Source organism: Lotus japonicus, chromosome 1 (genome assembly GCF_012489685.1).
Source record: "Lotus japonicus ecotype B-129 chromosome 1, LjGifu_v1.2".
Classification (NCBI taxonomy): Eukaryota; Viridiplantae; Streptophyta; class Magnoliopsida; order Fabales; family Fabaceae; genus Lotus; species Lotus japonicus.
This window is the reverse complement of record NC_080041.1, coordinates 562,732-632,901: the sequence shown is the minus strand read 5'-3', so window position 1 is coordinate 632,901 and position 70,170 is coordinate 562,732. Positions and strand designations below refer to the sequence as shown.

The 70,170-nt window shown below is 35.6% G+C and overlaps 7 protein-coding genes and 1 long non-coding RNA gene across 29 annotated transcripts; 3 read left to right on the top strand and 5 right to left on the bottom strand.

Annotated features, from left to right (window-relative positions):
- Positions 1-1,356: 1,356 nt before the first annotated feature.
- On the top strand, positions 1,357-5,946 carry LOC130732845 (uncharacterized). Of its 7 annotated transcripts, none has more exons than XM_057584842.1 (9): positions 1,357-1,550; positions 1,655-1,757; positions 2,090-2,566; positions 2,690-2,861; positions 3,346-3,643; positions 4,466-4,538; positions 4,701-4,758; positions 5,341-5,420; positions 5,575-5,779. In XM_057584842.1, the coding sequence occupies exons 2-9, from the start codon at positions 1,695-1,697 to the stop codon at positions 5,626-5,628; spliced, it is 1,275 nt and encodes a 424-aa protein (XP_057440825.1). In that variant the 5' UTR covers positions 1,357-1,550; positions 1,655-1,694; the 3' UTR covers positions 5,629-5,779. The 7 variants fall into 7 exon arrangements, with proteins under 7 accessions (XP_057440825.1, XP_057440824.1, XP_057440821.1 ...); XM_057584841.1 differs by having other exon boundaries at positions 4,701-4,791; XM_057584838.1 differs by having other exon boundaries at positions 1,358-1,541; positions 4,701-4,791; positions 5,559-5,946.
- A 73-nt stretch (positions 5,947-6,019) lies between these two features.
- LOC130732846 (UDP-glycosyltransferase 82A1) lies at positions 6,020-8,450 on the bottom strand. Its single transcript, XM_057584844.1, has 2 exons — positions 7,598-8,450; positions 6,020-7,091 (listed from the first exon to the last, which is right to left on the bottom strand). The coding sequence occupies exons 1-2, from the start codon at positions 8,091-8,093 to the stop codon at positions 6,184-6,186; spliced, it is 1,404 nt and encodes a 467-aa protein (XP_057440827.1). The 5' UTR covers positions 8,094-8,450; the 3' UTR covers positions 6,020-6,183.
- A 15,153-nt stretch (positions 8,451-23,603) lies between these two features.
- On the bottom strand, positions 23,604-29,678 carry LOC130732844 (serine/threonine-protein kinase BSK1). Its single transcript, XM_057584836.1, has 8 exons — positions 29,026-29,678; positions 28,810-28,943; positions 28,593-28,698; positions 28,422-28,507; positions 27,693-27,881; positions 24,405-24,569; positions 24,209-24,322; positions 23,604-24,106 (listed from the first exon to the last, which is right to left on the bottom strand). Exons 1-8 carry the CDS (start codon positions 29,504-29,506, stop codon positions 23,852-23,854), a joined length of 1,530 nt encoding a protein of 509 aa, XP_057440819.1. The 5' UTR covers positions 29,507-29,678; the 3' UTR covers positions 23,604-23,851.
- A 2,016-nt stretch (positions 29,679-31,694) lies between these two features.
- Positions 31,695-36,662, bottom strand: LOC130732843 (protein ALTERED PHOSPHATE STARVATION RESPONSE 1-like). The gene is made up of 4 exons (XM_057584834.1): positions 35,185-36,662; positions 34,882-35,096; positions 34,421-34,644; positions 31,695-33,152 (listed from the first exon to the last, which is right to left on the bottom strand). Exons 1-4 carry the CDS (start codon positions 36,416-36,418, stop codon positions 32,414-32,416), a joined length of 2,412 nt encoding a protein of 803 aa, XP_057440817.1. The 5' UTR covers positions 36,419-36,662; the 3' UTR covers positions 31,695-32,413.
- A 10,085-nt stretch (positions 36,663-46,747) lies between these two features.
- Positions 46,748-50,917, bottom strand: LOC130732841 (uncharacterized). 15 transcript variants are annotated; one of them, XR_009017152.1, is made up of 9 exons: positions 50,711-50,910; positions 50,523-50,640; positions 49,984-50,394; positions 49,419-49,899; positions 49,274-49,351; positions 48,308-48,356; positions 48,071-48,209; positions 47,224-47,358; positions 46,748-47,069 (listed from the first exon to the last, which is right to left on the bottom strand). It is a non-coding gene; the product is annotated as an uncharacterized LOC130732841 (long non-coding RNA). The 15 variants fall into 15 exon arrangements; XR_009017150.1 differs by having other exon boundaries at positions 48,281-48,356; positions 49,206-49,899; positions 50,711-50,911; XR_009017148.1 differs by having other exon boundaries at positions 49,206-49,899.
- Positions 50,918-53,280: 2,363 nt separating this feature from the next.
- On the bottom strand, positions 53,281-57,970 carry LOC130732840 (O-fucosyltransferase 16). The gene is made up of 10 exons (XM_057584833.1): positions 57,542-57,970; positions 57,359-57,442; positions 57,171-57,261; positions 56,986-57,062; positions 56,507-56,595; positions 56,184-56,367; positions 55,421-55,602; positions 55,117-55,219; positions 54,689-55,020; positions 53,281-54,103 (listed from the first exon to the last, which is right to left on the bottom strand). Exons 1-10 carry the CDS (start codon positions 57,761-57,763, stop codon positions 53,665-53,667), a joined length of 1,803 nt encoding a protein of 600 aa, XP_057440816.1. The 5' UTR covers positions 57,764-57,970; the 3' UTR covers positions 53,281-53,664.
- Positions 57,971-59,641: 1,671 nt separating this feature from the next.
- LOC130732838 (uncharacterized) lies at positions 59,642-65,113 on the top strand. Of its 2 annotated transcripts, XM_057584830.1 has the most exons (5): positions 59,642-62,547; positions 62,729-63,348; positions 63,485-63,565; positions 63,650-64,873; positions 64,961-65,113. In XM_057584830.1, the coding sequence occupies exons 4-5, from the start codon at positions 63,785-63,787 to the stop codon at positions 65,111-65,113; spliced, it is 1,242 nt and encodes a 413-aa protein (XP_057440813.1). In that variant the 5' UTR covers positions 59,642-62,547; positions 62,729-63,348; positions 63,485-63,565; positions 63,650-63,784. The 2 variants fall into 2 exon arrangements, with proteins under 2 accessions (XP_057440813.1, XP_057440814.1); XM_057584831.1 differs by lacking the exon at positions 62,729-63,348 and having other exon boundaries at positions 59,642-59,856.
- Positions 65,114-65,122: 9 nt separating this feature from the next.
- On the top strand, positions 65,123-66,735 carry LOC130732839 (uncharacterized). Its single transcript, XM_057584832.1, has 3 exons — positions 65,123-65,634; positions 65,725-66,013; positions 66,093-66,735. Exons 1-3 carry the CDS (start codon positions 65,123-65,125, stop codon positions 66,489-66,491), a joined length of 1,200 nt encoding a protein of 399 aa, XP_057440815.1. The 3' UTR covers positions 66,492-66,735.
- Positions 66,736-70,170: the final 3,435 nt, after the last annotated feature.

Sequence of the window (70,170 nt, the reverse complement as noted above, 5' to 3'; positions counted from 1 at the left end):
GATACTGAGATAGATGGTTCTATCATTTCTGCATCATAACTATCATTTTTTATGGCAAACAAATAATATTAATAGCAGTTGCATTTTTTCTAATATTTTTTTTTAAATTTTAATTACATTTTTTAACTCTTTAAGATTATGTAATTTTAATCTTTTATTTTTTAAATTTAACTAGTCCTTATACGTTAAAGAGAGTCAAGAGCTTGTAACACTTGATCACAAAATCCAATGTGAAAGAGGGTGGGAATCTCCTTTAACATTAAGTTCGGTCCAATGTAAAAGCAAATGAATTTGGAATCTCTCTAGTCATTCAAGGTGGCATATGCTCATGATAAGCATTTTCACTTTCTAAATTACTATCAAATACTACTTTTTTTATTGAGAGCAACCTTATCCTTTGATTACAATATCTATAGTCCATATTCTCCGAGAAATGTTGGAGAAAAGCGAGATGATCCAAATCGAAATTAAATAAGAGTTAGAGTGTGCATATAACATTAAATTTACTTGTTTAATTTCTTTTTAAACCTAACTTATTTTTAGTTTGAGTGTTACCTTGAAACCAAAAAAAAATTGTAACCAAAAAACGTTTGAGTGTTACCAACAATGTGCTAATCTTGTTTAAAAAAAACAAACGTGCTAATCTGAGTGAAAGGAGCTCGAGTCTCTTAAGCATGAGAAACTAGTTAAAACTTATTTTTAGTATGGTTAATTAGACAAAGTAAATTATGCAATGTGCTAATTGGTAAATTAATTAGTAATGTGGAAAGAAATGAATTTAGCTCATCTAAATTAGAGAGTAGGGCATTGTAATTATTCTTAATTAAAAACATAATTTTCATAAGTTTAAAACTTGTAGCATTGATTTAAAAAAAAAACTTGGATCATCCATCAATGCATGCCTCCTAAAAGGAATTACATTTCCCATCCCAACTAATTTCCTAAAACCTCAAATTACCCTCCATTTTTCATAACACAAAGAAATTGAATGTTAAATTGTAGTTCCTAGATATATTTCATGAACGCTTCCGAGATTTATTTCCGAGAAATATCCGGGATTTATTTCTTGATTTATTTCCAAGAAATAAATCTCGGAACACAAAAATAAGCTTATTTACATCGTTGGAAGTCATGTTGAGTAGCATTAAATCCAGGAATGTATTAAAAACAAGGGCATTATGGACAATTCCCACGGGTGGGAAATTTAAAGCCCCTCATGAAAGGGCAATAGCAATAGCATGTGGGGATTGGGTTCGGCCCGGCCCACTTTTAATTTTCATGAAATGAGACGAGACTCCTATTGTCCAAAAAAATAAAAAAGACGAGACTCCTAAAAATGTGAAGAATTGAAGAACCAATAGCAATAGCAAAAGCATGTGGGGATTGGAGTCATAAGGTGAAGTCTCTGTCTGTCTGTGTCTGTGTCTGTGTGTGTGGAGTGAAGAAGAAGGAAAGAAGAAGCAGTGTCAGTGAGAGAATGGAGAATCGTTGGAGAAATGGAAGGATCATCAAGTTCGCAAGTCACACGTTGCAGTTGCCTCGTATTAATCGTAATCACATCCTTCTCCTTTTTATTATTATAATCATCATCATCTTAATCATAAACAACACTAATATTGATATTGTGGTGTTTCTGCATTTGATTCTGTAACAGCAACGCTTTTGCCAAATCCTTTCATTGCTCTGATAATTTCATGGAGAACACAGGCGCAGATGCTGCTCAACTTCAAACTCAAATTCATACTCATCCTGCTCAGGTGATTTTCACTTCTTTCTTCAAAACTGAAAACCCTTACCAAATGAAATGGGTTTGATCTGTATGTATCATCAAAATTTGACTAGAGCTAATTACAGTTTCTTACAAAATCCTGTTGTTTGAACTTTGAAATGACCTTGTTCATTGGATTACTGATGTTTATTATAGCATGCGTGTTACGTGTATCAGCTCAGCTTAATCAATTCTGACGCACATTAACTACTCGCAGAATTTACAAACATGCACTAAGTAGTTGTTTAGTATTATTAATCATGCCAAATTTATCATTACATCATAAAACAGCTTCTCAATTTGATTTTCACGGCATTATAGACAAAACCATGTGGTGATGGAAGTGATAATGGTGACAAGGCCTCCTTGATTCGTCAGTCCAGAAGACCAACTCTCTCCTCGCTGCAAATACCAGCACGATCACTGGATATTGCGTTGTCTTCTTTTGCAAAGACGGATGCTCCTTCACCTTCAGTTTCGCTGTCAAGTCCTGGTTCCGCTGCCAGAGGACTTCCTCCGAGGCCCAATTCAGCCAGAGTCAGACCTCGGGGGAAATCGTCTAGCAGGACAAAAACTTGTTCCTCCGACACTGAGAGGACAGTTCTCATTGTTCCTCATACTCCCCCATCAGATGCTCCTTTGGATATACCTTCCCCTTCAAGGTTTCGGTCTCTTACTAATAAGGCCATCTCTTCCCCGTCAATTAAAGCTGCACATTCATTACCAGTTACTCCACTTACAACTTCAGGTGCAGAGAATATGCACGGAAGACATCTAGGGTGTGACTCTGGTTTAAGTGTATGTTTCTGTTGTTAGTACTTCTTTCATGGTCAAACTAACTACTTTAATACATTTTGTATATAAGAATGGTATAGGATACTTAATATACGCTGCATTGATTAATTATTTCTTTTTGTATAGACACTGGAAGTTCAGCAGCACATGACTCGATCATTTTCTGTTCCAGTTAATGGCAATGCCACTAATTTAAAGCGTACAGATTCTAGGGGTTTGATTCGTATTATTTCAGCAAAACAACATCTTGAAGCTGTAGGTGGAACATCAACCAATGATTCTTCAGTCCTAGAGATTGGTAATTCTTCAAAATATATGGAACATACATAATATTCTTCTAGGCGTCCCTTTTAAATTTCTTGATCAACAATGTGCATAATTTGAAAATTAAGTTATTTTGACCAGCAACAACTACTTAATATTGGACACTAAACCATCAATAAAATGAGATTACCAAATAATAATATGCAGGAAAGAAAATATATGTTTCTAGAGATATATTCTAAAGATAGTAATTACATTGCTGCTCTCCAAATTAAAGAAAGAACTGGTGATAGTGAATGCAGTTATTACAGATATTAACTTGTAATTTTTAAAAATAAAAAAATTGATTTATCCATTTCTATGTGAATTAGGGTTGCTTGACATTTAAGTAAAAAAAAATTATTAGGGACTAGAAATTCTCATCTACATGCAGATTAATTTTTCTTAATCAATATACTATACTCATCGTCCTTGCTTATCTAGTTAAGTAATTGTTTTTCACACTGTTGCCTTTCTAGCCATTGAAGATGCTACAGAAGATATTTCAGAGGAAGAAGCTGTTTGTCGGATTTGTTTGGTGGAGCTTGAGGAAGGAGGGGATACTCTTAAAATGGAATGCAGTTGCAAAGGTGATCTTGCACTTGCTCACCAAGACTGTGCAGTTAAGTGGTTTAGTATTAAAGGAAACAGGACATGTGATGTCTGCAAGCAGGATGTCAAAAACCTCCCAGTAACACTGTTGAAAATTCAGAATACTCAAACTTCTTCTAGGCAACCATCAAATGCGCCACAACAGAGAGAAATAGCTTATTACAGGCAAGTTTGGTTGCTTCAATGTGCTAGACATTTTTGTGTTCTTGTCATCTTTATTTGAAAGGCCTTGTGATCCATACCTTGAAATTTTCTATAACATATAAGGTTAAAGGCCAGTGTATCTCAATATCTTGGTTCATACTTCACACTGCATTGATCTTAGTAGATCATAATTTTTAGGGGTTATTAGGTTTAATGAGCTGCAGATTCGGTTTATATGCATGTACGCATCGGTGGCAGTGAATTGTTTGGTGTCCTATTTTTAATAGCAAAAGAAATAATAAAAGGAAAGAAGAATTGCAAAGAACTGAGGTTTAGATTTCATCCTTTCACTTAACAAAAGGAAGACATATAAAATGTCACTTAAACAGCACTGTGCTATTTTCTTTTTATATCATCAAAGAAAATAAATCAAATCATGTGCTAAGATCCAATGAAAGACCACCAAAACTATCATATCCAACATCAAGTCTAAATATAATTCCCCTTAAATATCCTAGCTTTCTTCTTCATCCAAAGCACCAAAGGACATCATAGAGCCATAACAATTTACCCTCCTTGCTCTTGGCCACAATTTCGAAGTTATTCAAGAGAAGCTGCTCCAGATTATGAGGGAAAGTTCAAGGCCTATCAAAAATCCTACCCCATTTATTATTGGCTGCTGTGATGTGTGAGAATAGTTGTGCTTGTGCAGTAGATTCTGAAATTTGAGCAACATATGCCACTATCAGGAGACAACACCTTGTTAGGCTACAAAAACCTGTAAAAAGTCATCAGTCAGTGTCTAGTTTTCTTATTGCATTGTTGTTATTTCATGCCTGACAGGATCTGGCAGGATGTACCGGTACTTACCTTGGTCAGCATGCTTGCTTACTTTTGCTTTCTAGAGGAACTACTGGTATGCTTTTATTTATACTGTTTATATGCAGACTAGGGGAGCGCTTTGATAATGCTGTCTATGCTTAATTTTCATTTCTGGCTTTTGTTTTCCTTGGCCATCCTTTTAACTGTACTGTCTGAAATAAAAGTATGTCTGACACAGTGATTTCTACTTTACCAGGTTTCAGATTTGGGCCCTCGTGCTCTTGCCATTTCGCTACCCTTCTCCGGTGTTTTAGGTCTGTTTTCATCTATGATTGCGTCAACCATGGGTAAACTTGTTTCCTTCTGTCCACCTTATGTCAAATTCATTTATATCTTAGTACCTTCACTCTGGACTTTTGACTTATTTTTCTGTTCTGGTTCTAGTTTTCATTATGAAGCAGAAACATGAATTCATGAAAATGAATAGCATTCATGTATGAAAATTATCAAATATATATAAGTATGTTAGCATGCACGTGCAAGTTATGGTTAAAGAAAAGGACAATGACAAAAATCAATCATAAAACAGAAGCTATGTAATGAGAAGTGGCTAGAAATTGGACTCATTATGTATTGTAATTAGATAACATTTGGATCATATAATCATAGAAATCCTAATTATTTTTTCCTCCATTGACCTCAAATTCTTTTTTAGCATGTCCTTCCTCAGTAGACCCCCACCACTAAAAGAATTGATATTGTTGGGTTACCCAAATATAAACCCAACCCCAAAATACATCATACTGAGTTATTAATGTTCCATTAACACAAGTGTATGTCAGCTAATAAGGACTAGTATTGTTTAATAAACATCTCATGATGTGTGTTGGTGGCAGTGAGCAGGAGTTACGTATGGGCTTATGCTTGCTTCCAGTTTGGAATTCTTATCCTGTTTGCTCATGTATTTTATGCTATTGTAAGATGATATAGTTCCTGTCCTAACTTCATTTTGTGTTTTCCATTTCACTTCACCACAATTCAGTGAAGATATTTGGGAGTGGGTGAAAGAAAATGTATATATATTTTAACATGCTCATCCTTTTTGACTTTGCAGCTTAATTTTAATGCAGTTCTCTCCATTCTCCTTTCCTCTTTCATTGGATTTGGCATTGCAATCAGTATGAATTCTCTCCTTACCGAATTTATGATATGGAGAGCAAGTAGGCAGTTTCAATCTTCCAATGAGAATGTTAACACGACAGAGCAGCAGCGCCGTGATCATGCACAACGAGAGGAACAGGAAGAACAAGGACAGCGTCATCAACTACGCAGATAACAAGAGCATCATCTATGGCAGTAGTTCCTCTCCCAGCATTTGATACAACTGGTTTAGTCAGTTTTCACCAATTATGAATTATTTTGTTTATTTATTTTACCTAAATTTCTAAGATGTATAAATAGGGATTTCCATTTATTTATTAATGTTTTATAGCTTATGTCTATCATGCCTAGTATAAAGAGAACAAAATACAGAAATAGAAAAAGGTGGAAGAAAGATAAGAGAGAAATGAGGTATGAAATAAAATTTGAGATGTTGATATTTAATGAATTTATGACACACCAGATTACAATTTAGCCTAATTTCATTTCAACAACTGTCCAAGGCTAAGGAGAGAGTAATCCCAGCAGACAATATGATACAAACTGGAATAGTAATGAAGATTTAAGAAGCATTTTCATCAAAGGGTGGATGCTTTCTTCTCCATATCTTCCAGGAATGCTTTCACCATTAAAGCTCCCCTCTTACTATCACCCTGCATCCCCATGATTCTTTCACATAATTTCATTAACCGTATATCCATTTCCTTATCTTCCATCACCTTTGCAAGTCCTTCTTCAACATCCTTCTGTCCAAGCCCATTGAGTTTCAAACCCACCCTCCACACTTGAACAATAAAGGCACAGTTCACAAACTGGTCCCCTGCAACAGGGTAGCACAGCAACTTCTTTTGGGATTGTAAAGCCTCCAATGTGGAATTCCAACCACAATGTGTGATGAAACAACCCACAGACTTATGTTGCAAAATCTTCAATTGTGGTGCCCAAGAAACTATTCTGCCTCTGTCTTGCTTAGAAACCCTGTCCAATAATCCAACAGGTAAGCCTTCTCTCCAAGTGGACCTCAAAACCCAAATGAAAGGCCTCCCTGAAGCCTCAAGTGCAAGTGCTAGACTTTTCATCTTGGGTTCCCCAATTGGACTGACCCAGCTTCCAAATGAGATGTAAACAACTGAGTTATCCTTCTGGGTTGCAAGCCACTTCAAGCAACTCAAATCTTCTTCCCAAAAACTGAGACTCTTGGTTATTTGATCCCTACAAATTGGAGCTATTGGCAATGCAATTGGACAAACACCTTGTGAGCCCTTGTTGTTGGGCAATTCGTGAGATTGTAGCTCAAGTTTGGTTTCATCAGGAAAAGAATTGACTAAGAGCCATTTAAGGGTTCTTGATCTTTCTAAAGTTCTGATCCAAAATCTAAATCTGGCTTTTCTTGCATCAACTGTTCCAATAAGCCATGGTAGATCCTCAGTTGAAACTATGGGCAGCTCAGGCACAGAGGTAATTTTACCTTCATGTTGTGGAAGTCCTGCCAATACAATTCATAGCAATATCATCAGCTATTCACAAGAATTATTTATTTTCTGACATTGTTTTCTACACTGTCGCTGCAATTATCAGCACGTGTCAATTGAACTGCAATCTTTAGTTACACGCAAAAGGACATACCAACATAGTGCCACAAAATATTATGAACTTTTTTTATTCTTAAAGCAAAGACTTGCTTTGATTTTACTTTCTCATCAATTCGAATGAATTTCATTCTTTGCGAGGGTGAGCTCGCTGGATAAGCATATTTTTTTTTACATGTTAAACATGTTTAGGAAATTTTATCTCTATATTCTAACAGATTTTGTTTTCTTCTGGGAATCGACTTTGTGCTCTCACTCTTACAATCTAATTTATTCAATTACTACAAGACCAACATCTTATTCGTGCATCTTTGACTTTATGCAGCATAAATTAAAGGTGAAAGTCCAAAGATAACATGCAAACAACAGTTAGTACATGTCAACTGATTTGTAATTGTCAAACCTGAATCAGAAATGATGCCAGTCCGGAGCATGTGAGGTATTGCTGCGATGAGGAGATATGAAGCAAACATGGCAGGCCAAAACCCAGCAGTAGGAATCCCAAGCCTGTGGCCCACTTGTAAGGCCCAAGATGCCAACAAGTCAACCACCAAACACACCACATCACCATTATCCTCTTGATGCTTAAGCTTGTAATTGTAAAGCAGGTTTTCCAAGTGAATTGGCATGTTGTTCTCCATGGCTGATTCAATGCTAAAGAAATCTGGGGCTTCACCTTCTTGGGTACCATCTGGTAAACCTACCCACTTGATCTCATCATCTAATTTGTTGTTGTAATTATCAAGCGTGATCTTCCTGTGAAGGAATTGGGGGAGGACTATCACAGGCTCAAATCCATGGCTCACAAAGGCCCAAGCTAGCTCTTGCATGGGACTAACATGTCCCTGTGCAGGATAAGGAACCAGAATGATTTTTGGCTTCTTCAAATGCTTCTTCATACCTACAACTCTTTCTAGCTAGCTTTAATTTGTTTGCTTATAATTTTGAACTAAGCAAGCAAACACTACTAAATATATAGAATAGAACGTGCATATGAATGCGTGTGCCTAGCTCAACAAGTTGGGTTGGGTTTGAATTGGCTGGCTCCATGCTATTGTTAGCTAGCTACAACATTAGTATCTCTTATCTGCAACAAAAAATAAATAGTACTAGTATATAACTAGTGACGCATGAGATGAGATGAGATGATATCTTATAAGGAGAACAGAAATGCCGACCTATCAATCATTGATCCTCTAATTCCCAGGCGAGGCGGAAAGGAATATAAACAAATCAAAACAAGGGGCCGGGGGTGATGACAATGACTTGATTATCACTTCCCAGTGCCTAAACCAGGTTTTTTTTCTTCTCTTTTTCTAGTAGTAAGCTAATTTATTAATCCACTTCAAATTTCCAATTAAATGACAACTTTTATTTGGCTGTTATGTTATTATTGTTTAAGAGTTCTCCATAAAATAAATTCTGATATATATCCCCACTATCTAAGAGTGACGTATGTACAAACCTCAAATTAACAAAGCTAAATATTAACGTTTTACTTGTTACGAAAGGCTTAAAGAACGTAAAACTAGCACACGAGTATTGTTTTTAAACAATATATACAAAAAAAAAACACGTAAATATAAGCTTATAGTGTTTTTTTTGGTGGTGTTTGATATCTTGTAACAAGGAATAAGATATATTTATATATAACATTGAGCTCTCCAACCATTCACCATTATAGGCATGTGCGAGACTTTCCAAGATTCTCTTCTTGACTTTTTTCCCTTCATTAATATTAACAATGTGAGACTTACATTGCATTCAACCCAACATTATTAGCCATGCAGGTCAAAAAATAATATTAATGTTTTGGTTTTTCTCTCCTTTGCTCCTTTGATATAAAACCGACCATCATAAGAGCAGTTCTTCCTGAATTATCACCAGAGTTGTTCTTCCTAAATTTGAATTGGTCGGTTCTCTCGTTCATAAAAAGAGTACATACAAAGACAATCTGATGTCTCAATCAGTATGTGAGTTGTTCCGATCGACTTCTAAGCCAGCAGACTAATAGCATCCCTATGCCATCCCAAAGAATTTTCTCTTTAGCATGAACCATAGAGGCAGACTGAATGACTTAGTAAAGGAACATCTCGTCCTAGTCAGTGTTCGAGCGGCCATGCATAGACCGAGACGAGCAAAGCAAGGCGGTCAGAGGCGAAACATACGCTGGGTTGCTCATAATTAAGGACTTTCCTCTAACTTGCGGAGGTAACTACGACGTGCCTAGAGCCTATAGATATATGTGTGGCCATTCATTTACTTAACATGCTATTCATTATAGCATGTCTTAGAGTTATTTTAAGACTTATGTTTTCTCTCCTTACACTAACACTGACTTGAACGTCAAAGTATTTTCCGCAGGTACTCCCATGCTATGGTACAAGAAGCTCCATTGTGCACTCACCGCATATCCCGACCGTGCTCCACCATTGAGACGATGAGAACCTCCTAGTCTGATTTCAGGAATAACATATCATTGAGAGAGAAGCTCAAGGCAATAGAAGAACAATGAGTTAGAAAATGGAGTAATGTTTATATAAATAAATGATCAAGTTTGTATTTATAAATATGATGAGAGTCGTAATCGAGACGCTAAGCCTTAATGAAGTCTTTGTATATGACTTTTGAGGGGCTGTTGTCCGACTTGTCTCAAATCACCTTAGCTATACGTACTTAACATCAAAGATGAAAGGTGGTAGTTAATTCGATAATTAAAACTCTGTTAACACTTAAGAGTCATGAGTAATGACTACTACATTCAAACTTCTAATTGCGCAATGTTGAAAAAAATGTTAATTTTAAGTCATTTAAAAGAAACTTAGATTCTTCATTCCTCTACACCAAGCTTTGTTTCGTTGATGGTAACCATGCTCTAGCTTCTCTTCTATCTCTGTTTAGAGATGATATTATTGTAGAGGTTGCTTTCGCTTTATCTTAGTTTTTTGGGGCTTTAGCCCCCATTGTATTAAAAAAAAAGTTTTTTTTAATCTCGTTTCCAATATTGTCCTTTAAAAAAATTGGTTATATTGTGGTGCTTCTTCTACACACAATTTCAATATCAGCGCGTTGAGCCTTCACGTTCACATCAAGGAAACAAGTAGACAATGTTAGGCTCAATTCAACTCAATTTGTACAATAAAAAACTGCTCTCTTTTGTCTCTAACTTGTTCCTTCACTTAATACTTGATAGAATAGGTGTGTTATGTTCTTTTATTATATTTAAAAGAGCAAGCTTGATGATAGATTAATGTTCAAAAAAATTCGTGTATAGACGTTATCTCATTTTTTTTATGGGCAAATTTTAGTGGTTTGTTGTTAGTGATTGCAAATGCTCATCCTCAACCCTAGATCTCCATCTCCAACACCTATTTCTACCCTTAACTCAACCAAGTGAGCTACCCCTCTGACCCCAAACGTTATCTCTTGTATGATTTTTTAGTTTTTTAAAATATTCTAAAACCGACATGATACTATTTTCTTAACACATTTGCACAGTTTTCTCTCGCTTGATTTTTGAAGTCAATACTCATACTAACTAGTAAAACAAGAGAAGGAGGACATGAGATGAGATGAGGGGATTATAAGATAAGATAGAGTGCATCCTGTAATAAAATAAATAAATAAATAACACTATATATTTAGAGTTGTTTATGGTGTTGTGGGCCAGTTTCTTTTGTTGGTGGGAATTTAGCAGAAAACTGAATTGGCAATTTGGCAGTGTCAACAGTACAATTGCTACCTGGACTGGACAAACAAATTAAAAGCCCAATGTCACTTTCTTTCTTTATTAATTTCCGATTGATCTGTACTACGTACCTGTTTTCTTTTCTTTTCTCATCTCAGAAGAAAAGAAAATGACAAAATGCTGATGCACGTGTTCATCGTGCAATCAAGTTCTAGTGGATGTACCATTTAACTCGCCGACTATTTACTATTGCAATTGCAGCCGCAACACAAAATGCATTCATGCCTCAGCACATACTTATATATGAGATAATGAGGATGATAAAAATAAATTATCATGACGATAAGATATAACCTTTTGACTCAACTAGCGGATAACCTAACTAAAAACGGTGAAAACTTATAACTTACTAATTGATAGTTGAAAGTTGATAAATTAACTGGAAACTAATAGTTAAAAAGTTATCTGATTGAAAAAAGGTTTTTAATAAAACTAGTTATTAAACAAACTGAAATTGTAAAATTATATAAAAGAGCATTTTGTATAATTTTTCTTATATATTTATTTTCACATCAATACCTATATGATATTAAAATAATTATTACTTTGAATATTTTGATTTAGTTAAAATTATTTATCTAATGGATATGCACTGACAGTGTAAAATAGTGTAAAATTATTTACCTATATGATATTAAAATAATTTTTCTTATATATTTATTTTCACATCAAACTTTTTTTTTGTCAATGACAAAGTAGAAAACTTAAACAAACCGAAAATTATGAAATAAAGTGTTTTGGGCCTTCCTGTAAGCATAAATTGGAATCCATACATGATTATAGAACACTAAATAGAATGAGATAGATTGTGTACCTGACAAATCATGAATGGAATAAGGATTCTTGTTTTCATCACCGGATCTTGTGACAGTCAAGTGACTGAAAATGACTAGGGCTTCCTCTGTATCTCACACTCCCTTTCACAGCCATCAATGGGGCAAGTTGTGGAGCCAGATTAGATTAGTGATTACAGAGGGGACCTAGCCAACATATATTTAACCCTAGTCCCTTCCCATCATGGGCCTATAAGTTAAGGCCTACACTGTAGTCCACACTAATCAATACAGATATCCAAGCCCAAATAAATAGATCACTTAACTGATTAAGTTGGCTTACATATGCACTTCTCTGGATCATGAATTAGCCCATTTTTATTAAAACAAAAATTGCAATTGATTGAAGCCCACAAGAATTAATAAATAATTCTTACATTCTCCCACTTGGGCAAAATCAATTGCATAATTTATATTTTGAAAAACATTTTAAAAACGACTCTCGGGCTAATGACTAATTTTGTTATGTGGCCACATTTTGAAAACACATGATCCAATGTGCGATATCTGAGACTCTGTCCAACTAAAGTAAAGTAATATCGAATCATGGCGGTCATCATAACATTTATTGGTATAAGACCTTCCATGGTTACAAACATCACCGACTCTGTCGACTAGTCATTAGTGTGGTGGAGTGTAGCAAGAAAATATCATGCCAATGTGATCCAACAACCAAACTGTTATTTTCTTTGTCGGTCCTACCGATTTCTCTCAAATGCCTTAAAGCCAAAGAAATCGTATGGTTCTTAGAACCATCATGCCTAAGCTCCAAACTGACGTCGACCACCGGCACAGAGGTCCCATTGACGTCGAGCTAAAATATCAACTTCTCTCAAATGCATTAGAGCCAAAGAAATTGTATGGTTCTTAAAACCATTATGCCTCAGCTCCAATCTAGTGTCGACCACCGGCATAGTGGTCCCAACGACACCGAGCTCAAAATTATAATTATGCCTCGAACTCTAATGTTGACCATAGGCATGATGGTCCAACAACATAGAGTTCCAATATGTCTCAGACTCCCAACTGATGTAAACCACGAGCATGGTGGTCCAAAAAACACCGAGTCCCGATATGCCTCAGCTCCAAACTAGCGTCGACCACCGGCACAGAGGCCCCAAATAACGCCAAGCTCCAAATATTTAGTATGCCCCAAACTCCATTCTGGTTTCAACCATGGGCACGATGGTTCTGAAAACACCGAGTTTCAAGATCTTGCAATGGATACACATAAACAGAAGCATAAGCAATGATATATAAAATAAAACAACAATGTATTATCAATTGTTTAGAACACATGTCAACCCAACACTATAAGTGTCCAAGGATAAAGGTTTAACATGACAATATTAATACAATGCTCCCACTAACCGAACATATCAAAAGATCTTACCATGCCCATTTTCTCCATATGCATGGCTCATAAACCCCATGGGCCTAAGTCCTTTGGTTATGGGACTAAACAATACACATTTGATATTAATTTATTCAACTAACGTATCTTTATTTCTCAAAATATACTTGACATCAAATGCTTCACATTAAAAAATTCAAAACCACTACAAAATATCATTATCGCATAATATTTGTCAATAGAATAACAACAAAATTCTTTACATGAAGTCATGTCTCAACTTCCTTAACAAATCAACTTACTAGTATATTGTAATATAGTAAGCATCATTACACGTACATCACAAACATACTCTAAGAGATATTATAACAAATTATTATTCAAATTCTTGACATCAAATAATGACTTTGGTCATATTCCTCCCACTGATGTCAAGATCCTTACTATATCTAATTAATATGAGTATTCAATTAACACAAGCATCTCAATGATCAATTTCATAATAGATACGATACAACCTCTTATTCTCTATAATTTCAAACAAATGGATAAGGTCAATATTAACTTTAAGACATTAATATAGAGTATCTAACCTTTTATATCAAGTTGAAGCAAACTCAACTACTACATATTATCATTCAGGAGCAGAAAACTCGTTAAACTCTTCATCTCCTTGCAAGTGCTAAAATAAAAATTCACCTAAATCATGACACATGATAGCCCTCTTTGGAGAAGCAGTCATATGTAACAATTTAGAGAAAAACAAGAGATATATCATAGCACAATGTCAAACAAACTAAGGGCAATGTCTAACTTGATAAATCACGCAATATACCACAATCTCAATAAAAATAACATATTCAAATAAGTGATCAAATATAACATGTGATTCAACCAATTCAAGTCAAATCCTTAATTGAAGTAGTAATCATTTACCAAAGATCACCATCAATGGCTAATAAGGAATGCATTAGAATAAGCACATCAAGACATATAACTTTAATCAACATAAGCTATCTTAATGAGGCAAACATTAGTACACATTCCCCTTTGGGCAGAAAGTGTACACCAAGGTCGCAACCAAGGCCAGAACCTCAAATGAAGTTACTCAATGAGCATACACTGGATTCAAAAATTCATCCCCTTTGGGAAGATAAATCCTCTAAGCCAATGCACCCCCAATAACTTCATTCATAAATTTTAAGGATATGCTACTCAATGAGCATACATTGGGTTTAGAAATCTACCCCCTTTGGGCGGATAGACCTCCTTGACCAATGTACCCCCAATAGCTTCATCCATAAGTCAAACTCAATCAATCACTACACATAATTACGCCCTTTGGGCAGGCAACTACATGAAATGATTGAAAATATTCCTCAAACTACAAAGAGACTTATATAAACTAAAATGAGTAATCTCACTTTGGTGGCATCACACATAATAATTTATAAAGTTCTTGCATATGAAATTTTTTTTTTTTCTTGCCAAAATCATGACTCAGTTCAAGCCAATGTGTATCCATAAATAAACATTATGGGTCATGAATTCAAATAGCATTCTAAATAAATTTTGTACTTGCATAGTTTAAACAAAAGCCCACAACCCAATAAAATTGCAAACCATGCAACATCAAATGGGCTAATAGAACTCAGTTTCACCACTTAATCAAATCAAGTACATGACATATTATTTATCAAGAATATTATTTTCAAAATATCAGCTGGAAAATAAATAAAAGTCTTAATTCCAGTTTGGGTCCCTGATGTTTCACAAATGTGCGGTATGCACCCCCCGTGTTTAAAACGTGCGGTCAAGGTCCCTCATCTATTTAATACGTGATAACGATGCCCTTCTGTTAACTTCTGTTAGGTTCCGGCAGTTGACTAGTTGGTGACGAAAATTATCCGTCACAAAACCTTCAACCAACACACTCTCTCACCCGTTCACTCACATCTCTCCCTCTCACACTCGTGTTTTTCTCCTCTCCCCTCAACATCATCTTCTTCATTTTTCTTTACCCTTTCCTCTACATCCTTTTCCCCAACTCCCATATAGTTCTAACTTCATCTGCGTTTTCCTTGAGCCAAAATCGACGATTGCACAGTGCAATACCAAAATCAGACAGAGAGAGAGAAGGGGAAAAGTTGTGTCGCACTTTATGTTGATGCTTTGAAGCCTCGCACCTTCTACCTCTACATCCAGAATCGCTTCCCACGCCTAAACCTGCACGACCAAAGACTGTATCTGTGTTCTGCATTAATCTTACCTCCACCAGTTTTGCCTGAGCTTCAACGCAATCCGCACAATGGGTAGAAGCACCAATAGATTGCAGTGAAGAAGTCATACTGAAAATTCCCCAAAACCCATCTCTCACACACAAATTCGAGTTGTCTTGCCCTCTTTCTTCATTCTCAAATCCAAGCCCCAAACCATGAAGCCAAACCAAATAGAAGATGAAGCCAATCCAAACAAATCCAGATCACCTCCCGATTCGAAGAAAATCGACACAAAACAGAGGAGATGAAACCCTAGCCACCGCCACCTTCTCGTCATGATTCCGACATCGTCCGACCTCCAATGACAAAATCAACACCACGGTTAAACTCCCCTTGAAGCCAGCTTCAAAACCCCTCAACCAATTTGATGATCAGCCGCTGATTGATTCAGATGGAGACGTGATTCAGATGAGGGTCAAATGAGTTCTGGAAAAGTTGGAAGCTTTTGGCATGTTTGGAGACTTTGAAGAAAAATTAGGCTGAAATGGGTTGAAAAAAAAGGTGAATCTAAATGTTGATATGTGGTTGATAGCATCCTTTCCCATCCTCTTCTCTCAATCTTCTTGTACTTGTGATGTTTGATGTTTTGTTTTGAGATGTTCAGTTGAGGAAGATGAAGATCAATTTTGTGACGGATTATTTTCGTCACTAATTTGCTTTTTCAGAATTAATGAATTTAATAATTGTGTTTTAATAATAAAAAATAATAATAAATGCACCGTCAGCTAGTTCCGTTTAGTCAACTGACAGAACTTAACGGAAGGGCCTCAATAGATCGCTTTGGAAACATGAGGGACCTTGACCGCACATTTTAAACACAGGGGTTGCAGATCGCACATTTGTGAAACATCAAGGACCCAAACTGGAATTAAGCTGATTCACCTTTTATTACTCTCCATGTGAATTCTCATTATCATAAAATATGAATAAGTTTACGGAGAAAACGTACCTCAATGAAAGGAATAGGTAAAATATTTTACCCTTGTGCCAAATACTTTTAAATGATGAGGTCATTCCAAAACTTTTCATAACGTGTAATTTGCTCAAGTCTCAAAAGTAAATCGAATCAAAATTGAAGCCAATGTCATAACATTACAACATTGTTATATAACTATAGTGGTGACCTTATTGAACAAATAAATGCATTGTTTATACATGTGCTCCCACTCTTTCAAACAATGATCACTATGACATTGGAAGATATACTAGCTCTATTTAAATCCTTAAAAAATTGGTAGGATAAAATAGTATGAGGCACATGATATGCTAACTCTAAATATTTCTTTAAAAGAAATATTCAAGAACGCAGCGGAAAAAAAATATTAGAAAGAGATTTATGGAAGACATTATATTTTCAAGTTTAACAATATCACATAACACCCTAGATCAATATTCTAAAATGCATGTTTCATGTCCCTTAAAACTGAACATAAAAAATTCATATACATCAAAGATGACTATTCCAAATTCTTCACCACTAATAAATCACAAACATGAGAATTTAATCATTCATTATATTTCATTTATTGAATTAAGGAGAATACCATAACATATCACTGCATCTCCCCTTTGGGCAGAGAATGTAGGACATGCCTAATATTAATCCTATATGATTCATTTCATGAAATTTAGTGAGAATCTATTCAGAAAGAAAATTTTCTATAAGTTAGTGCAATTAAAAACACTTTGACAAATAAAACTGTACAAAATTCTCAAAAAGATAAGAATGTCCGACCCACTGTAGGAGGCTACAACCAGATGAAATGTACATCTCAAAGGACTGGAAATTAAACTGATTTCCATGATCTGGACATTCTCTTCCTCATTCTTAAAAATAGATTCAATATGTCCTTGCTCACTATTTTCATGTTCATAAAACTTTTCAATTGTTGTAGGATTCTAATCAAGTTTCATAAGATAGAATCCAATATACTATATACTATATCAAGGATGAAGAATATGAAACTAGTGCTGATGTATCAGCGTAGTTCGTTAAGTCTAATAGATTTGGATTTTGGATATATAATAAATTTTACGAACACATTGCAGAAGCCATGGCTCATAAACATCTTGTTAGGATCAAACAGAATACATAACAAATAGATAGTTCATGATTCAATATAAATAACAATGAATAATCCATCCATATAACATAATGGTATACAAAATTAAATTGTTCTTAACGTTCAGGCTTTGATCCTCCCCCCCCCCCTTTTTTTTTTTTAAACTCAAATAGGAAAAAGGTTTTGCACGCTTTTCAACACACAAAATCTGATTATATTGATCATGATTAGATAGTAAATATGTGTCGATCAAATTCTTATTGTTGGATTTACCAAAACGAACAACTTTAAATTTTCAATTTGCAGGTAAGACTTCTAAAATTCTGGTTTAAAAATGAACACATATCAGACAATAGAAAATTCTATAAGGTGTCAAAACCAATATGTGAGTATCAAACTCGCAGCCAAAGAAAAACAATGTATCTAGCAGAGCGGAATCAAATTGTGCTAACTATAGGTACAAACACCTAAAATTGGGTCTCGAAGCCCTGCTATAATTGACTTGAAACCACATCTATTAGAAAATCCTCAAATCACATACATTAAGAAACCTTTGGAATTCATACAAGACGGTTCATAAAAATTGGGTCCTAAAATCATATATGATAGCTCTGATACCACATGTAAGCATAAATTGGAATTCATACATGATTATAGAACACCAAATAGAATGAGATAGATTGTGTACCTGACAAATCATGAATGGAATAAGTATTCTTGTTTTCATCACCGGATCTTGTGACAGTCAAGTGACTGAAAATGACTAGGGCTTCCTCTGTATCTCACACTCCCTTTCACAGCCATTAATGGGGCAAGCTGTGGAGCCAGATTAGATTAGTGATTACAGAGGGGACCTAGCCAACATATATTTAAGGCTTAATCCTCAAATTAGTCCCTGTCTTTGTGTCGCCGTCTAAACCAGGTCCCTGACCGGAAAAAATTGTGCAAATAGTCCTCTTAAATGCAAAACGTATGGAGCGAGTCCTCGCCGCAGCCTGGAGCTCCGGCGAGTGATGAAATGGCAGGATGACTGGATAAATGAAGCTGACGTGAAATTAAAAAAAAATATTAAAAAATAAAAAATAAAGTCTAATCAACATAAATTAAGTATTTCTAATCCTAACCCTAAATTAATTAACCTAATCTAATTTCCCCCAATCTTTTCCTAATTCCCTCTCAAATTACCCCAATTCCATCCATTGAAATTAGGGTTCGTTCATCACAGCTTCTCCTCTCCCCATCTCCTATGCTGATCTTCTTCTTCCTCTCATCTCTCTCGTTCTTCTTCTTCTTGTCTTCTTGTCTTTCGATTCCCTTATCGTGTCAACAAGGTTAGTCCCAAGTATCATATTCCCACAGCCACAGAAACCAATTTTATGACAAGCCCATGAACCTGCGTGGAGAGAGGAAGCTCATTAGCAGCATCACAAGAGGCAAGAACGAGAGAACCCCACGGCGCCGCCGCCATACCCACCACCGCCGCCGCTACCAAGTCAGTGATCAGAACAATCCTCGGCTACCTCAAAGTTGGTCGCATCCGGAAAGCCACATCCATTCTCTTCGGCTACCCAGAACCCTTCCCTTACTCTCTCTACGCCCTCTTCTTCCGTCTGCTCCTCCCACCCTTCATCGTTGAGGCCCGCAACAGAGAACTAGAAACAATATTATCCTCCAGCAGTCCTGATTTCACAACAATTCCATGTATCTGCATCCCCTCCTCGATTGCACACACACGGGAACAAGCAACAAGAGCATTACAGAAGGTAAAATTCAACAGCCAAACAGCAAACGAGAACATGGAAATAGCTTCCCCTGCATCACCAGCATCAAGATACCGCCTCACAATCACATTCCAATAGAAGAAGAACAGAAGAAGCAGGAAGAAAATGAGCAATGAACCCTAATTTAATTTGATGCAATTGGGAATTGGGTTAATTTGGGAGAATTGGGATAAGTTTGGGGGAAAAATTAATTTGGTTAATTAGATTAGGGTTAGAATTAAGAATATGTTTTAGGCTTAATACATCAGAAGGCCCCTGTAATTGTAAAGGGAATCAAATCCAGGGCCTAGAAAATTTTTGCATCAAATTGGGTCTCTAGAAATTTTTTTTTTAATTCAATTAAGGCCAAATGTTGCCACCTCTCAATTTTGTCCTAGTCAGCAATACCACGTGGCTTTTTTATTTTTTTTTAATTAGAAAAATTAATTAAAAATTATTTTTAAAATCCAACTCAATTATATAAGCAGAAAACAAAACTTAATAAAATCCTAATCTAATAATAACCTAAACAAAAACCTAAATCTAATTAATCCCTAACCTAATCTAATAACAAATCCCTAAATTGAAGCCTACCTCAATTTCTAATTCTAATTAGAAATTCAACAACGCAGCATCAACCCAGCAACACTCAAATTTTTCAGATCTGGTCTTCAAGCTCTCAAACCTCCACATCAAGCATTGTTCTTCTTTATCCCTTCAAAGCCTCTAAACCATAATCAAAGCCAGAAATCTCACCCCTTTTGGAGCTTCTGAGAGAAGTCTGAGACAAGAGCTTGCAAGCATCCATGCTCAAATCCATGGCTGTCGCAGATGCCACGAATGTCGCAGCATCCTCCGTGCAAGTCACGTGCTTCACCCCATCCTCCACCTCCGGCCTGCTACTCTCCCTCTCCCCGTCCACCTTCGCCGACATCACAAACCCCTTGTACTGGAATTGCAGTTCCAACCCGAAATCTGACCCGGACCCTCTCGACCCTGACCCGGTTCCTCTCCCCGTTCACGCCACGCCGCCGAGGTGACCCAGCCAATCTGTTTCTGTTCTTCCAAGTTTCTGACCTCGATCTGCACCATCTCTTTCATTTTTCTTCTTCCTTGTTTCTGATATGAGGGTTTTATGATATGGAGGCTGAACTGTGCAAGAAGAAGATGAAGGTTGAGGGAGATTGATGATGGGGGAAGAGGGTTTGCCTTTCAGGTTTTCAGGGGTTGGGTTTGGGGTTGGGGAGCGTGAGGGAGGGTTGGGGTTGGGATTTGGGTTGATGTTCCTGGATTTTCAGTTTCTTGCTGGGTTATTTTCATGTGAGTTCAAAAGATGAAGATGAATATGAATGGTTGTGAATGAGTTATTCTGGCTTATTGTTATAATTTTTGGGTGAATATGATAATGTTAATTTTTTGGTTTAATTTTTGTATTCTGGGTTTTTCTTGATGACAATTAAGAGGATGAAGATGAAAGATTAGGATTTAAAAATAGAATAAAGGTTATTAGAAAAATTTAACTAATATGAGTTGGAATTAAAAAATAAAGTTTTATAATTTTTCAATTTAAAAAAATTAAAAATGCCGCGTGGAATTGGTGACTAGGACAAAATTGAGAGGTGGCAACATTTGGCTTTAATTGAATTAAAAAAAAAAATTTAGGGACCCAATTTGATGCGAAAATTTTTCAGGCCCTGGAACTGATTCCCTTTACAATTTCAGGGGCCTTCTGATGTATTAAGCCTATGTTTTAATTTTGTTAATTATATGATGTGTAATATTTTTTAATTCCATGTCAGCTTCATTTATCCAGTCATCCTGTCATTTCATCACTCGCCGGAGCTCCAGGCTCCGGCGAGGACTCGCTCCATACGTTTTGCATTTTAAAGGACTATTTGCACAAATTTTTCCGGTCAGGGACCTGGTTCAGACGGCGACACAAAGACAGGGACCAATTTGAGGATTAAGCCTATATTTAACCCTAGTCCCTTCCCATCATGGGCCTATAGGTTAAGGCCTACACTGTAGTCCACACTAATCAATACAGATATCCAAGCCCAAATAAATAGATCACTTAACTGATAAGTTGACTTACATATGCACTTCTCCGGATCATGAATTAGCCCGTTTTTATTAAAACAAAAATTGCAATTGATTGAAGCCCACAAAAATTAATAAATAATTCTTACACTTCCATTCCATGTAATTTGGCTATCTGGGTCTATCAAAATGATGCAAGGATTGAACCAATACACAATAGTTGGTTTCTTTTCTTGGTCAATAGATCAATAGTTGGCTTCTTTTTTTTTGTCTATAGATCTATTGTTGTCTAATAACAGACAATCACTAAATCACTTATTTATTTGGGGCAATCTTAGCCATTGATTTCTCTTTTCTGTTGAATGGAGGAGTGATATATGCATTAAGTGTAGAATTTTTCATCTTCCAATGATTTTGTTTGAATACAATTATTATTTTGAGTAAAATACACTTACCCCCCTCAAGGTTTGCTAGAAAAACACTCCACCCCATTCTTATTCAAAATATACACTCCACCCCACTCATTTTATCAAGTTAACCTCATTCAAAAAGATGCTAACGGAATATTCCATTCAAATCAAAATTATTTAATGTAAACTTATTTTTCCTTTTTTTTCTGGTTAATTTTTTTTCAGAAAAAAACGTCACTTTCTAATATTTGACCAAACAAATATTTTCAATGCTTACATACTGTTGGAGCTGGTATATAAAGTAACCATTTTATAAAATAATTCAAGAATAAATATGTATGAAATAGTTTTAAATTAAAACTTATGGTAAAAGTACGTTAAACTTCCACTCCATAAAAGAATATAAAGTTATATTATTATTTTAATTAATTAATTAATTTCGATAATATGATCGCGTTGGTTATAACATGTTAAATGTTAAAGTATATATTACTTTTAGTAATTAAAAATGAGGGATGTTATTGATATATGATAAGAGAATTTTATTAAATAATATCCATACATTACTCAATGAATTCATAAGCAACATTTTTTTATAAATCTAGGAAAAAGAAATTTAATTAGTATTTATTTGGTGAAATTTTAATTAGTATGAAATTAATTTCGAAATATTTTTATATAATTCACTATTTATAAAAATCCTTTATAAACTAGGTATTACTAGTAATTGTGATGTTATATTCTTTTTTGTTAAAACTAACGTTTTTTTTAAATGGAACTGACGTTAAACGATTTTTATTTGAAAGTGAGGTTTTTTTTTTGAAAAAAATAAAATAAAAAATAACCAGAAAAAAAAATGGAAAAATAAGTTTACATTAAATAATTTTGATTTGAATGGAATATTCCGTTAGCATCTTTTGGATGGAGTTAACATGATAAAATGAGTGGGCCGGGTGGAATGTATATTTTGAATAAGAATGGAGTGGAGTGTTTTTCTAGCAAACCTTGAGGGGGGTAAGTGTATTTTACTCTATTATTTTCCCTTAATTTATATTCTGCATCAGTTTTTATGCCTTTCCTACATAATACGTGGTTGAAGTGGAGGTTTGTGAACTTTAGCAAAGGGAATTTATTTTTACCTATCCTTTCTCTATTTGTCACCCACTTCTCGCTTTTCTGTCAAGTTACTATTTATTTTCTCTCTTATATTCATATATTTCTTAATAATTATGTCATCTTTTGAGCAAAAAGTACCCTAATAATTGTGCATGAGATTTAAGATGCGTTATTTGATGATAATTTAAGTGGAGAGTACACAAATATCATTATAAGTTAAGAATGTATTAGTGGTGAAGGATTTTTTTCATGAGATTATGTCCAGAAAAAAAGGGGAACCTAACCGTGATGATAAATGATTGAGGTTCCGTTGGTTTTGAAAACATGACAAGTTCAATCTCTCCAACTTAAACCGTAAAAACATTTACCCTTTAAGAGTTGTTTCACTTTTACCTACATGGAAAAAAATCTGAAGTATTGTTTTTTTTTCTTCGACAGATGTTGTCACCCATTCAGGTAACAGTTGCATGTCTGTCCCAACAAATATATTTTTCAAGATTTGAACTTATGCTCTCATCCTTACAGAGATTTAAAACTTGTTGGTTGAACTTTGAAGTATTGTAAACGAAATGTATATTAAAAAAAAAAACAATGAAATTAACAATGAAAGACTTAGAAATTGGATACACTCATCCTTACAGAGATTTAAAACTTGTTGGTTGAACTTTGAAGTATTGTAAACGAAATGTATATTAAAAAAAAACAATGAAATTAACAATGAAAGACTTAGAAATTGGATATAATATCATTGCCCCATGTGGATAAAATGTTATGAATATAATCTCCTTGACTAGTTACCCCAAAGAGGCATCAAACAATAAATTTCATTAACAATGGAAAAATCACCGGTATTCCTTCCTTCACAATTTAGAGTGCATAAGCACAGTTTTTAAGTTATGGCCGATTCCTATGAGTTGGCGAAAACAAATGCACATGCTATCTACTCCACCAGTGTTGTATTTTTCTGACAAATTTTTAATTCAGATTCAAACGTTAGATTTTGCTAGGCAGCTCAACCTTTATACAATTACAGACAGAACATGGCACCCTCAAACTATGATCCTCTTGCTCCTCTTTGCTTCTTCTCTTCCAATGCAGTTGCCTCATTTAACATGTCAGCCGCATCCTTATGCATGTCCAGCTTTGCAAGAGCAACTGACTGCATGTAGAAAGCCGTAGGCCAGTCAGGATAAACGCATTGTGCTTGCATTGCATCTCGTAGCGCAGGATCTGGTTGATCACATAACAGATAGCACAGACTGCGCCTTGCAAAAACAGTTGGGGAGACCATAGTTCCCACATCAATGAACTGCACAAGTAACACAGCAAGAGAATCTCAAAATAACCAACATGTACATGCACAAAATTAAGCAGCAATCATTTACAATGTCAAACAAGTGCTGAATTGCACCTGAGAATAGTTATCAATGGCTGTCTTAAAATCCTTGTCACGGAATGCATAGTCCCCGCGTTTCCTTGCTTCCAACATATCTCTCATCTGTTGAGTCCACTCTTGGAACGACAACTGAACCAATCCAAATTCAAATCTTAAAGGATAGCATCCAACCAAAAATAGTAAATTTAAAACCACTGCTCCCATCAATTACCTCATTAGTCCCTTCATCATCTCTGTAATGTGTTGCCACCAAGATCTGATGTATTGCAGTGAGGTCCATTCTAGAACAAGCCTCACCCATAGCTGAAAGAGGACGTTGTGGGGGTGATGGAGCTTCCTCGTGCTTCGGTATTCCAAGCATGATGTGAGAACGAACCTGAAGCACACATAATGATAATCAACTACAAGTGTTGTTGAATCGATCCCTTTTATACACCTAAATTACCATTTAACAAGGATATGTATCCATGAAGAGAGAAGATATTTGCACTTAGATAGCGCAATAGACACCTTTAAGCCCCACACCGTTAACAATGATACATACATTTCATTTTTTGTGTGATTGAAGTTTATCCATATAACTCGAAAACAGAAGTACCAAGATAACAAAGATGACAAATTCTTTACCAAGTATACTCCATCAGGAGTCATCTAGAGCAATATCCCAATTACTATAGATATTTGAGAACTTCAGAATAGCAAACATGTACAAGCTATCTTATACAGAAAACCCTTTTCATATTATATACCTGGTTTAATTGCACTTTTGGTTTGCTCTTCTAGTTCGGGCCATGTGAATTTTAGTCACTTGAATATTTTTTACCTAATTAAGTTCCTCCATTATTTATAATTTCTTTCAAAAAAAAATATTTATAATTAAGCGAATTTGATTCAGCATCATTTTCTTCTACTTCAAGTCCAAAAATTTTCATTTTCAAATAAAATGTTTTAGGGTTTATGATGGGTTCGGCATTTGAGATATGAAAAAGTTTTAAAAGTTTAGAAGGCACAATATTTTAAGAAAATTGATAAAGTTTGAAATTTTTCTTAGGATATGAGATTATGGTTTGAAAAGGTGAAAATTTGAGTTTTTTTATTCTGGTGTAATTTGATGTTTTGGCTAGTGAGTTTTGAGCCGAAAAAGGTTTGAAATTATCTAATTGAATCAATATGTTCGGATTTTGAATAGAAAATGACAACTTGAGAGTTAAGTGCGAAAGTAATGAAAGGGCTTAATTATAATAGTTATAAAAATTGAAGAATTAAATTCACTTGAAAAATTATTGAGGTACTAAAATTATACATTAGCCATAATAAATGGATCAAAAATGCAAATAAGTCTATGCAGAAAAGTTCATGGCCTAAAGAAGCCCCGATCAGAGTCAAAACGAACTTATATAGATTATAGACCACCTAGGATCAACTCCACTTTCACTGAAAATAATTTGAAATTGTTTTAATTTTATTGAAGTAATATATGATTATTTGCAATGCATATAAAATACAAGAGGGTAGACCTATTTATATAGTCCTATGATTGTATAGTACCTAATACAGGAAAATGGAAAAATGATCCATTAATGTAGAAAATAAGAAAAGGAAATTAACTATATATAATTATGTTGATTAAGCTTAATATTTAACTTTATCACTTATGCTAAGTGCTAAGTGCTAACGTGTCCCCTCAAGCTCAAGGGGGTGTAGAGGGAACCAATTTGAGTTTCGAAAGAAGTATGAAAGCATGAGTCAAATTAGTTAGTGGAAATGGGGCGTACCGCATACTAACTCTAGGATTGGAGGCATACTACATCAAAGATGCTAAGATCCCTCATCAAGTAGAGATATGGCCAAAGAAATCCTTATAAGGTTTGGGAAATCCTTGTTAGGGGTGGGAATAGGATAGACCGCTCGTAGCCTATGGCCTAGCCTACGTCAGGATCAGATCATGACAAATTAATGAAAAAACAAGGACAAGGTTTTTTTAAAAGCCCATTTAGTGAAAAAGGCTAGGCTTAAGCTATTTAGAAAGTCTAGTAGGTCGACCTACTTAAATATATATAATCAATATAAAATATTTTATTATTGCTATTATTGTTAAGTTAGATATTTATAATAATATCTTGAAATTGTATACTTCTTGACTTATTTATAGATTTAAACATGGTGGCATCAATAATGGTTTAAGCATATAAGTCTACTTAGAAATAAACTTATGACCTACTTAAGTCTCCTTCCCTACTCTATCCGCCTGTAGTCATGTTGACCTGTTTATGGATAAGGTTCTTTGAGTATATTACAGCTTGTTAACCTATAAGCATGTTGGCCTACTTACGCATATGTTTGAGGGGCTACTTAGAGGTATTGTGAAACTTGCATTTATATAGGCTACCGGACCACACCATACATTCAAGAAAAACATGTGAAACCGAAAAAAAAAACCTATGACAAGTAATAAGTCATGCTTAAGCCTTAAATTATTTTAAGTAGGTCAAGCTATTTACGCAAAGCCTAACCTTTCCTATCCTATTCTCATCCCTAACCCTCATCTAACGAGCTTGTTTTTGGGATCAAGTGAGGCCCAATTTGAATTCTTAAAATAGTATCAAAGCCTGTCCTATTTTTTATATTAGGCCACCAGCGTATGTTCAAGATCAACCTTGCCCTGTTTCTATCTCACTGATAACAGTCTGACCCCATCTACGCGTTAGATGTCTAGTCCTAGGCATGCTGGGAGTGTATTAAGATCTCACATCAACTAGAGGTATAGTTAGAGTAGTCTTTCTAAGGCTTGAGCAATCCTCATCTACGAGCTAACTTTTTTTTGGGGGGGGGACCCTGTATTCTCCCAACTCCTTCAGTCGGGCAAAATAGTCAGCACAAAAACTATCTTGTCCATGACCACTTTTCTGATACCATGTCAAGAACCGACATCCAGAAAGCTTAAGTTGTTGGGTGAAGACACGTGAGTGATTTTATATTATACTTCTAACAGTTACAACCAAACACAATAAAAGAAGGTAAACTAAAAATATAACCTAGCAGGCATGAAACAGGGCCAAGACTAAAGGCAGGGCTAGCCAACATCTGGGAGTAGAGACACAATTGATTCGAAATGGGCTAAATTATGTCTGAGACCAAAGACCAACCCAATTCTGTCTGAAACTGATCCAAGCTATTCTAAACTTTTAACTGTATTAATTGCACTAACAAAAATGTCCCAGCCTAGCAACTAGGTTAGTAAATTTTATGTAATATAAGGATAATGAGCTAAGGAGCCCCAACCAATGAGGTTCCATTTTGCAATGGAGCAATCTAAGGAACAATTTTTTTGTGTTGGAAGTCATAAAATTTGAACTTAAACAATTAAAGAACTTGAAGATCCACCATAAAGGCTTGTTTAAGTGATAATGGAATAATGGTAGGGCTCTTCAAGCAACAAAGTTTCAATCTCTTTAGTAAATAATGTGTTCCATTCTTTAGATAGAGAAGAGATACATACATCAGGCTTTGTGTGCAATGGAGTAAGGGTTGTGACCAAATCCTTTGTATCAGGGCGCTCTCGCGGTTCATATTGCAAACATTTGGAAGCAAGATTAACGACTACTGTTGCCTCTTCTGTAGAAAACTTCCCCTCCAAATGTGAATCCATCAAGAGCATGATGTTTTTCCCCTGAATCATATCAAGTGCCTGCAAACAAAATCAGATAACTCCATATGGCACCAACCAAAGAAACTAAATGAACAAATTAGAGTAAGAGTAAGGAATTACATAAAGTCCAGGGTAAATTAGAAACTAAGAAGTCAGAGTAAGGAATTACATAAAGTCCAGGATAAAACTTGGACAAGTTCTCAAATCATACAATAAAATGTGATATATTGTTGAATTTGAAAAAGCTAAGATATCATTTACAACAACTGCAACTTGATGTTAGTTTTGACCTTGATGTTAAACTCAGATATCATTCACAACAACTGCAACTTCCAACATTATTAAGTATAAAGGATAAACCAACTATTTCAAAAACTTAAGTTGTTGGGTAAAACACATGTCATTAACTTTGGTCATAGAGAATTCCATAGCATGTCATGAACAAATTATCCCAAGAGCTAAAGTTGTTAAGGGAAAACATATGAGTATTTTATATTATATTTCTAACAACATTGACCCAATGAATTGGTAGCAGCTAAACCCATTAAGTGAGTGTATAAGGAGATAGGAGGTAGTTACATGACTTGGAGGGATGTGCTTGCCACTGAGCAGGTCTAGAAGAACAGTTCCAAAGCTGTAAATGACACTTTCAGGGGTAACCCTTCCTGCAATGAGAAAGGAAGAGCATTGATGAGATGTAACTCGTCAGTGATAAAAGGAAATGCGGAGGAAAGTGTTAGCATTACGAACCATTTCTTAAATATTCAGGAGGTGTGTAAGCCAGGTTGGTGCTATAACTTTTGCCATCCCTGCTGTTCTTCATTAAACCAAAACAGGAAAGACGCGGATCACCTTCCTGAAAGAGGCATGCCGGCCATGATTATTATTAGTAGTATTCATAGATCAAATGAATGAATTATAAGCAATTAAGCAACAGCAAGAGCACAAGAGGAATATAAAGAGTTACCTCATCGAAAAGAACGCGATAAGCATTCAAGTCATGGTATAAGGGGCGACCCTGAGAAGTGCAATAATGTAAAGCCTGAGCAATATAGAGAGCTACTCTTGAGCGCATGGCCCACTCAATGGTCTGATTTTCCCCTGAAAAAACAATTTGTAGCTAAGTTAATTGAACAGAACACTAAAGTGAAGGAATTGAAAGAGAAGATATATATAGACGTACAGTGGAAGAGGTGCTTGGCGAGAGTGTCATTAGGCATGTACTCAGCAACGAGGAGCCTCTCATCACCGTCACAGGAGTAACCGATTAAATTAGCTAGCCTGGGATGGCGCAATTTGCCGACGCCGGAAGCCTCTTCAACAAATTGCTTGGGATCGGGCCAAGCAGCCTTGCTGAACTTCTTGACGGCAATCCAGCGGCGGTTGTGGAGGCGGCCTTTGTAGACGACGTTGGGTGCTTTCTCGCCGCTCTCGGAGACGATGTTGTCTGAGCTGAAAGTGTTGGTGGCGGCTTTGAGGTCAGCGAAGGAGAACTCGGAGAAGGAGGAGGGATCCGCCGGAGAGGATGAGTCTCTATCGGTGTGAGTTTGAGTTTGGGAGTGGGAGCGATTGAGATTGAGATTGCGGAGGTAGGGTTGTTCCTTCTCCTTGTCGTTCTCCTTTACCGGCTGAGTGGCTTTGAGCGAAGATTGGCAACAACCCATCTTGTGTTGTGTTGTGTTGTGTTGTTCCCAAATGAAATGAAAGAGAAGAAGATAGATAAATTATTAGATATGAGGAGGAAGACAAGCAGTACAGATACAGATCAAACCTTACAATACATGAAACTATCTTGTTGTATTGATTGATTCGTTTGCTTTGCTTTGTATGCTCTCACTGTACGCGTGAATGTCCCTCTTTTTTTGACAATTTTTTTGTTCTCCTTCTCTTTCCTTGTCTTTTCCTTTTCTTTTCTTAACCAATTAATCATCAATATATTTACTTATTACAACTTACTAGTACTTAGGACTCCACTTTGACTCAACTCCAACATTGCAGTAATAAATACGCCTCTCTTCTCTTCAATTCAATTCAATGCAAAACTTCCCTCATTCATTTACTGAACTTTAAATATTACTCATCTCCCTTTGTTCCATATTAATAATAGTAATAAGTGCCTTTTGAAACATTAATTATTTTTTCCATGTTTAAAATTATATTTAATACTCAACATTCAAAAAATTTTAATTATCTTGATTTCTAAGACCCTTATCATTTAAAGATAGTTTTTTTTTTTTTGAAAACTAAGATAGTGAATAATTAATATGGAGAGAAATTTAAGATGAGGGTAATTTAGGAATTTTTTTAAAATTACTAATTTATTGCTTCTAACTAATTTTAATTTTTTTTTCTTAATCCTATTGAATTAGGTAAAAGTCACTTATAATAGGGGATGAAGGGAGTAATTTTACTATTATGTATAGAAATAAGTTAACTTTTACTACTACACAAGTTATGGGCATATTTTCCATTTTATTATAATATATTATTTAAAAAAATTAATTATAATTTAAAATTTTCTAAATAATTTAAATAGTATTTTGAAAATAATCAAGAATTTGTCTAATGTAGCTTCTTATTTTTAAATTTTAAATAAATATACAAAAAAAAAATTATAATTGATTTTTTGAAATGAAAAATATTTTTCATCAAAAAATTAAATAAACATTAAAATTGTAATTTATTATTTATTTATTCTTAATCTTAACTTTAACAAAATTTAAAATTTAAATGAAACTATCGAATAAAGATTGGTAAACACCAAAAGTGTGTAGACCACTAGAGAGATAAGAAGAGGAGATAAGTGATAAATGTGATATATGATGAGATGTAATAATTAGAATAAAGAGATAGAGAGAAAAATGATTCTCTTTTAATTAACAAATGTTAGTTGTTAGAAATGTTAGTAAATTAGTCATCCTCAGAGTTTGAACCTCGGACCCTTCACCCTTCATCCCACCCAACCCTTATGTCCCCTAGCTCTTACCACTTGGTGTTCAGATGTGTTTGTATTATTTGATTGTACACCAATCATCATCCGAAACTATAAAAGAAAAGTCACCCTTAATTTATTTCAATTAACTTTATAGGGAATTCATTTAACTAAAATTGATTCTGGTAAAAGTGAAGTGAAAGTAAAATGATTTATATTTAGATATTTTTATGAGAAAAATTATTTCTATCTCATAATGTTGCAAAACCTAGTTGTGAAAATATCATATATTCACTGCATAAGCAATTATTTTTTATGTATTTTGAAGCTAGCATCAATTGTCAATGGAAACATTCAACACCCAGAAACTTGATTTTAACAATGGAGTGATCAATTCTAATATTTTCAAATGTGCATCCAAATAAATTATAACTAATCCATCGTGATAGCCTTTTCACCAGCAACAGCTTGCCAACTAATGATCATTATAAGAATACTTTAACTACATGTACTTATATTTTTGTAAATGGCTGCCCCTATAGGTAGGGAGCCTAAATATGTCATACAAGAAACAAAATAAAATAAAAATAAAAAGAAACGAATAATACAAAATTATGCATTAAACTTAAAACACAAGTTTGTTACAAATCCTATGCAAATATTCAATAAAGTTCAGAAAATTCATCATCAATCAATAAGTAGGAGTTTATAAAATAAACAAATCATTAGTTCTTGAAATTGAATTATTAAAAGGTTTTTCACTGAATTGCGAGGTAACCTGCAGAACTCATTTTATCAATCACATGGGTATCTATTGGCACCTAAACATTTTCTTTCCATTTTAACAATGGAGTTCTCTGTTCAATCCCTTTGAGAAGTTCTAGGCCATTACAAAATGAGGAACATAAATACCAAACAGCTATCAAACAGATATATTTTATTCAAAATGCTTTTCATTCAGGTTGCTCAGTGTCAACAGGTTACAGGTAATCTGTACATATAATTTAACATCAAAATGAATATTTTTATGAAAGGAACATAATTTTATACAAGAACTAATGGTACCCATATGCATTTAGTGACTCCGACAGACAGCTAGCTATGCTTATCATGCAATAGACTTCTTCCAATTGCTGATAATATTTTTCCCTCATTTTGGATGAATTATATACTGCCTCAGTTTGAGCATCCTTCTATCTCCATAATTTTGCGCAGGGTTAGGTTCCTGAAAGCTCGTCCTTCATCCGAACATATATATCTATTTTCTAATGCAGTAAGGACCATTTAGATGTCAGAATGTGTAGGCTCGTCTTTCTTTTCATAGCTCAATCTTGTATGGATAGTCAGCACAACCTCTGCGGCGGCCTTTAAAAGGGCTGAGTACCCAAAAAGTAATTGTGCACCTCACACATACAGACCCCAAGATATCTCTTTCACCGACAACAAACTCCACTTTCCCATCTTGGTGTGGGGGAAGATCTTTGCCGGACTCTTCCATCAAAACACTCATGAGCCACTTCCTTGATGCACCAGAGATGTCAAACCCAACCACTCCTCTCAAAACTGTGTTGTAAAGAAGAGCTAGTAGCAGAAGAAAACGGAGAGGATATGGTTCCAACTTCCATTAAACTACACCAACCTATGAACCTCTCTCATGATTTTGGGCAGCAGTTTCTTCACTCCGTTGTAGCAAGTCCTCGTAGGCTTTCACGGATTCATCAGTAAATCTCTCCATGGCCTCGAAAATGCGCTGCAAGCTAGCCTGTAGACTACTACTTTTGTCACTCTGATATATGATATTCTCAGAAACTGAGAGACCTTTACCTTCCCCAGATGCCAGAACCATCTTCCGCTCTAATGCCTGAATTTGCTTCTGCAGCTTTTGGTCATCTCTATCTATAATTTTTACCTTTCTCTCAAGGTCCTTGTTCTGCACCACCTGCCGATGCATTTCTAGCTTATCTTGTTCCCATATCTGTAGTACACTCATGGTAAACACATGCATGGAATCAACAACTTCCTTTTCAGATATTCTATCCAAAGCTTGAGACCACTGATTACATATTACAAATATTTGGGGGGCACCAATCCTACCAGGGGAAAAGGGAACTATGCCATCAGGTGTCTCTTCAGGTTCATACAGGAGACACTTCAGCAGCCAACTATTTAATGCTCTAACATAACCTTTCTGGGCGCTTATCCAGCCGGAGAATTGGAAAGTCCAATTGATAAGATCTTGTTCCAGCAGCTTGGTAGCTAGAAGATGACTATCACCACTGTTCTTTCTGGATCCAATAGAACCCAGAATTCTGGCTTCTCTAATTGCTTCACACTGACTATGATGGCATTCAAGCATGGATTTCCACATTCTGGTCAACCTGAAACTAATTTTATGTTACATACATGATATATACAGAAACATTGCAAAAAATTTAAGATAGTAAATATATTTCTACTAGGAAAAGCAAAACTTCTATTCGTATACAATGTCTGAGTGGATATCACATGCAGTTTTATCATACATAGAAAGCAGCTCCGAAGAAAATGAGAACATTAACTAAAGATAGATAAACTTAAAATGAGTAAATAAGATTAACAGCAGGGGAGACAACATCATGTCTGGTGCAATGGGTAACTGGATGGAGCATCTATAGACTTTTAAGTGCTCATCCACTCATACAACGATAGATGGAGAATATTGTAAGGTTCCTCTTGTTGATTGGGGAATAATAAATTTATCAGCAAAGCTCACACTATAGGGTTTGCATCATTTCCTAGTAAAGGATAATTTCTCTGGCTGACACCTCTAGCACAAAAATATACATTGGGCAGATGAGCCACCAAATTATCTAGAATGATATGGTTTGTGGACATTGGGGTTATAAGCATAAATCAGACTAAATAGCAAGCCTTGCCAAAATGTTCATAAATGATCTTAGAAAATGGACAAGTATTTGCTTCTATCAGGAGTTACATGCAGGTCGTAGGATTTCTCAGGGTACACATTTAATCATGCTATCAAAGAATTATGGGAAATTGTGTATCAGTACTTCAATTAATTTCATAAGGATCAAAATGTAGGGAGGATGGAGCTGATGGAATGAAAGCTCAATAGCTAAATAACCCCCTCCATTAAATATTTCTCTAATGTTTTATGAAGTCAGGCACATTAGTTCAGTTGCTGAAAGTAAATCCAAACTGCAAAAAGTGAAAATCGCTCCGGAATAAGCTAATTATACAACAACAAAGCTGATCGGTATGTTTACACAATCGCTCCGGAATAAGCTAGTTAATCAACTCTTAGGCTCTCCTTACTAGCCTAACATAACTACAGCTGTTTACACAACCGTCCTCTTTTATCATAATTGCAAACAGTTGACCCTTCCAGCTGATTGGCATATATATAAGCTTTGTTTGAGGTCATGCAACAATATCACCTCAATGATAATCGGCAAGTGCCCAACATAGCAACCACATTAAGTCAAATTTCATACAGAAGGCACATAACTTAACCCTAAACCTATTAATAAATGTTCACAAAAAAATAAGGAAGATAGTGAACATATAGTATAGTATAGCATGTCAGGAATAGATAAATAATAAGGACCCGCAGAAACAAGAAGACTGAAGTTTGAACTTGACATACCCTTGGATTAGTTCCTTCAACAGCGGCCACAGTTCTCCATCCCTTATATTACTTATGGTCATAGAGATCTTATCAACAACCTGAATGGCCATTTTTATTTTTGTGGACAAACTCCTAATGGAAGTTCTAGTTGTATCAACCTTATTAAAATCGGCACCCCTTTCATCCAAACGCTTCAGCTTGCGACATTTCCTATCATGATCAACCCTCATCTTTTCCTCTGCCTGTAAACAAATAAACATTGGGAAAAAGCTTAGTAGAAACCTATAAATATCTATTGCCTTCTATACTGCTTGCTTTGTTAGACTAGAACATAAAAAAAGTCAAGTGACAGCCGCAGCAAAGCATGGCGTGAATGAAAACGCCTAATGCAGGATAACAGATTAAAATGATTTGGCATTTGAAAGTGAAACCAAAGGAATCAATGAGACTGGTCATTTACATTTATACGGCCACCATACCTTAACTTCATGATAGAGTTTCTTCTCCCAAAGATATAGCTTCTGCAGCGTAGAGGAAAGATGACGCGACGTGGTTGATAGACCAACATCAGGATCCATGTCAGGAGGAGCAACGCCGTCAAGGGTGGACGAGGGATGGGAAGTTTTTGAAGTTGAAGGTTGCGAAGACACCATGGACAATGAGGGAGCAACCAAATGTAACATCTTGGAAGAAGCTGCTCAGCAGAAGAAAAATTAAATTATGTAACAATAGAAACAGAGAGATGAATGAATTGAAAGAGAAGGAAAGGAAAGAAAGGTTACCTTTATAGGGAAGCTTTCCAACCTCGAGGATGTGAGCAATTTGAGAACCGGATTCGGATGCCCTCTGAAAGAGAAGCTGAATCTCTCTGGCAACCTCAAGGGGATCCCGGGAACCAGGTCTGTGGCCTCCTCGGAATGCAGCGTGGTCTTTGGGCTTGTTGTTGCTCTTGTTGTCAATATCGCCATCAACAACTTTCTTATCCACGACGTGCACCTCGTATTCTATCTCAGAGCCCTCATCGTCGGGAGGGGAGTCATGAATGTGATGATGAATTGGGTCGACAAGCTTTTGATCCCCGTGCACCTGCTTCACCACTTCCTCCTGCTGCCGGTGCTGCTGCTGCTGGTGGTGCTGCTGATGGTGATGCTGATGCTGATGCGGGTTGTAATCCTCATCTTCCAAATCGGGGATCCCCTCTTCCTCCCTGGAGTCGCGGCTGGGGGTAGGTGTGTAGTGAGGTTGGGAATAGTACTTGTCATCACTGTCGAAGAAGTTGAGAAAATCCCAGGGGGAAGACCTCGGAGGAGAAGGGGGCGGAGGAGGGGGCTTAGAGGAAGAGGCAGCGGCGGCGGCGGGAGGAGGCATTGAAGAGGATCCATAAAAGGGAGGGACAGAATAGTTATAGGGGTTGTATTGAGGAGGAGGAGGATTATAAGGGTAGTAGTTGGAAGAGGAGTCGGCGACATAAGCAGTTTCAGGGCTCATGGGTCTCTGCTGGTAGACGATTGAAGACGCAGGCCTGCTATTCTTCATGAAATTCATGTGAAAGTTAGAGGGAGGGTGATGATCTTGTTGTGGCGATGAGTTGTTATAATAGGAGTGGAGATGTAAGGGAGAGGATTGAGGGGAATGGTGGAGGGAGTCGTCGGAATCGGAGTGGAAATGGAGGTGGGAGCCGGAATCGGAGTTGGGAGAAGAAGGGGGAGAGATGTGTTTGGCCTTGGCGAGGTGGGACTTGTGAGGAGGTGATGGTGATGGTGATGGTGATGGTGATGAGGAAGGGGGAGAAGAAGGTTTAGCATGAGGTTTGGCATAGGTGGTGAGATGGGTATGATCTTCCTGTTGAATGAAAGAGTGCAAAGAGTGGCCAATAGCGTTGAGGGAATTGATGTAGGCCAAGTGAGCTGCGGCGAGGGCATAGCGCTGGTGAATAGCTTCGTCGAGGAAAGAGCAGCGGTCACGGCAGAGGGCCACCGCGGGGAGATCGTCGAGCTTGGAGCTGGCACACCCCATGTGTGTGTACCAGACAGCAATTCCAATAACAGTAGATTAGAAAAAAGAGAGATTCATTTCATTCACTTACTTACTTACCTGGGCTGGCTGGCTGGATGGATGGATATGGGATGAAAAGAAGAAGTGAATGAATGGAGCGAGGGAATCTTTTGCCAGCACGGAGTTCGTCGTCGGTTTCTATCGTTTTTCTGACCACCAAAATCCTCTTTTATTAATTTACTAATTTAATTTAATTAAAACACCGCACCACCCCCACACTTACACACACAGACACTGTACTAGTTCAATAATACAATTTACGTTATGATTCACGATTACTCATCTTGTTATTATTATAAACACTAGTAATTTCATTCATTATTAATATTATATTCGATTACTTTACACCTTTTTCGTTCCATATTATTATTAATTAATGACTTTCATTTGACCGTTTATTGCTATTCATAAACTAATAAACACTGCATGCGATGCGTGTTAATTGGTATATGTTTGCCATGGAATTAGACTAGTAGTAGTATGTTAGTTAAAGCAACACACATAGGATGATAGGAAGGAGTCTCCCACGGCAAAATCATATACTACTATTTTTCCAATTCAGTACAAGGTTCAACATTGACGCCTGCCTCCTTCCTCTTTCGGCTCCGACAGTCAGCCCCCTTTCTTTACTTATTTATTATTTCAAAATCTAATTGCCATCTGCTTCATTTTCACTTCCAAATTTCGTTTCCTTTTCCTATTCAAACACGTCAACTCTGCCCACCTATCTTTATCTTCTCGCTCGCAAATACCATCACCAATTTTATTAAACGCTACCTTAAATATATAATATTTTTAATACTCCTTCAAAAATTAGCTAATCTCCATATGCCATGCACATGATTACTGATTTTCACTCTTAATTTTTAATTAAAAGGTTAAAGAGGAAAGACGTACAGATAATAAATTAAATGTTTCTTTTCATCAAGTTTAACTAGGCAGGCTCCGATCCGCACATTATATATATAATATTATTTTCTTGAGTTGCATCAATATTACCATATCACGACGTACGTACTCACTTTCTAGATAGAAAATATTTTTTTGCAGTTTTGGGAGGCAACCTGAACCATTGTAGAAAGTAAGTAGCAGGTAATTAATTAACATCACACCAAACTACACCAACTCTCAAAATGGAAACTTATCTCATCCCCAATCCAATTCCTAATTCATAATTAAGAGAGAAAAAAACTTAACTAAAATTAAGAAGAAGAGAGAGCTACAGAGAAGAAGAAGAAAAAAACCATAATACCCCAAGGTTATTAAACATACGTCCGAATGTATTGGCCAGAAAAACACTATTTTTCTAACTTTTGAAATGTCTATCCTTCTAAAATGTGAAAATGTTGGTACATAATTTATAACTTGTCAAATATGTACTCTTTCTTTTGCCTTTTAGGGACCTGGACCTCAATTTCTGATGTTGTCAACCACCGAATTCTACGTGTGTTTGTCTAACATTATAATCACTTTTTTTTCTTGGGCAATTAAGCAGTCAATTGACTCTCCTGCCCTGCCACTTTCATTTATTTTCATAACTACTTATGTTTTTATTATTTTTTTAGTTCTTCAACTAATTATTATGACTTTAACCGCAATGATACAATGTGTTAATCATAAGGGGTGACATAAGTGGTGACTGTGTATTTCCTTAATTAAGGGATTTCATCCAGGCTTTTGGCCCGGGTTCAATCCTCTCTGAGGTAAAAAAATAATATATTTATCACTTTGTGGCCAGAGATATCACTACTGTATCCCGAGCCAAATCAGTCACATGAAACCCCTTTCCCCGTGGACATTGGTGGAACAAAATGATACAATGCGTTGCCCAATTACATGCCATAAGCCTGTTATTAAACTCCATCATGATTCATGTACGTACATGCAGATATCCTAATTTGGAATGTTCGCAAATTCAACATTATGATCACCCTATCATGAATTGTACTATCTATAAACACTACAAAGGAAGAAGCTAAATGCTACTGTTCACTAAGAGAGTTTTGTAGCATGTATGCTGGTGCACCGTAAGATCCAATGCTGGCAACCTTTTTGATATTTTTAAATGTTTCTGGTATCCTTTTTGTTACTTTATGAGGTTTATTATATCATGTTTTTGCTTTCTTTTTTCTACTTTATCTGAATTTGCTGCCCATTTTTTCTACTTTCCTGAACATGATGAGCTTTTGCCTGAATTTTACTTTTCTCTTCTCATACTACTACTTTTCAATACCTGATTTTACTTTTTTGCAACTTTGCCTCAATTTCCCTATATAAGGCACTCCAATTAAACCTCTATCTCCTTCCTTCCCTTCTTTCTCTCTCTACTTTCCAGCACCTTCTGGCTCTCATGGCAGAAAACGCATCCCTTCTCCTTCTTAATTTGCGTTTCTGAAATTTGTTGTTGCTCGCATCCGTAAACACTCACGCAGAAAGGGAACAGAAGAAAACCCTTAAATGTCCACAGTATCGGCGAGACCAAAATCGCCGTCACTCCGACCAGTTGAGAGATGCTTCCTTCGATGTCCATATCTGGGAAACTCCAAATTGAATACTGTGTACGATAATGATCTCGCTGAATATAATCCTCGGCTTGAAATTGTGTTTTTGTGTCATTAGTTTTAACTCAGTGAGGGGTCGCAGAGTTCAAGAACATTCCTGGACCAACTCTTCATCCAATCCTTGCAGCAAAGTTCTGATTACCCGATGCAAGGGCTGATCGATCAGTTCAGTTTGGTGATCCTTTTCAGATATGAAATTTCACGGATACTTCACATGGAGACTTAGATGGACTTTAGAAAGCATATCTTGAGGCACTTCTTACTCAACAAAAGCAGCAATATGAACTCCCATTCAACAGGTAAGAATAATACTCATTTTTCTTCCCTTATCCCTTATCACTTAACCATTGATTATGTTCTTGACATTGATTTCATTGTTTTGTTGGCCTATGACAGCATCATGGCAACTAATAATGCCTTATTTATTCTTACATGATGGGTCTTCAGCAATGTTACTGCTTTAATTGTCTAAAGGGCTCTAATTTTTGTTACTGCTAGGTAATCCAAAGCATTCAAAAATAAAGAATTTCAAAGAGCTCTTATTTTTATTATTCATTTTCTGATAAATTTTGTTTTTCTGGATTGATTTTTGAATGGATTCTACAGCCAAGCCAGAGATTGTTGAAGATGCTACTGCTTTTGTAAGTGGTGAACATGTGATAAATTTCAGAAATTATCACATGTTGGGGTTGTTTATAAGTCAGTGGACTCGACTATTCCAAAGAAATTTCCTATAGGTATCTTCTTTGTGCTTTTTGTGCTATAGTGTGTGTCTTGAGGTTTATGTTTCCATTTTGATGGAGTAGCTGATCTGGAAAGTACAGTACATAAGCTCTCAATGGGCCTAGAAGAGCATGCAAAGGAATACCAGGTAAAAGAATCTGATGAGATAATATTACCAGCTATATGATATCTACTGGTGAAGTTCATTAAATAAAAGTTATTTCTACTGTTGCTGAAGATTATTCATACTTCATAGGGTGTTTTAGCTGCAATAGCAGGGGTAATGACGATAATTGCTTGGAGGATCCTTTAATTTTTTTCAAATTATAGGTCCAGTGAAAAATATATCTTCATTTTATGACTTCAACCTGGTGTTTCAAATCATTCACAATCTTCTTTAATTGGTGAGAGAATGTGATATAAATGATTTAGTATCAAATGACACCAAGTTCTTATTGGATTATTTTTTTAAAATGATAATATCTGGAACAGTTTCAAGGCTAGAACAACCACATATATATGTTTCTATTGCATATGTTCACCTTATTACAACCCAGGCTAGATTAAGAAGAAGAATTATTAGGAAGAACAAATCTTAATTTATCTGTCCTGTTCAATTGAGATTTAGATGTTTTATTAGTTCCTAATTAGATTCAAATGTTTTTTTGCCTCTTGCTTTTAACCAGAGGAAAATGTTGCTCCTTAACTTGTGTCAGTGACATTTAAAACCTCCCGTTCAAATGCTACATGTATAATTAAATCGGGTTTTTGGGTTTTGAGATACAGGGTGGTTCCAAGTTTGATGGTAAACCACTGATTCATCCCTCTTTAGCAAAATATAATACCCCAGTGGATCAGAATTTGCTGCGATTGAAATGGCATCTTCTTCAAATCTTCAAGCTTCTTCTAGAAACATTTGTACCTTGAATGGGAGATAGTATTTAAAGGCCAAAGAAAAGTTCCAAGTTGATTTTTTTGTCTACTTGCATCTTGTGAGTATTTTTAAGTGTTGAGTTGGATACTATTTAATTATTGTTACAAGAAGAGCTAATTATACGGTTCCATGGAATCTTGATACCCCCATAAGATGTTCATGAGACACTAATGCTGATTGCTCAAATTTTACTGCAATTATTCCAAACTGTCATACATTTTGACAATGATACTAACGACTTGCAACAATGGGAGTGATGGGACCATCGGCAAGTGGAATTGCATATTCTACATTATGTGATATTGATGAGCATGCTCCAATAGAGGATTCTATGACAAGCCACCAGTAAGAAAATTCAGAACAACGTCAAAATTACCCTTAAGAATCAGAGGTAGGCATCGACAAGAAAGAGTTGTCAAAAACTATACAACTTGGAGAGACTAGCGTCAGGTGCTCAGAGACTGGCCATTCTTAAAATGGCTCTACATGACTTGACGAAGAAACCAGAGATAGAGAAGAGAAGCAAGGAGAGTAACAGATCAGGCATGAAGAGAATTTGGAAAAATAGGAAAGTTACAGTTTGAGGTGCACAACATCCAACATATTTTGCTGAAATGGCATATGAGACGAACAACAAAGGGAAAAGCAGGTTTTCTTGAACTAGCTCCCTGAAATTCTCACATCAGTTTTTATGATTCATGAGCATATATGTTAATTATCTGGATCTTTGGCTTTAATTTTGAGATCAGGTGTGAATCGTACACATGTGAGAATTCTCTCATATTTTCTCATGTTGGATTTTTTGAGTATTTCTTTCTCTTCATGTGTATTAAATAGGTTGGACCACATCAATGTTCATGAGAAGAGAGATAAACACAAAAACTTCGACATGAGAAAATTCTTAAATGAGAGAAACCAAATCCATCAATTCATAGCTTTGAAGATGTCAATTTTCGAAAACATGTGTGCAACTTTTTCATTTGTTCAGTGACATCTCTGATAGAAAATTGTTGATTCTGGTTGTTGAAAAAAGTTTGAATTAAGACTAATGCTTAATTAGAAAAAATGAAACAGGGACTAAGATCAATGCAATAGGTGTATGTAAAAAGGGAATTGGTTAATCCGTGACCAATTTCTCCACACGACACGCACTATCGTAATCCCACTAATGAAAAATTACAAAATAAAAATATAACTCACGGGAATTAGTTTTTATAAATTTGTTAAATCATTTTGAAGAATTGTAATATAACGCTTTATTTACATTTTCAGCTTTTAATTTCTTAAAATTAATGAAAATTATACATTTATTTATTTAAGATTTCAATTTTAATAATTTCACGAGTAAATGATTTTAGAAAAGCAACAGTTCAAGCGTGTAAACCATGTTGTATGGGAATAAAAGTTATAAACATAAGCATGGGATATAATAAATGTTTTTACAAATATTTTTTTTAGAATTCTGAAACTATTTTTAATATTAAATATTTAACAAATATAAAAATATAACCGAATTTAGCAATAAGTAAAAAAAATTAAAGCAATTATAATATGTTCTAAAATTCCAATTGTATTTTTAGTTATTCGTATGTTATTTTAAATTTGAATAATAAAAAATAAAGTCTCCGTGCATCGCACGGGATACTACCTAGTTATATACAAACGAAACTCAATTCCTATCTACTCTTGTTAACTTTGTCAATCGATATGCTATTGTGCTAAAAATATTTACACAAGTATTTGCATGTACCGTCTTTTAAACATAGTGATCAAATCATTGTCGTATAGGTCTCGTTTTGTTTTGTTTGATTAGGAAAGAAAACATGAAGAAAACTTTTTTTTTAAGATGGAGGGTTACGCCCCCCCGAAAAAATAAAGTTAGAGCGGAAATAGTAAATGCATTGGTCAACTCTTTACACACATTTAGTCTTCTTAAATGGTCACATTCACCCAAAGGGAGGAAAAACGTAACCTCATAAGGAATATTCGAAAAACTAAAGAAGCACTAGCGAGCTAGTGCGAGTGAAAACCAAATCAATATCTCTAATAATAGAAAACTATGACGAATGTGATCAACCATTTCGACAAAAGGGTGGAAAGCATCCTCCTCTAAGGACACCAATTAAATGAACGTAACCTTCCGAAATATTTCTTGAATAATATTTCTTTCACCTAGATCGTGACACTTGCCGGTCGCATATCCCACAAGGCAATATATATAGGCAATTGCCTCAGACCCCCAAAAAATATTAGTACTATATAATGTACCGAGACTTGAGAAATGTAATTAATGAAACAACGAAAAAATAAGTCATATCAATGCAACTTTTGCAACTATTTGTAATAGTATTTTGTATTAACAAATTCACATTTTCTAAAAAATTTATAAATCAAATATCCATTATTTTTACATTCACATAATGAAAAATTAATTTGTATTTACTTATAATTGTTAGTTTTTTTTATGATTTATATATCTTTAGTTTTCCAAAATTAAAATATTGGTAATGTTTTGTGCTACAGCTGAAAGAAGTTTTTCAAAATTAAAATTGCTTAAATCATACTCCCTCCGTTCCTTATTAACTGTCCATTTTAAAGAAAAAATTGTGTTCCTATATATCTGTCCACTTAGAGTTTCAAGAGAGCATTAATTTATGTTTTTCCAAGAAATGCCTTTACAGAAACAATAAATGAAGAAAGATAAAATACATTCTAAAGGGTTATATAGGAAAACATTTATGAAAATCAACACAATTAATTGCTTTCCTTAATTTGTGTGAACCTTCTCTTCCTGGACAGATAAATAGGAACGGAGGGAGTATATAAGATCCACAATATTACAAGATATATGATTTTTTATTTTGGAATGCCATTACAAGATATATGCTAGTTATCTTAACTATTAAAAACGAAGTGCTAGAATTGTTTAATTATAAAAAATTACAGCTCAAAAAGCAAGAAAATTAGTAAAAAATTAATTATTTCTATGACATGTTAAATCTCTCTAAAAAAATTATTATTAAATGAAATTCACTTTCAAATTTTTACCATAGGCCTAAAATGTCTATACACAATCCTAGCCACTTATAGGGTTATCCCTTCTTCGTGGTAACTAAATAATGTAGCTTTCTATTATTGAGAATGCTACCAAAATAAGATTTGTTAAGCTTTTAATGTATATATTATCACTTTATAATGATTTTTCCATTATGACACTAAAAGTAAAAACAATCTATTTTAGGAAACAGTTAACTTTTTTTATACGCAAGAAACAATTATTTTTGAATTTATAAATACGAACTACCGTACTCGCCATTGCAAATATGTACAAGTCTTAAATGCCTCGGAATAATTGGAGCCATCATCTACCATTGTACAATATTGAAAGTAACAAAATGATTAGCTTCTTCTTTGTTGTTATTCTAATTTACGCATGATGAAGCTTTGGAAAGATTGGAACCCAACAGGAACGAGGAAACCGTATTCTAACATTCTAAAACTAATTGAGTGAGAGAATAAACATGAAATGAATTGCATGTATAGTTAGACCTACCTATGAAAGCTAGTAACATTGAAAAGACACCCTATAACTATAGGTACAAATCAGATGCTGTTGCCAATGGGCTACGCATTCCTAATTCTAACATGTTTTGTGAGCTGTGAATTTAGTCTTATACACATTATTCAAGTCAATTTCAAGTCTCTATTTTTTTAAGTAAAAACCTAACTAGACAAATAGAGGAAGAAAAAAAATAGAGGAGGAAAAGGAAACCGGGTGGAAAATGTGTGGATATCTTCCTTGGACTGAAAGTATGAAAGAAAAGAGTAGTTGAAAACTTGTGTACATAGACAGATAGAATGGATTTGTCAAGTTAATTTAGAGAATAAATTTGACTACATATGCATACTTGCACGGTAGTTTATCTGCTAACAGAGAGATCCTTTTTCGGTTTATCTCTATTATGTCTCTCTTGGTCTTGGTCAAAAGAATTGAAATAGGAAATCAACCTTTTCTTCTTATTTTATTACTAGTATTTTCCTTTTTAACTTTTAAGAGAAGGCTTATAGAAAGATAGAAGTAGAACATCTGTAATGTGTCCCAAAGCAAGGGAGTTTGAAGTCACGTGAATAAGGGCAAAAAAACTCTGAAGACAAATGCAATTTTAGATGTTAAATAAAATTCTTTTTGTGTAAAGGTTAAGGAGGTGAAATGAAAAGAGCACATTAAAAAAGTTGGAAGTCAAGGAGAGGAACAGATCAGATGGAGAATATGCAGTGCAGATAGGCCAACCAATATTTTAAATTTTAAAGTAATATGGACTTTGAGCAGAGCAAATCACAGAGGGAGGATCTGCTTTTCTTTCCACTAACTTGATGGGGCAAGGATTTTAATCATAATGCTGTTTGTTATAGGAATGTGGGAAAGTCACTCAGGATAGGAGCGTCCACAATTTCAAATGTGATCATTTGTGTGTTATTGCTTCTAAGAGTGGGTCCATTCAACAGGACATTCTTGGCCCCCCAGATGTCCTTGTTGGGCTTTTTTATTGTGTATTTTGACCCATTGGAAAGCTGTTTCATTTTCATGTTTTAAATGCTGGGCCTACTTTAGTAGTACTAGTACATTTGCATGTGAGTTATCACCACATGATCTGCCAGTTAATACAAATCCTCCATGCCTTTTTTGTTGCCAAAAGTTATGGTAATGATGTTGAACTAGTGTTTTTTCACCCGTGCGTTGCACGGTGCGTTGCACGGGGAATGTGTCTGTCTTATTTGATACGTCGATCAATATGTTGTTTTTTAAAATATATTAAACAACAAATGAAATAGAAGAGTCTGAAATGCGACTCAAAGTGAACAAAATGACTTTTCTTCTAAGCCTAATTCAGATCAACATGAACTCGTTTGACATTCGTCATGAACATGAAGACAATAACACAAATCATAGATATAAGGAATTTCCAACATATTAAACAAAAGATGAAATAAAAGAGTCTATAATACTAAGCAAAATGGTCAAAAAGGCTTAAATTGAAACCTTTGTTGCATACATTGAAATTTATGCAATTAATTAACTAATAAAAAGATTGGTTAATGAAAAAACGTATAAGGAGATGGTTTAATGGTGGCTAATAAACAATAGCTGAGTTAATCTACAGTGAACGCGATTATGCGTGTTCGTTTCCAGTCATATGTTCTCAAAAACTTCTTGGTAGACAACATTGCGCGTGGAGTTTGAAATTACCCCTTGTTCATCTACAATGACCAAACAATCTACTTTTATGTACATCGGAAAATAAGTAAATACTTTTATGTACATACACTTGTAAAAAATTGGTAAATAATTATAAAATAAATTGAAATTATATTACATATGATTTTCAATTAATTCTAACATAAAACTATTTTCATTTAAAAGGTTCATTTCCATGTGATCTTTTTACGTGAAATTTTTTTAAACTTTTTTTACGTGTAACTTTATGTTATTTTTATTATTTTTCAAGATAAGTAATTCCATTTCAATTTCCACTATTTTTTAATAGTCAGTTTGCCTGCGAAGAGTTTTGCGTGATACAGAGGGAGAGAAGAATGTGAGAGAGTTGAAGAGAGGGATTTGAGGGGAGGAGAAGAGCGGAGCGGTGCGGTGGAGAAAGGAGAAGATTGTGGAAAGAGAGGAGAGGAGAGGAAGAGAAGAGCTTTGACTTAGGTTTAGTTGTAAGGAGAAATCGACAACAAAAGGGAAACTTACTAAAAAATTGACACGTGGATTTTTTCTTATGAGATTAAACCAGGAGCTGCCACCTCACCAAATCAGTCTTAGAGAAGTTCTTTTTTTTTTCTAATATATATTGATATTGATTCTCAATAAGTTGACCACCATTTCTAATTCTGATCCCCTCTCTCATTTTTTTTTCCTCTTTACTGCATTGCATTCAATTGTATTAGCACCTTTTCTGATGTATTAAAAAAATTGTATTAGCACAACCCTTCATTTGTAATTGTCACTTGATACCAACCAACATTGATTTGAAAAAAAACACATCACAACGTGAAATTTAGGAAGGAGTGTATTCCAAATAACAATTTTAAGTAAGCAACAATTTCTTAAGTAATTTACAATTGAGTCAATAAAAATATACACTTCAACATAATCAAATTAAAATTAACTAATATAGTTAACAGTACAAATAAATTCTCCCATGCGCTGAACTCCAACCATTTTCTAAAACTATTTTCTTCCTATAGTTTTTGCTTGAATTCTCTTCAAATAAGAACCTCTTCCTTTGAAACACACATTGTCTCGTCATGATTTATGACTTCAAAATACTGGTTCTTTGTATGCTATTGTAACAACCCTTCAGGTCCGTGGAGTTAAGGAATGTAGCAAGGTCTAAATGAACAATCAAACTGGTCACAGTCCATGACATTCATATAATGTAGCATAGATTCACATTTATGGTGTGCAAATAACTTGACAGCACCACGACTTTCAATTTCAGTGACAAACTGAACCTTATATGGAAAATTAGCATAGTTTCACTTACCCTTCCATAACGCAACGTGCTGCTTGACCTCCCCTTCCGCACCTTCAAGATTATGATACTGCTTTGGACATGACGTTGTTCTCTTTTGGAATTATCTCTTTTCATCATCAATCAATACGATCCATCTCTCTCCACCTGGTGAAATACGATAAATTGAAAGTGAAATATCAACGTCAATCGCAGATTCACATCACATACACAATCTGAGTTGATCCTATTTAGTTCTAGACCATCAGAACTTCCATTACCAAAATGTAGTAGTGAGGAAATATAACGAAATCGAAACAATCTCTCAAAATTCAGACACCAATTCATTTGATTGCCGGTAAATAAGAAAGAGGAAACACACAACATCAAGAGCCATCCTTAGACATCCTTCTTATGTCTAATGTCTGATTGTTCTTGTGAAGAGTTTTGAAAAGACTTCCCCTACCATGCAAAATAAAATCAACTTAGGATGACTCCTTATAATTTGCTTACAAAAATACATAATAAATATTTGGGTACTTTATACACACAGTGGGTGAGAGATGCATCTGCAATAATACACAGATCTATTATCTAATAACACATTGAAAATGTAATAGATGCATGGCATTCTATGGTATATCTAAACTAAGTGTAATTCATAATTTTTAATATATCAATCTCTCAGATGAAGTTGTCCTATCTCCTACCTAGGTAACAACTCTGTCACAATGGCTAGCTTTTCTAGTGAATATACTACTCCCATGAAAAGCAATACATTAGGATGTCTCAATCTCTTCATTATATCAATCTGAGTTATAACAAAAAAGTTAGTACTCAGCAGCTTTCTATCTAAATCAAGAAAATAAAATTGAGATACCTCTTTTTTGTAGTCTTGTAAAGTCTCCTATGTGTATCCATCTTGCAGAGGATATTTTCAAAATCAGCTTTCTTGTTGTAACTTGGTTCAAATGTAGTCCTTGATTGATCCCTGCTGGATTTCTTGAGAATGAGAAGTCCTGTAACCAAACAATCAAAATCAAGAAAGAAGACATGTAAGTAAGGGGGTAGAAGAAAAAAAAGAACACACATTTCCTTTAACCATCAAGATCCCCACCATGAACCACCAATCAAACTTAGATATGGAACTCTTAGAAAGAAAAGATCTGCACCACAACGTTAATTGAATGCTAATTAGTAAATCAATATTAATTGTTAAACACAAACCACATAACATCATAATGAGATCAATATGAAGAGAAAGAAAGATTCACACCAGGGAACAAAAAACTGCAATATTCGACCATCTATAAGTAAGACACTATCCTTATTTTCACTCATGTCATGAGACAAAAGTGTAACTTAGACAGAGCAAGTGGGATGGATGATGAAAACATGTGAGTTATAAATGTCACTTGCTTGCAGAAGAAAAAAAAGAGAATGAAAATCAAACAACCAAAGTGCTATTAGATTATGGCAGCTCCAAAGATTACTCTTTCAATTCTTGCAGAGCATATTTCCATTATTCAGATTATATTTTCATTAAAAAAGAGAATGAAAAGCAAACAACCAAAGTGCTATTAATCAGATTATATTATTAATATGTTTATCAATTCTTGCAGAGCATATTTTCATTCTAAGAAAGTTATGTCATGGAAAAGAATCTCTTATTTCCTTTATCAGGCTCTCTCTTTTCTTTCTCTTCAAGCCCCAGACATCGCATTATTAACATTAGCTTTTAGATCAACTGCATCCTTTTCTCACGCTTCTTTGCACTCAGTTTTATCTTCATATAATTGTTCTTTAAGTTCAGTTATAAAAAACAAAAACTTACTCAATCAAGAACCAAAATCATTAATCAAATATGCACATTGAGAAATTTGTAAATTACTTCATTTGAAATTATGAGAATGCAGTCCACTGGACAACTAAATCAATGAAACCAATTTCCTCACAGCTTATTTTCGCTTGTTAAACAATCAAAATTTAAACTCCTCTTGCTGGGCTACTCTCACCTTTTTAATTTGTGGGTAACTTGCCAAAACTGCAAAACTGAAGTACTAATAAGATCAAAGTTCATCACCTATTTACTTTGGTCAATGGATTGCACCTAGATCTTAGACATTAGCCTGGAACCTCACTTTTCAAGACATACTGTTTCCTGAGAACCAAATGAAGACAAAAACATGGTAAATTGAACTCCGAAAGGACAAAATAATGAGGCTTACCTGTATTTTCGTTACGCTTCTTAAGGTGTTTGGAGTGCCTAAAACATTGCCGCAGTTAAATGTGTACTTTTTAGCTGCCATATACTTGGAATAGGTTGTAAGGAGGAATGTTATGGATGTCACATACTGTAGATTGCTTTGAGGTAGCTTGAACATGAGTCCTCCCGCACATGAATTGAATATAGTGCTTAATATAGGAACTTTGGCAGTAGCTCACCAATGCCTTGTTGGTAATAATCATGATGCATGACTTAAGAATTAGGATAGATTCAACTGTTAACTGTTTGTGTAACATCAACAAACAGATAGAGTATACAAATATCTATAGTCTATAGTCATTAAATCTGAAGCAACAACTTGTTACTATCAAATAAAAATAAACAAAAATTAAAAAATCAAGAGGAGTTTGTACTTCTTTCCTCACCTTGTTACCCTCATCACTCAACAATGTAAATGGAAGTTTGTACTTCTTTGCAAATGCCTGCATTCCATGCATTAACAATAAATAGCAGTGGAATTCAATTACAACAGCAAGAGGAGTAAGGACACAAAACAAAAAACAAACCTTTCCTTTTGATTTGTTTTTCTCATACAACTGGCTCAGCCCTGTGTTATTTGAATAAGTCAACCCACTACATCAAATTCTCATCCTTTTTGATTGAGGACATGTAGCTACTATTCTTCTAAGAAACATTTTAATCAGCTGCAGCTACTTATTCTACAGTTGCAAGAAAAAGAAAAGATCAATTAAAGTACATTTGCTAATAAGCACACAAAGCAAAGGAATCCCATTATCTTGAATTTCTATGTAATTGCCACAAAACAGCCTAAGTGAGTGTTTCTCATTCAGCACAGTTTGCAGCAACTGATATGAGTAGCAATTCCACAGCCAAGGGAGACACTTTCATCACCATAAATCAGCATTACATCTCCTCTGTCCCTGAATCCACATACTTGGCAAGGTATCTCACCAACCCTGAAAATCATAAATGGAAATTAAACACACAACTAATGAAAAACTCATCATCATAACCAGATACATGAGATGAGAAAAAGCACTGTGAATGTCTCAGAGAAGGGAACAATGTTTTGTCTTTAACTTACTTGAAGGTCTAAGCGAAGTGGCACTTGAGTTTCTTCAACTTTTGCTGCCAAAGAGATGCAAGTGACAACCCCGAGCTATCTATCCTTAGTAATCAACACGGATGAGCCTTCATGATTTCTGCAGTACGAAATAACAGCTATTTAGGCATCAAAGAGGTAATTTGAACAGGAAGAGGGAGAATGCTCACCACTTTTTCCAGCCAGCTCTCCAATTTTGTAATCAAACGCAAACTTTGAACCCTAGACGAATGCGGATGCATTTTTGTACAAAACCTGGTAGTCGGCAATCAGAAGCTCGGTCATTACCACTCATATGAGAGTGCGAGGGGATGACTTAGGGTTTTTGAATGTGAATGGATTCAGGAGGAAAAGCATAGGTTTAGCTGTAAGGAGAAATAAGGTAAGCAAATAAGGGCACATGTGGCAAGTAGGGCTAAGGTGGAAGTGCTGACTTGTAAAATATTAAGTGAGAATTAATCTGAGAGCGACACGTCACTAACTTGGCCTGTGAGAGCGACACGTCATGCTAGAAGTTGTTCTTTTCTAATATATATAGATTTGAATAGTTGAAAGTAATTTTTTTTTTGCAAGATATGTATCTTTTATGAGAGACAATCTTGTTCGAGTTTAGAACATTTATATCTTGATGGGGCTAGCTTTCCCAGCGGAGGTTTTTTCTATCTAAAAAACTCGAACTCAATACTTTACTTAAGATGAATCAAGCATGTACCACTTGAATCAACCATTCATTCGTTGGTAAAGTAATTCGAACACTACATTTTTTTTATTCTAATACTACATTTTGATGTAAGAGAAGATAATTGTGATCATAAAAAATAGGCTTAATACATCAGAAGACCCCTGAATTTGTAAAGGGAATCAGTTCTAGGGTCTGTAAAATTTTCGCATCAAATTGGGTCCCTAAGAAAAAAAATTTAATTCAATTAAGGTCAAATGCTGCCAGACCTCAATTTTGTCCTAGTCATCAATTACACGTGGCTTTTATAATTATTTTTTAATTAAAAAATTAAAATAAATAAATAAATCCAAGTCAATTATTTAATCAGAATAATCTAATAATCCCTTAACTAAACAATCTAATAATCTAACTAATAAACTAAACTAATAATCTAACCTAATCTAATTATCCCTCTCACATTTTTCCATTTACCTCTTCATCTTCATCCTCTTTATCTTCTTCCACTTCCTCTTCTTCCATCAAACCCAGCAGTCTACAACCACCACCACCTCATCTCTCTTCCTCCTCTAACCCACCACCACCCACTATACCATCAACCATAACGGCACAACAAAGTCCCCATTTTTTAACCAAAACACCTCCCCTCTCACAATCTTACAAAGCACCAGCAGTGCTTCAAAACAAAGGAACAACAAAACGAAGAAAGAAAGAAACAGAGATACGTCCAGGAGATATAAAAACAAGACTAGCAGCCAACCACTGGACAGAACCCGCAAGCCCAAGACTAGGAACCCAACCAAAAGGAAATTGAACAGAGAACACAGGGGAAGGTAGCAGAAACTTTTCTACACTGAACTTTAAACCCACTGCTCAAGAACCAGACACAAAACAACCTTCTAAAACACGGTTGAGAACTTGAATTTTCCCCTCACCACCCTGGCCATCCATGGTTGTTTTTGCACCTTGGAAATCGCGGCCTAAGCTCTTCTTCCCCTGTGAGTCCAAATCGCGGCTTGAGCACACCGAAACGACATTGGGTCGTTGTCGTTCTGGTTCTTCCTTCCCCTTCTTCTTCGAATTCCTCTTCTTCCTAATACTGGTCCCTGAGAAATGGAAGAGGAAGCGCACCCCAGATCCACGCACCACCACCACCCAAGATCCACGCACCCCATATCCCAGATCCGCCAATCGCACCACCACCGCGCACCCTAGATCCACCCTCTTTCATCTCCTCCGACCGCGCCTCTTCCTTCACTCCCTCCTCCTCCACCCCAACACCAGCACTTTTCTACATTTAGGGTTTTGGGTCCTTAGGGAGTTGATGAATCAGATTAGGAAGAAAATGATTATTTCTGGGTTGTTCATGATGTTTTATTAATTAGGGATTAGGGATTAAGATTAATATAGATTAGGTTAGGTATTAAATTAGGTTAGGTATTAGATTAGGTTTTTATTTAGATTAGGAATTTTATTAAGTTTTTTATTTTTTTTATTTATGCTTTAATGTATGAGTTGGAAATAAAAAATAAAGTTTCATAATTTTTCTATTTAAAAAAAATTAAAAAGCCATGTGGAATTGCTTAGCAGGACAAAATTGAGGTTTGACAGCATTTGACCTTAATTGAATTAAAAAAAAATTTCTTAGGGACCCAATTTGATGCGAAAATTTTACAGGCCCTGAAACTGATTCCCTTTACAATTTCAGGGGCCTTCTGATGTATTAAGCCTAAAAAATAAGTAAATATGAAAAGTAGAAAGTTCTTTAATTTATTTGACTGAATGGGAAAAAAAATAACATGAGGGGGTCGCATCCTAGGTGTACTAAGAATGCTTAAGATAAGTGAATTGGAATTTTTACACACTTTACTTAATTTTTTATAAGTAATTCAATTAGTCAATATATGATGGAGTTTATAAGTAATTCAATTAGTCAATATATGATGGAGTTATAATCCTATAGGATAAGTTAGACAACAGTTAACATAATGATTGTTTGACTCAATATCCACTACTACAAGAAAGAGAACTAAAAGTACTAGCTAGTGGCGGTTGAAGAAATTATGGACAGTAAGAATTGCAACTTCCTTTATTTACATGTATATCTATATCCTTAAAACATATATCACAGTAAGATAGTATCCCTATAGGCTATCCTGTCCTATACTATATGATCTGAGTAAAGGAATTCCTTATCAAGTCTACTACAAATTCCTGTTCTTAAGGCTTCAAAATCTAAATGGCCTGCACAGATGCTACTTTCTATTTTTGATGCAGCTCCCCATCATAATCTGATTAACCATGTACAAAGGATTAATGTTAGTCTATGAAACAGTTTGAAGATCTTATCCCTGGAAGACCAAATCGACAGATAAAACAAACCAAGGATGTTTTGCTAGGTACTTAGTTAGAGGTGGCACTAGTCTTGAATTAGAACATCTCCATCTAATCTGAGAAGAATTCTTGCAATTCTGCTTGGTCAGTTCCAATTAGAAGAGGGAGTGAATCAGCTTTAGTTCCGCTGAGCTGAATATGTTTTCTACTCTCCAAATAATCTAGGTCAGACCACTCCTGCTCTTCTTCAGTAGACTGCTCCTCTGTCCTGATTCCTATCTCATTGCCTGCATGGTTATTACTTGCTTGATTGTGGGGATTGGAAGTCCCCCCAGTTTTAACCTCCGAGTTTTGACATATGCAAGATGATGGATTCTCATGAAACTCACCACTACCTGGCCTCAACTCATTAGGTTCTCCCATGAAACCTACCTGCAAAGTTCGAACTCGAGAGGCAAATTCTTCCCACGTCTTATTATTTTTGTTCATGAACAACCGGTTCAACTTTTTTCCATTTGGGCGGATGGTAGGTTTATGACCAAAGTACCTCCTGCAACAGAACAAGTATATATGAGTGTATAAGCAAAAACCTGATTTTATCAGCATACAGAAATGTCTAAACAGAAACCAACTACTAATAATTATAATAAAGGACATGATACTTAATACAGGATAATCATTCAGCTAGTTAGATCAATTGGTGGTTAGTAGTTAACTAGTATGCAAGTTAGTTTTCTGTTATTTGTAGGATCAGTTTCATTTTCTGTTAGGGATGAATTAGTAGTTAGTATATAACAACTCTCCTTCTACTGTTGTAAACTGATTTGATCATTTCTTTCAATACAAAAACTTCTTCCAATTCAATAACACTAGCTAGAAAAATCTCTAATTTACATATAAATTAAAGTACTAGAACAGTTATCCATACGCAATCTCTTGATTCTTCCCTCATAATTGCATTAGACAGTCAATTTCTGGGGTTCAATTCCCTTTGTGTTGTTTTAAGCTTAATTCAAAGTGAAACAATTGCCTTGTGTCACGCAGTGCAATAAATTTTTACATTGCTTTCAATGAAGCATCTTTTCTGCTTTCAGCTAATGTTATTTCCATTAAAAATTACTAAGAAACAGCTTACCTTCTTCCAGCTAAAATTTTAGCCATGTTACCATTGTTGTTTGTGACAAAAACGTCACTGCCATCACAAACTATGAAATCAAGTGCCGCCATGCGAGAAGAAAATGATACGAATGGTGCCAATTCCTCCTTAGTAGCTATGGTCTCCTTTGTATGAAAGTTTGGGAAGAGAACCTTGAGGGGTGCTAGCATTTCCTCACCTCCATATATTTCTCCAGATGCCACGTACAAATGCACGTCAATTCCAAACCCTAGTGCTCTTAGCATAAGACCAACTTCCTCTGGGGTTAGAGGGCATCTTCCATGTCTTCTTACTTTGTCAGGATTGCTTGCCTGTGTCACATTCCCCAATAAGAACATATCAATTTTTTATACAGTATAAACAGATGTGGAGTTTATTTCTTGGATGCAAATAAAAACATTCCTTACATGTAAATTTTTCCACCGCTTCCTAATTTCACCGAGTTCTTTTCTTTCTTTTTCTCCTCCACCATAATAGCAACCAGAGAATGCAAGCATATCGGGTTCAAACCTATGAGACATAATATCAGTTTGAATCAACAAATTGTCACATTGAACTTCGAGAAGAAAAATGAAATCGAAGTTGGGCTAGAACCAGAACTGTGCATACTGCATATTCTTTATTGAGGATCAGAACTAAAATATTCTTTATTGAGGAGTGGCATAGCAAAGAAACCAGGGACAAAGCTTGGCTATAATTGTTAAATCTTACCTCAAATGTAGAGCAATGAAATGCTTGCTTTTCATTCTCATCCGGTCAACCAGCAAATTTCCCATTCCCTGAATCGAATCCGTAAATTTGAGAGCATGGAAGTTAACTCTGCACCTCAATCTTTGTAGATCTTCATCCAACATATTAGAAAGTCTGTAATCAAACTTTGTGAGCCGAACAGCCTACGTGAAGAATTTAAGTGTCATTCATGGCATCAATGACAGTAAAATTCCGTACTCATTACTAGAATTAGGATGTTGGGATTAGCTTAATATTTTAAAATAAATTTTTTATATAAATTGAACATCACTTGTCATTTTCTAATTTTCTTATGCAGTTTTCAAATTTGCCTGTTGAAGCATATGCCAATTTCTTATTTATTTGCTTATTTACTTAATCAAATATTAGATCCTTATTAACAGATTTTGTAAATATTGATTGGAAAATATTGATTTATAAGGGCGGCTAGAAATAGTAATAGAGATAGTAAAATGACTTAAGCCAGAGAGAACAAAAAAAGTGATATATGATGCGACGTGATCAAAATATAAATGAAGAGAAAAACAATTTTGATGGAATGTCTAAAATAGATTTGATATTTATGAAAATCCTACTTATATAATCATCATAAGCTTAAAATTCACCATCCTAAGGCACAGAACGTAAGAAAATATTTACCCTTCCCCAATTGAAAGGTATGTTCTGAACATGGCTATAATTTTGATGAAAGCTTTAGTTCTAATTGAGGATTTTTAACACTTACACGTTTCTTGATTAGCACGGGTAAAACACGATCCTTGTAGCACTCGGGGGTGCATTTCCTTGGAACACGCAACGTATATGGAGCCACAAAATTCGTTCCCATATTTGGAAGCTGTTTGATAACTCTCACCTCATTCTGAAGAAATGTTATAAACCAGTCTGCATCAAATAGCTCAGAAAAGTTGCTGCAAAAAATACCAGATATTACTTACAAATTAAGAGGCAAAAATACAACGAACTTTGCTTCTAATCGAAATAGAAATCCCATTGTAAGTAAAATGATTAAACAAAAATTCCTTAAAGAAGAAAAATGTAAAGACAGACCTTTTGTCATTCCAGAAAGATGTATGATCCAACTCTGGAACAATAAGAGTAGCATTCAAAAGATATGCAGCAACAACAGCATCGATTATCTGCGGCCACATAATTCAGAATTCAATTGCCTGTTCCCAATCTCATCAAGTTGGTGTCTAATTGAGTTTTTGGCCTGAAAATATTGAAATTACTAACATATTTGTTGAATTAGTCCTATACTTGTTATGTGTTCATTATAGGAATTTCAACTCTTGGTGTTGCAAATAACGACATTTTTTTTTTCAAGTACTGGCATTAATAAGGAAACATTTTTCAATGCAGTTGTGTTTGCTTATGGAAAGAAAGAAATATTGATGCTGAATCAAAAAATACCCTTGGTTACTTATAGAAAGAGGTAAGTAAATTTGATTAAAAGGGTTGCAAGCATCTGATACTAAATAAACCAATACCATGCATTATGCATAGTCCACATGAAGAAGCTAGCTTACCCCTGTTCTCTGCTGATTTAAACCTCCGCTGGTGGCAATTAACAAATATCGATCTGGATGCGTTTTCACATCAGCTTCTGCGACGTAATGGAATTGCACATCAATTACCAACAAGCAACAATGACTTCAAAATGTCATTCAATTGGAAGTCCAAAATTAAAATGAAATTGAGAAACTAAATTTACTTGCAAAGTTTGCAGGGGCGTCACTGCAGGCAGAGAAACCATGTGAGTGCATTGAAGTCCATAAATCACGCTCGTAAGCACCTCCAGTGGCCTTTCAAATCCAATCAACAAAAAGATGAGTCAAATTACAATGCAGAAGCTCAACAGCGCCATAATTTAATCAGGAAAAATTAGGATAGCTTGCTTACCGGAACGTGAAACGACACCGCCGACCCCGAATCCTCTTGTGAATGTGAATTCAATCGTGATCTGACTAGGTCATTGTACTGAGTCTGAGACAGAGAAGGAATAATTGAAGAAAGAAACACTGATTTAAATAAAATCGTAACGAAATAGAATTGAATTGAAGAAAGAAAGTGCATTGAAGTTACATTGACAGGAGAGGGAGTGAAGAAGAGAGAGAAGAAGGTGACGAGCAGGAGAAAGCAAGCGGAGATGAGAGGGGGGAAGAGGAGGCGGAGGCGTAGGCGGAGGAGCCGTCGTGAGGACTTGTGCATGTGCGCGTGATGCTTCTTTCTCTTGGGTGATATCGCCATTGTTATGGTTACTGCATGCAATTGCAACGCAGCAGCAGCAGGTTGATACAGACTCATGATAAAACAAACAAAATTGATTCAATCAATCAATGTGTTTATTTCTGGTAACTAGATTAATTGCATGGCATTGGAAATTGGCATGGAAGAAGCAGGGTCTCCTCCATTTTCCATTTGGTCGAGTTTGCGTGTGCAACAGGGTGGGTTTTTGTTGAGGAAGAAGAAGAACAAGACTCTGACCTTTCAACCAGAACCAACGCATATTATGTGTATGTGAAGTATGTAACTGCGCTAGCGCACCTGTATCGCTCGCTTAGGTGTGTTGATTGCGTTGACTTAGTGAATGCTTCATCATTCATTGTCATCTAGTTGCCGTTCATTTTGACTCCGTTACTTCACGCTTTACTAATCCCAACGTGTCTTATCATCTTCTAGTAACTAATTCCTTTGCTTCATGGGAGGGCTTGGTATAATATTTTTAAATTATTCTTCCTTTTTTCTTCTTCATGATTGTATTTTACAAAACAAATATGCTGTTAAAATTTCATTTTAATATACTCCTCACAACTCTATTCAACCATCATCAAAAAATAGAAATAGAAATTCAACACCTTTGTACTATAAGGAGATTAAAGCTAATATTCCTCATTTTTAGAGTATATCTTTTACCGTGTTTCTAGAGATGTTAATATTGCTCATTGCTTACCTAAGTTTTATTTGTCTCATGAGAATAAAGTTTGACTTGATACCATTCAATAAGGTTGCTTAAAGGCTAATGATTAAATTTATTTGTGTCACTTTAGTTAAATCTTATTAAATTTATTTTCATTTTTATTTGTATCATTTTAATAAAATTCTATTATTGTCTTTTATATTTATAAAAACACTAAACCCTGATTTTTTTAAATAAAAATAATTTTAAAAATAATCACTTTTTAATTTTGAATATTAAATTCAAAAATATATTTTGTTAATTTAGAAAAATAGAAACTTGCTTTATTAAATTAAATATAAAGTTATTTGTTCTATTCTACTTCATTTAATAAGAATATGACGTTCAAAAAAAAAGAATATGAAAAAAAAATTAAAAACTAATATTATACTTTTGAGATGACAAATAATTTGAACTAAATTAAAATAATTAAATAGTAATTATTTTAATATTAATATCATATATATATTTTTGTGTAAATAAAGTAAAAAGAAAAAGTAATGTTAATCATCAAAAAAGATTATAAAAGTATGTCATTTTATAAGTTAAAGATCTTATTAGCTAGGCGTGCCAAACGTGCCAAATATAGTTCTTATTAACTAATTCATATTTTTATTATAAAAAAATAATATTTTATAAACTAACCTAATTTTTAATTAAAAAGTTTTCCAAGTGCTTCATTTTATTTGTATTTACATTTTCCTCTTCATTAATTTCATGATAGAAATGTGAGGAGAAGACTTTATAAGAGATGGACCACCATTTCATCGTATCTATTTTGAGATGGATTGTATCCTCTTTTTTTAGACTCAAAAGAGACGTTCAGAGATGCTCTCATTTATCTGCTTTTGTGCGTGATTGTCTTGATTTAGTTGCTTGTTTTGATTTTGTGGATTTGTCCTTTGTTTGTAGAACTGGTGACTCTGTGGCCGATTGTTGACAATTTTTTTTTGTGATAACTTGGTTTGGATCGAGAAAATTCCTCAAGAACATGTGTCTTTAGTCTAGGATGGTGTACTGACTTGTTAGCCTATCGTTTCTGTTTAATGAATTTTAAATAGGTTTAAAAACCCATCAATTTCATCGCTACACAAAGCTACTATGTTGTGTCTATTGTGTAGAGTCCATGGAAAGTTTCTAAGATACTTGACTATTGGTCGAAGTGAACCAATCAATTATTTAAGAGTGTTTGAAGGGTAGGGAACAATGGAGACAATGGTATTTTATGCTTCAGTGTTGTGCATTTGTAGTGTGGATGCTCTTGTGGTGGCACTTGCAAAAACACTTTAACGCTCAGGTTAGAGCATAGGTGAAAAGTGGGAAGATTGTGTGAATAATGCATACCTTCTTTTTGTATGGATCTTGCCTTTTATATGGTGGAGCTTGAGGAATCCAAGGTAAGAGAGTCTGAGGTTGGACGGATTATCATGATGGATATGAGGTATTGTTGTAACACCCCATTTTTCGTTATTAGGTTATTTACTATTTTATTTTAATTATTATTATGCTATATGGTATGAATTATGTGATTTAATTAGATGATAAGGTGATTAAGTGATTTTATTAGATAATTAAGTGATTATGTGATATAGATAAATAAGGGTTTTAGGTTTTATAGTGAGTAGTTGGGAGTGGGACCCATTGTAAGACTATTTAAGGGTTAGGAGTGAATTAGAAAGAGAGAAATCAGAATTTGAGATTTGGAGGAAGCAGAGCAGAAGAAAAGAAGCGTGAAAGAGAGAAGGGGAGAAAAGATAAGAAAACCTAGAATTTGATCTTCAAGAGGTAAGGGTTTGAATTCATGTTCTTTGGATTGGTATGATAGTGAATAATGATAGAAAACCTGATTTAGGAACCCTAGGATGCAGTTTTTTCTAAACTGCGGGTGGATGGTTGAATTTAGGGTTATGAATTGTGGGTGGAAGAGAGGGGGTAGCGCGCCGCGCATGAGGCTGCAGAAATTTACGAGCTCTTGAACCCTATTTCGAGCTGTGTTAATGACCGAAATTGAAGAAGTAGTCTTCATCAAAGTTGTAGCTCTTTCTGTTATAAAACTTTTGCCTCTGGTTTCACGTCATTCCGACGTCTGTTGTAACGCCACAATTTCTCAACTAAGGAATCACATTGGAAACATATTAAAGTCTAAGGACTAATTTGCAATCCTAAAATACAAGAGTGATTTTTTCTTTAAAAACAAACTAAACATATCAACCATAGAGTTTGAAACATCATGTAGCCTTAATTAAACATCCCTTTCCCAATATATAATAATAGTGACTTACAATAACATAAGCATGGTTCCAAAATAAGTACGCACACTCAACTTGTGGCGAAAACATGGTTTTAGTAATAGAGTTTCAGAAGATGAAGAAGACTCAAAGCATAACCTACTAAGAGAAAACTAAACAACTTCTTTCACCTATACTCCGCCGCTTACTATCTCCCCTCCATCTCGTACATGGCTAAGCATCGCCGGAGGGCTCTTCACCGCCTAATAGCGTTAAGCGCCCAAACAACAAGTAGCAAACAGAAAGGGTTAACTCCATACAATTACCACGTATAAAAGAGAAAACATGTTATTCAAGTTTAATTACATAACTTGATAATTAAACTAACGACTTATATCAAGTTAAATGACAATTCATTGAACAACATAACATCAAAACCAAACATCAATATCATCGAACGTTAGTGTCCTATAATGCGACTATATGCTACTACCAATATGGATCGATCAGTATCGTCTCTCAAGACGGGACAATCACGCGGGACCACACCCACCTCATTGCCACTTAGCGCCACTATGGACGGGACAATCGCGTGGGACCACACCCACCTCATCGCCACTTTAGAACATCTTGAAAGATGGGACAATCCCGTGGGACCACACTCACCTCATTGCCACTTTATAACGCCTCGAAAGACGGGACAATCACGTGGGACCACACCCACCTCATTGCCAAGTCAGTCAACGACAATTTCCAAACCAATAATCAACTTAGAATAACCACATGTCATTCATAATTTCAATAATCAATGGCCGAAGCCCAAGAAAACGGAGACGTGTATCTCTATTGTTTAACAATGACCTTAGCCTCAGAAAACATTTGGCACAAGTCTCAGAAAACATTTCAAATAAGAAAGTATACAACATAGCAAGCATACCAATATTTCAATTAATTGTCAATCAAATTAAACACCTTCATCTCAAACGCATGCAGTGCGATAAAAGCATGCAAGACTCAAAGACACTCTATACTGAGTTACCCTTACCTTAGCCACTTTCTTTCCTAAGTTGCGACTTCGATCCAATCACATCATCGCTTCTCGTACCAGCTAGCTTTCCTTCCACTCTTTAGCTTCGACACGAACGCGTTATCATACTTCGTATCCTTAGAAAATTACTCGCTTTAAAAAAATGCTAAGCTCTAAGATTCCAGCTTCCGCTCCAAAGCTTAAGAATTTTTTTACTAAACACTACTCACTCAAATAGCTAATGCTATTGTCAATTTTGTGTGAGAATCAATTGCTTCTAAGTTTCTTTTTTGGCTAAATAGCACTTTTGGTCCCCCACGTTTCAAAAATGTGCAATCTTAATCCCCCACGTTTAAAAATAGCATAATGGTACCTCAACGTTTAGCTCCGTTAGCAGTTTTGGTCCCTCAGCTAATTTGCCGTTAGAAACTTAACGTTTTTGTTTGACATGACATTTTTTTTCTTCTGATGTGGCATTAAGACATAACATGTGAGGATCACGTGAGGCTTATCCTAACCTAATCCATTCCCAATTGCAACTTGGTTCCAAATCGCGACGGTGACGACCAAATCGAGAGGAACGAAGGCCGGCGGTCGTGAGGGAACTGCGATTGCGAGTGTGAGAAGACGGTTTCTGGGTAAGAAGGTCATCGGTGGTGAGAAGGTGGTCCGAAGGCAAAATCGAGAGGAAGGAAATGGCGACTGACAAAAAAAGTGTGTCGAAGAAGACCCCTCGAAGGCAAAAAAAGAAAACTCCGACAAAAGAGACGGTGGTCCCAGAGACGGTGGTCCCAGAGAAGATGGTCCCAGAGAAAACTCCGTTTTCAAAATTGGACTTTTGGCTCAATGGAGATTTGCCCGCAAACTATGTTTCCAGGTATATATTTTATCCTTTTCTCTATCTTGTGAGTCATGGTTGTTGAAGGATTTAAGTGCATTGATGTATACTATTTAATTGAATCCTTGTCTGCTTTGTGCTTGCATGTGGTCCACGAGATTCCCTCTTCCACTAAAGTTTACAAAGTTTATTGTATTCTATTTTGTTGTCTCTTCTGCAGGCCTACTGCTCCCCATAAGATAACCATGAGTGTGTATCATGGGGGTGAATTGACATTTGACCCAACTATGCCCTATCCAAGTGGGCTTTGCGAAGTCTGGCATCCGTATGATGTGGATCTCATTTCATCCATTGAATTGGGTAAGATTGTAAAATACTTGGGATATGCCAGGTTCAAATGTTTGTGGTATAGGCATGTTCAAAGTGATGGCTCTGTCAGCTTTAGTCCACTTTCCAATGATGAAGAGGTTAGACAATTCATTGAAGATGTTAAAGATATAGCTGAAGTTGATCTATATGTTGAACACATAGTGGAAGAGGCAGATATTGTTCCTCTAATTGCTTACAAGAGTGCTGAAGATACTCCTGGTGTTGCAAGTTGATTCTGATAGTGATGATGAGGTATTACAAGTTAATTCTGATAGAGATGATGAGGTATTGCAAGACAAAGAAACTGAGGCTGTTCAAGTGAACGAAGCTGAGTCTCAGGCAGTACAAGACAAGCTTCCTGAGGTTGTTCAAGACTTTGATGCTGAGGTAAGTCAAGAGAAGGAGACTGAGATAGTAAAGGACCCTGAGACAGTCAAGAAGGCTGAGTTAGTGCAAGACAAGGAGGTTGAGGTAATGAAATTATGAATGAAATTTTTGTCTAAGTTGAAATAAAGCTAATGTTTCTGATAGATGCTAAGTTAATATAATCTTTAACTTGTCATGAAAAATAGCTTGATCCTGTGTTAATGTTTATGATAATCCTCAGGTTCTTCAATCTGAAAGGGGAATATGTGCTGAGGTAGTGCAAGACAAAGAGGCTGAGATTGTTCAAGACAAGGAGGCTGAGGTAAGGAAATTATGAGACAATTTATGAATTAAATTATGTTTAAGTTGTTTATGTAAGTTATGTAAATTAAATTATGATGAACAGGTTGATGTTGTGGAAAAAGACAAGGGGGTAGATAAGGGAAAAAGAAAGTCCAGTCAGGTTGTTCTCAGTGATGAAGATGATAATTCTGATGCTGAATTTGATCCAGATGATGAAGACACACCCTCTGATTTTTCAATGGATGACAGTGACTATGAAGAAGATTGGGATTGGCTCTGCGTGCTTCCTAAAGAGTCTCTGTTGAATATACCTGAGGCCACTCCAAATCCAACTTTTGCAGAAGGTTCTACTGAGCCATATACACAAGCTGTGAATGAGTCAAGTAACCAGGAGCCCAGTACATATGAGGACTTTCAAGATGAGGATGGTGATTCTGAGGACTTAGAAAGTCCATCAGAAAGTGATGATGAAGGAAAAGGTTCAAGGAAATATCCTGAGTTCAAGCCTACTGCAGATGAGGAGTTTGTCCACCTTGAGTTAAGTATGACTTTCAACAACAAAGATCAGTTTACAGATACTGTCAAGGATTTTGCAATTCAAACGAAGAAGAATATGAAAATAACAAAAAATGATAAAAAGAGGGTGGTGGTTAAATGTGTTGATGAGTGTCCATTCTACATGAGAGCAAGCAAGACTCCCTCAAGGCCTATATGGCAAATTGTAAGCTTCTATAACAACCATAATTGTTGCAGGCTAGCCACTAACAGGCAGGCAACGACATTTTGGCTTGCTAAGAAATTTATGCAAATTCTGAGACACACACCAGATCTGAAAGTGAGGGGCTTGATAGAGGAGGCAAGGTTCAGGTGGGGCATTGTGATAGGGAGGTTCAAGGCTTACAGGGAAAAGGTGAAAAGTCTGGAGATGTTGCATGGTGCAAGTATGGAGCAATACAGTCATCTGAGGCAGTATGCTGCTGGATTGCTGAGAAGCAATCCTGGGTCCACAGTCATTATAAAATCAGCAGTGGGAGTACATGGGCCAGTCTTTGAGAGGATCTATGTCTGCTTTGAAGCTACTAAGACTGCATTTGCCAAGCATTGTAGACCCTTAATTGGGTTGGATGGCTGCTTCCTTAAGGGACTGTATGGTGGTCAACTTCTCACAACTGTAGGCAAAGATGGAAACAACCAAATGTTTCCAATAGCATTTGCAGTAGTGGAAGCTGAAACTAAGGATTCTTGGACTTGGTTCTTGAACATTCTTCTACATGATCTGAATATTGTTAAACCTCAAAATTGGGCATTCATCTCTGACCAGCAAAAAGTATTTGGTTCTTTACCTCTAGTCTCATTTAAATTTAGCCTTTAGTTTTATTGTGTGTTTTGTTGATTAATTTTTTTTTATTGTTAGGGATTGGTGCCTGCTATTGCTGAACTGGGTCCAGATACTGAACACAGATTGTGTGTCAGACACTTATACAGTAATTTCAGGAAGAGGTTCCCAGGAGAAGAGTTGAAGAATGCTTTATGGGCTGCTGCAAGGGCTAGCACAGAACCACAATGAAAAAATGCTATGGACAACATGAAAGAATTGAATCAAGATGCTTGGCTGGAAATGATGCATGTACCTCCTAAGATGTGGACAAGATCAGCTTATAGCACACACACACACTGTGATCTCCAGGTTAACAACATGTGTGAGGCATTTAATAGGACCATCCTGGAGCATAGAGACAAGCCTATTATTACTCTGATTGAGGGGCTCAAATTTTACCTCACCAATCGCATTGTGAAGCAGAATGATCTAATGCTTAGGTGGAGAAATAGTCAGTTGTGTCCAGTGATTCAGAAAAAGCTTGATGCAATAAAGGACTATTCAGAAGGCTGGAGACCTAACTGGAATGGTGACACTGTACATGGACTATTTGAAGTTGAGAGGGACAAGGATAAGTATGCTGTCGATGTTGCTCTCAGGTCATGCGCTTGTAGGAGATGGGACCTGACTGGGATTCCCTGTGTGCATGCTGTGGCTTGTATGTGGTATAATCACCATGTTCCAGAGAATTATGTGGACATGGCATACAGGTTAAGAACTATCAATTTTGTCTTAATTAATACTGCATTATGTTGATAAACAAAGTTAAGAACTAACAATTTGTTTGTATTTTTTTTCAGAAGGCACACATTTTTGAATACCTACTCCCACATAATCCTCCCAAACAATGGGCCCAAATTATGGCCAGAAGTGGAAGCTGCACCTCTAAATCCACCTTATGTGAGGAGGGCCCCGGGAAGGCCTAAAAAACAGAGGAACAAAGCAAATGATGAGCCTAGGAACCCTAATAGGCTGAGGAGGATTAGTTCCACTGTGAGATGTAGAAGGTGTGGAGAGCCTGGACACAACAAGAGAACCTGCAAAGGTAAAACTGCAGCTGATAGGACAATCCCAGTAGGAGGCAATCAGGTAATGAATTTAATTGTGCTTATCAATTAAATTTTGTTAAAGTTGTGAATTTACTTATGTGGATTGTATTTGATTACAGGCAAATACTCAAGTTCTTCAACCTGAACAAAGAAGGACTCAAGGTACGGGGACTAGAACTAGAGGTCAGAGGAGGAATGCTCAATCTGAACCAGGGGAATCTTCAGCTCAAGGTGCTGCAAATAACCAGCCTGCACCAACTACTGCTGCATCTTCTCAACATGCACCCACTGCTCCAGCAAATTCCCAACCTGAACACACTACTGCTCCATCTTCTCAGCCTGCACCCACTGCTCCAGCAAATTTCCAGTCTCAACAAACTGCTGCTCCATCTTCTCAGCCTCAGCACATAGCTACTGCATATTCTCAACCTGCACCTACTGCGACTACATCTCAGCCAAATGTACCAAGGAGGAGAGGAAGAAAGAGGAATGCAGAAGCAATTAGTGGCACTCAGTAGTGTTTTGGATTGTGTTTTCAGATTAGTGTTTTGGATGATCATGTAATGAACCTATTGTCCTGTGGATGGTGTTTTTATATATATGTTTTGGATGGTCATGTAATGAACCTATTGTCCTGTGGAAGGATTTATGTATCTTTCTGGTATAGACCAATTATGTAGTGTTTCTGGTTGTGTTTTTGGACCAACTTTGTTGAACAGTATATAACATTGTTGGTGGCTGACTTTGATTATATATGACAAATGTTGGTGGCAGTTTATTAGTTTGTTTTGAATTTTGGAAAATACTCATGTTGGTGGCAGTTTATTAGTTTGTTTTGCTTCTACCTTGTGGATATCATGTGCAAGTCAAGTTATTTTTTCAGGTCAAGTTATTTTTTGGATACATTTAACCACAGACTTAATTGCATAACATTGATCTTAATAGAAACATATTGGCCAAACATATTTGCTAAAATTTCATTTCTTGCATCAAATTGAAGTACATCAACTTTCTGCTTGGTTTTTTCCCATCTAACTGCAAGTACATTCACTTACAGGATACATGTTCTGCCCCCCTTACTTATCTAACCCCAAACTAGTATTTCTACTTCCTTACATAAGCTACCAACAACACAAGGATCACAATCATTGACATGAACAAAGAGGCAACTAGGATCCTCTCTTTCTTCTGCAGCTCTTCATTCTTCTTGGTTAAGACAACAATCAACTTCTTCTCCCTAGCATTACAATTGTCATCAGCATCATGCCATTGGAAGAAGTTGCATACCTTCTTACGATGCACCTGTAATTTTAAGTTAGTTATACAGATCAGGGAAGAAGATAATAGTCACTGATTCAATAACCAATTAACCATACAAACCTCAAACAGCCCACAACCATAAAACCTCCTTCCACGATTGACCCCAGTCCATGTTGTCACCAATGGACTTTGAACACCACAATCACACAGCACTACTCGTCGCCTCGTCTCAGAACTAGTCGAGTTGGATGAAATATCGCGAAAGCCAGACAACCCATGATAACCTTCATTTCTTCTTTGCGATTCAGGTACCCTGCAACTCGAATCAGCTTCAAAATCCCTGAAATTAGGAGTGGCTGAAGATCCTCCCATGGTTAGGTTTCGCGATTTTGGGATTTGGAGGAGAAGAAGAAAATTAGGGTTCGCGATTTTGGAATTTGGGGGAGAAGATGAGAATAGGGTTCGTGATTTTCAGATTTGGGGAAGAAGATAATCATGTGAGGGGCATGTGAGCTCATTAAAATCCGGTTCTCTCTCCTAGTCTTAATGCACATCAGAAAATAAATGCCATGTCAAACAAAAACGTTAAGTTTCTAACGGCAAATTAGCTGAGGGACCAAAACTGCTAACAGAGCTAAACGTTGAGGTACCATTATACTATTTTTAAACGTGGGGGATTAAGATTGCACATTTTTGAAACGTGGGGGATCAAAAGTGCTATTTAGCCTTTTTTTTTTTCCTACTATTCATGTTGTTGCTATTTATAGAAGTCCGAACACAATGCTTAAGGGTGAAGGATCAGGCAATAGCTTGAGGTGGACATGCAAGAGGTTGAACGTGGAGCACAATTAGAAGTTGAACACATGCAAGAAAGGAGGAGCTGTAAAGCTATGCCAGCAAAGTTTTACTTCAATCAACACGTACGTTTGCCTTTGTTGGAAATATTGGCAATGAAAGCTGCGCCGTCGACGAATCACTGCCTTGAAAGCAAAATTCCGGCAGACCTCTGGTGTAATCCATTGCCGGGTTTGCTCCCCAAGGTTAATACAGCTGCATATAAGACACTGTGCACTCAGAACCTACACATGCTGGAGTCTCTACAACAGTGCTCAAAATTTACAAAAGGAGGAGAATATTTGTTTCTTTTCTCTCATCCACATTCTCTCTCTATACTTAGACCCATATGTTCTACTCCCATTTTATACTCATAGAAATTGTTAGGAATCCGTTTTTACTTCTCCAACATCTGGTCTTTACCATTAAAGCATAATTCATTGTGTTTTAAGGCATTGAAACAACACAATAATGCACATTAACCACAAAAGAAAGAAACTGATTTATCTCCAACGGATTTACTTAACTCCTTTAATTTTGTTCAATAAATTTGAAACTGATATTTTAAATTGCATGCCATTATATCCTTCAGCCTTATCCTTGTCATGCTTGCCACCTTTACACCTCCAGCGTGAATTCATTCTTCAATTTTTTATTTCATTTGTTTCATAACTCACCACTTCTCTTTTCTACTACCAAGTCTTTTCGCTGCAACAATTTGGTGAAAGTATACATCTGATATATTTTATTTAAAGTCCACTAAAATTAGACGAAGAGAACTTAGTGATTAAGACATATTGAATTCTCTAAGTCTAGATTGATTTTGGTAGTGTAGGATTTAACTCGTAGAGTTAAGAGAAAAATATTAGAAAGATGAATCATTATCCTAAAAATGATTAGGGACTCTATGATATAAATTAAAATCACTTTGAGCAAGTTTAAGTGATCAAGTGTAGAAGTGTTAACACTTAAATATACATTTATATATTCGCCAAATCACAAACTTCCCTTTCTTCAATTTTGTTACTTTCTTCTTCTTCTTTTTAAGTCTCTCACGTGTGACTCTTCTCTTTTTTTTTTCTATTAACTTTCCATTTTCTTTTATTTATTTATTTAGGAAAATAGATAATAATAACATAGTCATAATTATATAGACACACAAAGCATAATAACCAAATCAACTTAAGTTTAACAACGCTTATCGCTATTAAACCGATAAATAACTAGTTAATTAAACGTTTAATTATCCGGGTCTTATATTACTACCCCCAAAAAGAAAGTTTCGCCCCCCGAAACTTAAGCCTCAACGAAGAGTTCCGGATACAGCTCATTGATTATCTCTTCTAGCTCCCAAGTAACATCGTTCGTGACTTGATTCCAAATTACATTTCACCAAAATGGACCTGCTTGTTCCTTAGCTACTTGATCATATATTCGTCGACCCTTACTGTGATTGCAAGTTGTGTGATTAATAACATGTAAGTGTGTGTTTTGTGAAATTGGAGATGATTTGAATTGTTGAGCTGGTGATGAATATGCTAAAATAATTAAGACTTGTAGATGGTCTGAGTATGCATATGTTAGTTGAGTTGTGCACAATACATTGCATAGTTGTCAAGAGGCAAAGTTTGCTAGTTCTCGTGGAGACTAGTGACTTGTCCCAAAACTGGAGTGGTTTTGAAGCCTAGAGCGAGGGCTTTATTGGTGGTTATCTGTCTGGAGTGGACGCGGTGATACCGCTAAGGATAACATCTTTGGTACCAAAGGCATTTGCACGGGTCTCACTTGAGTTATATGTGTTAGGATGTTATTGATGCTAATTAATGGTAATTGTGATATTTTCTGAGATTTAATGTTGTGGTAATTGGAGACAATAATATTTGCTTACTTGATGCTATGAATTATGGAGTATTGTCATAACTGTGAGATTGATTGATTATATTAAATTACATAATTTATTATTTGTTAGTGGAGTGTGAAGAATTTATGTGGAACATAGATATGTGGATTATATTAAATTACATAATATTATGCTTATCCATATGATATGAGTTCTCACCCTTCTGTTGGAATGATGTTCTATGCGACATCGCTCAGGTACCG

Coding starts and splice junctions, on each gene's coding strand:
- LOC130732845 (XM_057584838.1), top strand. CDS start 1,695: ATGGAGAACACAGGCGCAGATGCTGCTCAACTTCAAACTCAAATTCAT. Junction 1,758..2,089: donor TTCATACTCATCCTGCTCAG/GTGATTTTCACT, acceptor ACGGCATTATAG/ACAAAACCATGTGGTGATGG. Junction 4,792..5,340: donor TATGATTGCGTCAACCATGG/GTAAACTTGTTT, acceptor TGTTGGTGGCAG/TGAGCAGGAGTTACGTATGG.
- LOC130732846 (XM_057584844.1), bottom strand. CDS start 8,093: ATGAAGAAGCATTTGAAGAAGCCAAAAATCATTCTGGTTCCTTATCCT. Junction 7,092..7,597: donor TGGCATCATTTCTGATTCAG/GTTTGACAATTA, acceptor TTGTATTGGCAG/GACTTCCACAACATGAAGGT.
- LOC130732844 (XM_057584836.1), bottom strand. CDS start 29,506: ATGGGTTGTTGCCAATCTTCGCTCAAAGCCACTCAGCCGGTAAAGGAG. Junction 28,944..29,025: donor CGCCAAGCACCTCTTCCACT/GTACGTCTATAT, acceptor TTGTTTTTTCAG/GGGAAAATCAGACCATTGAG. Junction 24,107..24,208: donor CCATTGATAACTATTCTCAG/GTGCAATTCAGC, acceptor TTACTTGTGCAG/TTCATTGATGTGGGAACTAT.
- LOC130732843 (XM_057584834.1), bottom strand. CDS start 36,418: ATGGGGTGTGCCAGCTCCAAGCTCGACGATCTCCCCGCGGTGGCCCTC. Junction 34,645..34,881: donor AACTCTATCATGAAGTTAAG/GTATGGTGGCCG, acceptor ATTTGTTTACAG/GCAGAGGAAAAGATGAGGGT. Junction 33,153..34,420: donor TTGAAGGAACTAATCCAAGG/GTATGTCAAGTT, acceptor AATTAGTTTCAG/GTTGACCAGAATGTGGAAAT.
- LOC130732840 (XM_057584833.1), bottom strand. CDS start 57,763: ATGAGTCTGTATCAACCTGCTGCTGCTGCGTTGCAATTGCATGCAGTA. Junction 56,368..56,506: donor TCTTTCTGGAATGACAAAAG/GTCTGTCTTTAC, acceptor TATTTTTTGCAG/CAACTTTTCTGAGCTATTTG. Junction 55,220..55,420: donor TTCATTGCTCTACATTTGAG/GTAAGATTTAAC, acceptor TATGTCTCATAG/GTTTGAACCCGATATGCTTG.
- LOC130732838 (XM_057584831.1), top strand. CDS start 63,785: ATGGATGACAGTGACTATGAAGAAGATTGGGATTGGCTCTGCGTGCTT. Junction 64,874..64,960: donor TCATCTCTGACCAGCAAAAA/GTATTTGGTTCT, acceptor TTTTATTGTTAG/GGATTGGTGCCTGCTATTGC.
- LOC130732839 (XM_057584832.1), top strand. CDS start 65,123: ATGGACAACATGAAAGAATTGAATCAAGATGCTTGGCTGGAAATGATG. Junction 65,635..65,724: donor TATGTGGACATGGCATACAG/GTTAAGAACTAT, acceptor ATTTTTTTTCAG/AAGGCACACATTTTTGAATA. Junction 66,014..66,092: donor TCCCAGTAGGAGGCAATCAG/GTAATGAATTTA, acceptor ATTTGATTACAG/GCAAATACTCAAGTTCTTCA.